The following is a 70,304-nucleotide window of genomic DNA, read 5'->3' on the forward strand; positions in this document are numbered from 1 at the left end:
AACTGCCTGCCAGGTATTCAGCAAATTGAGATACCTTTCATACAGGGTCTATGCCAAAGAGGCATTAAAGTGGGTATTAGTAACATATTGAAAATATTTTAGAAAGTACTTCCTCTTAATGACTTCCCTCCAAATAGAAGAAAGAAAATTGAACCCTGAGGCATTCCCAGTGGTGGAATGGAAGTTATTTACACACGGAACCTTGACTGACCACATTGCTGCTAAATCATTTATTTAATTTGGATATCCATGGGGGTTGAAAGTACCCAGAACTGAATTCTTGGACTTTCTTTCTTAGTGTCTCCTTCCATCTAACTCTGTAATATTCCCAACCCATGTAGACACACATCATCTAGTACTGGGTACATGACATAGGAGATTCCTAAATGCTGAAATGGCAGCATTTTGGGGGAGAATTCCCTGAAAACCAACTATTCCAATTCAACTCAGTTTAAAAAAAAATGTATCCAGCATCTGCTATATCCCAGATTTTTTTGGTCTAGTGGCACATTCCTTAAGAAGCTTTCAATTTAGGAGAGAATGGGCCCCATATTCAAATGACTATAATGCAAGACAGAGTGCTTTAAAGAAAGGTGAAAAAGTTCACTAAGAGTTTGAAAAGGGAGAAAACTCTCATCTGGAGGTGATCAGAGAAGGACTTCATTGATTTCCATGACACCTGAGCAAAGCTTTGAAGAGAAGAATTTCATGACTCAGTTGAGAACAAACTACATTTCAGGTATAAGGACACCCTTAGACAATTCTCAAAGGGCTCAGAGTGCAGGCGATGGGGAAAAGCTAGAGTTCCAGTATCACTGGAACATGGAAAACTATATTCTGAGAGAAGAGGGAGGGTAAACACCAGGCAACCTCCAGGTTGATCTAGAAAGCCATGCTCCAGAAAGATCTTTTATAAACCTCTTTTCCCATAGGAACAATGTTATATATCACAGAATTTATAGAGCTAAAATGGACTTTAGAATGCTAGTATCGTGATATCAAACACAAATAGAAATGGATTTCTGTGGGCTGTATAGTGACTTAGAAAACCTCAGATTAACATTATCTATGTTGTATTTTATTTATTTTGTTAAACATTTTCTTTTTTTGTTGTTGTTAAACATTTTCAAATTGCATTTTAATCTAGTTTGTGGGGTAAGGGGTGGAGTTTGTACAGGGTACTTTGACACCTTTGATCTAGTCCCTTCTCCCCATTTTACAGATGAGGAAGCCAAGGTTCATATTGGTTAAGTGACTTATCAAATGTTATTCAGCTAGTCATTTAATGCAGGCTTTTTGATGCTATATCCTAGTTGTTCTTTTAGTTTCCCAAACTAACCCCCCAAAAAACCCATTTAACTTTTATTGTATTGGACCTATTCTATCTTACCAATAGGATTATGACATCTGCATCCAGAGAAAGAATTGATAAATTGAAATATGTATAGAATGATTTTACATATATACATATGTGCATACACATATTTGTGTCTAAGAGGAGACATCTGGGGGGAGGGAAGAAAAAAAGGGAAAAAAATTTATGATAACTTTATTATATATTTAAAAGGAATAGGGGTGGCTAGGTGGCACAGGGAATAGGGCATCGGCCCTGGAGTCAGGAGGACCTGAGTTCAAATCCAGCCTCGGACACCTAATACTTACAAGCCATGTGACCTTGGGCAATTGCCCTGCTTTCCCCCCTCCAAAAAGCCAAAAAAAAAAAAAAGAATAGCAAGTTGTACATGATAGATTTGCAGTTTCATGTTCAACCATCTTTTTTTCAATAATACTATTCTATGGGAATGCTTGTTTTATTTCATAAATTAAAAATAAAATAAATAAAGTTGAAAAAAATAATGTTGGCATATCCTAGTAGAAAGACAACTAGAGACTTAGAATCCAAAGACCTGGGTTTAAATCCAGATTGATATTCTTTTCTCTCTTGTTTTTGTGACACTGTTCTCTCCTGGCTTTCCTACTGCCTCTCTGACTACTCCTTTTCAGTCCCCTTTGCTGGATGATTATCCACAATACTTCCCCTAATGGCAGGGGTAGCACACAGTTCTGTCTTAAGTCCTCCTCTCTTCTCCCTATGTTCTCTCTCTGTGACTTTATTAGCTCCCATGGGTTTAATTGCCATCCATATACTAATGACTCCCAGGTCTATTTATCTAGCCCCAATCTCTCTCCGAGCTACAGATGTTCATATCCAACTGTCTATTAGATATTTCAAACTCAACACGTTCAAAACTGAAATTCATAGTCTTCCCTTTCTTCACCAAACTCACTCCTCTTCTGAAGTTCTCTATTACTCTTAAGGTTCCACCATCTTTGTAGTCAACCACATTCTCAACCTCAGTAAAGCCCTCAACTCCTCATTCTCACCTCACATACTCATTCAGTTGTACCATCCTGTTATTCCTTCAACTCTCTTGCATTTGAGTCCCTTTCTCCACTCATGTAGCTACTACCCTAGTTAAGTCCCTTATCACCTCTTAACCCAACTATTACAGAAACATCTTGTTTGGACTCTACTACAAGTCCTTTCCCCTTTAATGCATTCTTCACACAGTTACCAAAATGATTTTCCTAAAGTACAAAGCTGATTATATCACTCCTCCAATCAGTAAATTCCAGTGGCTTCCTATGGATACCAAGATCAAACACAGCCTCTGTTCGGCATTGAAAACTCTTTGCAAGCTGAGCCTAGCCTACTTTTCCAAACTTATTTCACATTATTCCCTTCTGCTCATGCTCCATGCCAGTCAAATTGACTTTCTTGTTGCTCCTCATACATGGTACTCAATGTCTTTGCGCTGGCTGTCCCCCATGCCTGGAATACATTCTCTCCTCATTTATGTCTCTCAGAATTTCTAGTTCCTTTCAAGGCTCAGTTTAAACACTATCTTCTTCAATTGGGCCATCCCCCCATATCGATTTTTGTTTTTTTAAAAATATACTCATAATATGTACATCTTGTTTCTGCAGTCAAAACTATAAGCCACCCTGTTCACTTCTGTCTTGGATTGCTGAGTTGCAAAATTTACGTAATTCAATCTTCTCATTTAATAATAACAATAATGGCATTTATAGAGTGCTTTAAGGCTTACAAAGCAATTTGCCTGTTATCTTCTTTAATCCTCAACCCTTCAAGATAGAAGCTGTTATTATCCTCATTTTAGAGTTGAGGAAAAGGAAACTAATAGAGATCAAGAATTGCCCAGCATTGTATAGTAAGTGTCTGAGGTGGAATTTTAATGTACATCTTCCTGATTCCCAGTACAGCATTCTATCTACTGTGCCCCCTAGGTTAAATGACTTGTCCAATGTCACAAAGGTCAAAAGTTACAGGATCAGAATCTGAAGCCAGGGCTTCTGATTCCAAATTCAAGTTTATTTTCATTGTACCATGTTCATGAGCCCAATATCTGTATACAGAAGAAAAAAAAATCAAATACCTGAATGTTTGACCTATGTAGTTCTTTTTCTTCCTTCTTTTACTTCTAACCCCCTATATCCCCATTTTCAAATGGATGTTAGGCATCATATAGCCATAACATTAAATAGACTAGCAGGTGTCTGGGTGGTAAAATCTGAGAGAAAATTCCAAAAAATCTCCTGTAGCTTTAGGTGTATGGTTCATTTTTGCATCAGTGGAAACAGTACATATTTAAACCCAGGAATTAAAAAAACCCAACAACAACAAACAAAGCTTTCCTCACATTATCTATGTAATGGTCAGCATCTCAATAAATAGTGTTTACATTATGTGTTACTCATATTTCTTTTTCAGTGGGCCCCATTAGGCAAAAAGAGAGCCAATCAGAAGCAAGAAATTTGGGATTTGATTTTTTTTCATTTCTATTGATACACACTAATGGTATTCGGGGTAATTTTTTAATATCCTGATGGTCAGTTTAGTGAAGAACTCTTGTTCTTCACAGGGTTTTCCTCGGGCTTAAAGTTTAATTGCTGTCGATGAAAATTCTTTTGTGTCACGTGGGAAGTTTGCACCTGATTGTAATTACTGAGCGCAACTCCTCCTGGACGTTTCTTCACCAAACTCAAGATTCTTTTAACCTTAGTAATTGCTGACCTGTTTGTGTCTCTTCATTTTTAGGTCCTGTGAACATTCGGTGGTGGCCAGGCCTAAATTTTTCTTGAGTTACATGGTCATTTTACATGCTGAGATGCATTAAATATTGGAATCAGTTGCCAAGGAAGGCTATAATATTTCCTTCTCTGAAAACCAAACATTCTTACCTGTTTCAGATGCTCTTGGTGTGATCAATCATAGGACTAGTGTCCTTGTTTTGAAAAACAAAGCAAAACATTCATTGGTACCACTTGTTTTTTTTTCTCCTGTGATCCTGCCCTACCACAAATGTAGAACTAAGTCCTTCATGTAATTAAGAAAAAACACTTAGACAAAACCACTGATAAAGTGACAGTAAATGCTAACATATTCACCAAGACCTCACTTCTCTATCAATTATAAGAAATGGGTTTGATTTGCTGTCTTCCAAGATCAAGATTGATTCTCACAGTTAATCAATTTGGTTGCTTTTACTATTGTTTCCAATGATATAATTATAGTCATTGTCTATATTTTTCTCCTGATTTTCTTTATAACAGTTCACACAGATCTTCCTATGTTTCTCTGAATCCTTCAGCTTAATAATTTCTTGTGGTGTAATAATACATGTATAAATCACAATTTTCCAGCCACTACAATAATGAAAAACTCACATTATTTCCTATATTGCTCGTTTCTTTGCTTTTTGCTATAATAAAATGCACTGTAGAAATATTTTGATAAACAGGATGTCCCAAAAGTTTTAGTGCAGTTTAAAGCTATTTAAGTTTGACCTATATAAGCTTTTCAGTCTTAAAACTGCATGAAAACTGCTTTGAGATTTTTGGGACACCTTGTATCCAGACTTAAAAACAACACACAAAACCTTTTACCTCCTTAGACTATGACATAGTCCCAATTAGTGGGATCACTAGTTGATTTCATAAAAGTCCCATCTATCTTCAAGGTTCTCTGATTTTATCATTTTGTAAACCCTTTTCAATGACAAGAACTCACACTTGAACTGCTTTTTCCTCCTAACATCTCTAGCTCTTTGAGATAGATAGCACAAGTATTATTATCCCTAATTTGCAAATTGGAAATTGAGGTTCAGAGAGGCTGTGACTTTCCCAGCATCACACATTTGATCACTAGCAGAGCTAGGTCTGCATTTCAGTTTTGTAATTTCATGGCAAATACTCTGTGTAATCCTTTCTTTAGATTTGTAAACAGTTACCGTCCAACTCTGGTTAAGAATCTCACAATCTTTTGGTGGTAGAAATTAATTAAATGGTAGAGATTAGGAGGTTTCTTGACTCAACAGCTGCTTAAGATGTTAAATCATATTTTGGGTGCCAAATAACTGTTTTAGGCTCCACCTGAACAGCTGTGAGCTGTAGGGGTGTTTCCACATTCTCATCTTTTCTATGTTCTGCTTTTGTTACTAAAGGCATTTAACATAGAGCTATAAAGTTTTAAGGAATGGACCAGAGTCTCATATTCTGAATTATCTTTTCTTTCTTTCTTTTAAAAATTTAATTTATTTGTTTTCAAACATCCACTTGCATAAGATTTTGAGTTCTAAATCTGCCCCCCTTCCATGCTCCCCGACCTCCTCCCTGAGATTTCTAGCAAGAATATAAGTGAGGTCTTACAACTTTTACTTTTTCCATTTATATTCCTTTTATACCGAACTTAACAAATACAACATAAAATGATTATTTCTAGGTGAAACTCACACCTCTTCTTTTTGTTTCAACTATTTTATTTTTTCCAATTATATGTTTTTTAAACATTTTTTTAAATTTTGAGTTCCACATTCTCTCTTTCCCTCCCTCTGTCCCCTCCCCTGTCATTGCAAAGGCAAACAATTTAATATAAGCTATACATGTGTTCTTTATTTTTAAAAATTGTTTTAGGTTTTCATTTAAATTACAAATAAAAGACTGAGTCTCTCTTTCTTGCTAGGCTGGAAGGCTCAGGGGCTTGATTCTATGGCGAACAGTCATGGAAGTTGTGACCTGATCTGTTTCTGACCTGGTCCACTTTACCTCTTCTTAGGCTTTGTGGTGGGCCCCTCTCTTGGAAGCTTATCATATTGGTGCTAGACTTAGTGTGGACACCCATAGATAGACCACTTGATCTCAGAAAGACTGAGCTCAAGAGATCCATCAGCCTCAGACTCCCCAGAAGCAGGAATTGAGCCACTCCAACTCACAAAATCCTTAATTCAAGGCTCAGATTTAAAGATTACACCAGCTTGGTTGCAGAACCTTGTTGCATTGTGAAGTTTCATATCAGGATTTAAGATTGGCTTCTTTACTTATCTCCTTCCTTTCCTTTTTCCTTTTGGGACCCTAAGTTATAAACCGCTGGTATTCATATTTCTTTTTCTGGCTAGTCATTTTGGACGTTCTGTAGCAATAAAATTTTCTGGCTAGGGAGATCAAATTGGGAACCTGTATAACTACCAGATTACACAGAATTGTGTTTCACCTGGGAAGCTCAGTGAGGAATGAGGACTTCAATACTGAGAGTCACTGACCTGGCTTGCCTTCTTATCACAGTCCTGCCCTAATGGACTCAGTTACTTAGGTATGTGCAAAATGAGAAAGCCCTCCAGAATTCTAGGAGCCGAAACACTACCCTTCCTACCATTCAGAGTCTCCTTCATTGTTAATTCTGTAATTAACACCCAAGGATGATGTCAGTGTTACTAAACCCCATGCTTTTCTCATGACCAATACTTCAATTCCCAGTTATTCAAGGATTTTTTGGCAATAGTGGTGGCTTGAATATGCAGTGCCTTGTACTTTAATTATTTGATTTATTTATTTAAGCCTGGATATCTCCTATCTTACCTAGTTGGGAAGTGCAGGGGCTTTTCATATGGCATGGGAGATTTGACCTGCTTCATTTCCAACCTGGGCCCCTTTGTCTCTCCTTAGTTAACCTGGTGTGTCCCCCCCCCACTCCCATCTCTCCATTTGTGGGGGGGTCACCATAATGATGTAGAATCCAATGTAGATACCCAGTTTGCATAGCTTAATGCATCTCAGAACTCTAGAGCTCAAGAGATCCTTTGGCCTCAGCCTTCCTAACAGTTATGATTACAGACAAGCCTTGGGATTCCCTACCTTTAATGATTTTACTTAGAAATTGGAATGCTCTTTCAAATCATCTCTGCCTCCTGTCTTCCTTAAAATTTCAGCTAAAATCTCACCTTCTGAAAGAAAACTTTCCCCAGTCCTTTAATGCTTATGGCCTCCTTCTGAGATTGCTTCCCACTTACTCTGAATATATCTTGTTTGTACATAGCTGTTTTCATGTTGTCTCTCTCATTAGAAGGTGAGCTCTTTGAGGGCAGGAATTTATTCTTGCCTTTTTTTTAATCTCTAATGCTTAGCCTGGAACTGGACACTTAATAAAAGCTGGTTGACTTAATTTGACACAAAAGATGAGATGTAATTTTTTTTCTCATTAGGATCATACCATTCTATTTATTGAGAGAACTATAACATTACTTTCTTTAAAATTATTTTCTTTCATCATATTTTCTGGGTTTATTTGTGTTTCTAAAGGTCTCTTCCTTTTCTAAGAAATAGGACTGACAACCAAGACCTCCCATCTGCCAAAGATTCTTGAGGTTTCTTCTCTAGTAATTCATCCCAATAGATTCCTTCTTGATTTATTGAATGCTTCCACTGCATCAGGCTCCTGAGAGATATGTGGGCAACACCATAATAAATTCCATCATCTTTAATTGATTTAATATCTCTAAGGGAACAGGGCTGGAGATTTATTCACTTCCAAATGATTTCCTTTCATGTCAGTATTCAAGGTTCATATACTATTTCTGATCTTAGTTGATTACAAGGTCACTTGCTTCTGGACATATTGCTAAATCTTCAAGGAGCGAACTCTCAAAAGAAAAGAAGTTGTTGAGTGATAATGCAAGGACAGTGTCTGAAAGAAGTTGTGAGCAGCAAGGAGTACGCCATCCACCAGGACTAGTGTTTGAAGTTGGGTATAAGAGAAAGGATATTAAATACTGAAGTGTGTGGTTAGTGAAGTCATGTCTTCTGGATGGAGATGGGTTTCCCTAGTTGTAAGAGTCTCAGAAAGATTGGGAGGAAAAGAGCACATTTAAAGATAGCTATTTTTTTAAAAAACAATAGAAGGCAGTTCCAGACAGTACAATGGAAGGAGAAGGCAAATAGGGATAGGGACACAGCCTGGGTAGGACTGAGATGGAGGTAGAGGTGGAGGAGTGGAGGTGAGGGAGTAGGGAAAGGTATCAGGTAAATAGAGTTTTTGCTTTAGACATCCTTCGCCTCCATTGATGAGAACTAGGATGTTGATAAAACATTGGGAGGTGGAGTTTGGGGTGAAGCTCTGAATGGGGGCTAATCCAGGAAGACTGGTGATGAGAGTCCTGTCTGGATAGTGGGATGATGAGAGACCTGGTCTCCCTGGTTATAAGAAGGATGATTTATTCTCTTTCCCTAGTCTAGCAAGGACAGTTTGCCCATGAAATCAGCTCATACATTGACTTGTCATCTCTTCAGTAAGAGAGGGCAGGGAGGACTAGCCTTTGAATCTGTGGTCCTGAACCAGTCAAACTTCCACCTTTTCAATTTTTTTCTCATCTGTTCTTTCTTCTGACCTACTGACATCTACATAGTCAAGGTACAGGAGAAGGACCCTACTCTTATATGTGTTTATTCAGCCTGTGCTCTACTTCTCTTTCCTCGTTGAATTTCTACACAGCCTTGAAAGCCAAACTCAGATGTCACTTCTCTCCCTGAAGCATTTTGTGATTCTTCATCAGGAACAACTTTCTTCCTATAACCTCACATGATCCTTTGTTTTCCATCTGGGTTGCTGTCTTATCCTCCCCTAAGTTTCCTGAGGAAACACTGTCTTATCTAAATTTAGAGTCCTTGACTCCTTGCTTCAAATGCCTAGGTGTTTTTAAGGCTCTGTCACAGAGCCACAAACTACAAGAAGAAACTTTTCTTGATTCCCTTAATTTTTAATTCTCTTTTACTTTCTCACCCTCTCAAAATTATGTTGCATTTACTTTGCATCAATTTAATATTTACTTGTTTGTGAACATGTGGTTTCCCTCCCAGTAGAATGTAAGGTACTCGATGGCAGGGTTAGCTCCATTTTTGCCTTTCTTTCTCCATCACTTAGCACATAGTTGGTGTTTAATAAGTACTTGTTGAGATTAAATCGGATTATATAAATATATCAGAGCTTAATTGTAGCCTGTGTGGGGGGGGGGAAGGGAAGAACAAAGTAAAAAGTGCGTAGCAGAGAACAAAAGAAAACTTGCAAGGAAGCAAAGATGGACAGCTTTGAACACAATGTGTAGTATTTATTATACTGGCTTTCTTGAAATGAAAATACAGCTCTGCTGTGAACAAAGCAATGTTTTTTTCTTTTCTTGTTTTGTATTTACATTTTAGTATTTGTAGCTCCAATGCAATATTTACAGCACCCATGATCATGATAAAGACTATGATTATAAGTATCACATGATGTTTGATCACAAAATATGCCAAATTCTTCAGATAGAGGATAGAACTAAAGCATTTATTTAGATACCAGAAAACCAGATTCCAAAACCAGTAAGCCCATTCCATCATAGTACCAAAGATATTCAGAAGCCATAATAATGCTGACAGCCACAGCATCCTTTAGCCTTCCCACAAACACAAGATCAATATTTACTCACAAGACTCTCTATCTCTTTGCCTAAGCTCCTCTGTCCCCTACTGTCTCCAACTGTCTGGCTCACTCTCTACCAGCTTTTCTGAACTCTGCTTCTCCTCAGCAAACTCCTCCCACCACAGGCTCCATGTGACTATACTCAGCCTATCAGGGGTAGAAATTATCTTCACAGCAGGGAAGCTTCCTATGGACACTAGGGGGCAGAGTTTACTTTCACAGCAGGATAAGTCTTAAAACTCCCCCCTAGGTCTATTGAAGGGAAGATCTTCAAATTCCCATTCCCATTACATTTGGCCCCAAGAGCTTTCATGTCCCTTACATAGGAAAAATACTTTAATAATAAATGAGAGTTTAGGGATAACTGGTGAAAAAACTGGTGTCAATGGAACTTTGCAACAATATAACAGGGATAATAGAAAAACTGCACATAAAACAATGGCTTAGGGTGGGGCTTGGGCACAAGCACCCCATCCTTCCCCCCTCAAATGAATGGGGCTCAAAATCTTAGGGTAAGGAGTGACGGTCTCTTCTCCAAAGCTACTTCAAACTGAAATTGGATGTAGAGTTGTCCCTGCCCCGAGTGGTCCCATTTGAGAGTTCAGTTCTTTAGCTGTCATCCAGAGCTTGGTCAATGCCAGGTCTGGAAGGTCCTATTCAAAAAGTCAGCTCTTTAGCTGTCATCTGGAACTTGGTTGATGCCAGGTCTAGCAATGACACATCACAGTCATGGACAGGGGGTGACATCTGGCTTAAGCAATCAGGCATCTGCAGGTGGAGGGTACCAAACCTGGAGAAAACAAATCTCACAAACAAGTTTAACTGACAAAAAAGCAAAAGAGACAAATATAGGGTCATCCATGATTCTGGAGTCTGTGGACTCACTATCCTAACCTCATTCACAGGAGAATATATGACGCTGTCCTCTGCACTCTGTTCCAATGACTTGATACACTGCCACAAGTTCAGCCTATTGACCACTTCCACATATCCCAGCACTTTCTTTAATCTGAGTTCCCCCAAAAGTGTGACAAACTTGGATACAATGGTTCAGGAGCATCTGTAGGGACAGCCCTTACTTCTCTATTCCCTCTGACATTAAGCCCATTATCATGGTACATTTTATATAATTCATTAGTTGGAATACTATCAATTTTTCTAAAATCAACCCCTGCTCTCAACAGAGCAGTAAACAGTTCTTTTCTTGGCAGTCTATTCTTACTTTGCATCCACTGGCCATTTACTTTTCTCTCATGAGGAAATTTATCTTTTTCCCATTCTCTTAAGTTACTTAGCTGTGAAATCTTATCTAGCACCTCTGAAAGAGGGTTCCCTATTTCACCAATTAGTAGAGTCAGAAATAGGTGCTTATAAGCAGGAGGAGCTGTCTTCACCATAATATTTCTATGAGCAACTGCTGAGGGGATTTCTTGATAGATATCTGCATCTCCAACCATGATAGCAGTTTTCATTACTTCTTTCAACAGGGTCTGCTTCCACTAGGCCAAATAGAAGCAGTGGGATACATTCTATTGCATCCATCAGCCCCTAAAGTTAAGAGATTGGTTATATTGTTACCTCCTGCCAAATGAAATCTCTAAAAGCTTGCTAGACAAAAGGATTCTGGCAAATACTTAAATTTCAAGCAGTCCACTTTATCTAGCACTATCCTAGCAGCTCCTTCATCTGTGATTCTTACCATCCAAGACACTAAGCATTCTCTCATCCTTTGGATGAATCTGCTCAAAATATCAGTAATCTCCTGTTAAGTGAAATCTCCCAAGTATCTCCTTGAATACTGCTTGCCCTCCCTGACTCTCATGCCTCAGTATGGGGCGAGCTTCTGCCCCTGGAAAGGCTTCACCATGAAACAATGTAACATTCAGTAACATTATATCACCATTCTGTACAACACATAGACTTTCTGTCATGGCAATTACCGTGTTTCCCCGATAATAAGACCTATCCCAAAAATAAGCCCTCCCCTTACTGTGTAAGATTCCTCTAAAATAAGCCCTCCCCCCGAAAATAAGCCCTATTGAGATTGCTACTGTAGTGAAGGTGATCCCCTGCACTACACGCTACATTACGGTACCCTCTGTATGCACCGTCCCAGCCCCCCCGGGTGAAATGCACGCCGCACTCCAAGCTGCATCCAATCAGAGCTGCAGCAGTGAGTGCATCTTCCTGTTCTTCCCCAGTGATTTGCTTGCTGGCGCCATTGAGAGCAGTGCCACGGAGGAGAGCTGAGGCAGGACAACATAAGCCCTCCCCTGAAAATAAGCCCTCTGGTGTTTTTCTTTCCAAAAAAATTAATAAGACAGTGTCTTATTATCGGGGAAACACGGTAGGCTCAGACTCTTCCAAAGCTGTAAGAACTTTCCTCCTGTTACTTTTTTGCTTCTTTTTCTGAGCCAAATTTACAACAGCTCTCTTTTTCCAGAGACTCTCCAGTACTCTCTCCTTCTACCTGAGACTCTCCCAGTTGCTCTTCTAAAGGAGGGTGTGAATGCTGGGCCTTAGCCAACTCTTATAACAGCTTGTCTCTGCTTTTACACACAATATGGTAGACTGCTAGCAAAACCCAGCCTCTTCTACTCACTGCCTCCAGCTCTCTCCCAGGTTTTATTGGTATTCTTTGCAAACATGTTTCTAAATCTCTAGTCTCTGTTCCCAGTTTTCACAGAGCCCTGTAGCCCTGTACTTTTAGACCACTCCCTTGCTAGGGAAGCATAAGGCAAATCCTCCCATCCTGGGATAGCCATTTCTTTTTCTAAATCCCTTCTGCCTCCAACCAGAGGTCTGATATTTCACAATCCCATCCTCACTGCCAAATGTAGCACTAATGCAATATTTACAGTGCCCATGATCACAATAAAGACTGTGACTATAAGTATTGCATGCTGTTTGATCACAAAATATGCCAAACTCTCCAGAAAGAGGGTAGAACTAAAGCATTTATTTAGATACCAGAAAACCGAATTTCAAAACCAGTAAGCCCATTCCATCATAGTACCAAAGATACTCAGAAGCCATAATAATGCTGACAGCCACAGCATCCTTTAGCCTTCCCACAAACCAATATAAGACCAATATTTACTCACAAAAATCTCTATCTCCTTGCCTGAGCTTCTCTGTCCCCAACTGTCTTCAACTGTCTCCAACTGTTTGATTCACTCTCTACCAGCTTTTCCATGAGCTCTCATTCCCCTCAGCAAACTTCTCCCACCACAGGCTCCATGTGACTACACTCAGCCTATCAGGAGGCAGAGATTATCATCACAGCCCAGAAGCTTCCTTTGGGCTCTAAGGGGCAGAGTTTACTTTCACAGCAGGGGTGGTCTTCAAACTCTCCCCTAGGTCTACTAAGGGGCAGGGAAGATCTTCAAATTCCTATTCCCATTACAGTATTTGTTTTGTAAAATGTTTCCTTTTCTTTTCTTATTGCATATTTGCTTTAAGATTTAAGTTTAAAATAAATTAATTTAAAAAAAGAATGTAAGCTCCCTGAAAAAGAATTTGAATTGGATTGAATTGAAATTTAAACTTTGTGTTTGAGAAACTGAGCTCATAGAAGTAAACTGGCCCCCTACCACTTCCTAGCCTTCTCACATCACACTGCTAATATGCCCTGCCCTTCCCTACTTCCAGCTCATCTTTCTCTATTGTTTTTCTATATTAAAATATCAGTTTATTGAAAGTAGAGACTGCTTTGCTTGCTTGTATTTGTATCCCTAATCCTATTACAGTGTCTGGCACGTAGTAAGCATGTAATAAATGCCCTATTTGGAGAAGAGTTCATGACCAAAGAAGAAATATAGAGAGGATATTAGGACATAAAATGGACAATTTCTGTTACATAAAAAAAAGTTCTGCTTAAACAAAATCTATTGCAGCTAAAATTAGAAGGGAGACAGGGAACTTGAGGGAAAAAAATATCTTTGCAGCAAGTGCTGCTGATAAGGGTCTCACTTCCAAGGTATATAAGGAATCAATTCAAATCGATAAGAATAAAAATAATTTCCCAGCTGATAGTCAAGGGAGATGAATTGACAATTTTCTAAGGAAGTAATTCAAGTTATCAATAACCATATAAAAACACTCCCAATTCCCAATGATTAGAGAAATGCACATTTAAACAACTCTGAATGTCCATCTCACGTTCAACAGATTAGCAAAATTGACAATAATAGAAAATGACAAATGTGGGAAAACAGGCCCATTGATACACTCTTGGTGGAGCAGTGAATTGACCCCACCATTCTGGAAAGAAATTTGGATCTATGCCCTCAAAAGTTACTTAACTATCTATACCCTTTTGTTGCGGTTTAAACCCAGGGATGCCAAAAGCTGTTGGGGTGGGGTCTCTGCCCACCTCAAAACTATTGTGGTTTCATGATGTGTTGTGGTGGAACCTTCTCAAAGAATTCAGAGTCAGATCACCTCTAATCCAAGTACAAGCATTTATTGAGATTGATGCCTCTCATGAAGTGGACTAAGTTCCAAGAGGAAACAGCAACTTTAGAGATAGCAAGATGGATTTTTAAAGGGTAAAGATACAATTACATAACAGAATTTTACATAGAATATTAAAAAGGCAGGAGGAGTTTGTTGTTAAGGGATTAGGTAATGGAGGAGGAGTTTATCAAGGGAATAGGTAATGGAGGAGTCCCATCTATGGTTCCATGGTTAAACATTCTGGTCATTCTGCCCTCCAACTGGCTAGCTATTGTGGTCCTGTCTGGTTAAGACAGATAGGCACTATGGTCCTGTCTTGAGTTAGATGGATGACGTGATTGTGATGGAATACAAGAACACACCTGTTTCTGTGGGAATGGGTCTGGGGCAGTGACCAGGTAGAGGCAGTAGCTAGGTTCCCATCACATGGACACACCTACTGTTTCTGTGGGAACTAAGAGTTCAGGGACACATCCATTGTTCCAGTGAGCAGTGAAGCATATATGAAGAAGTTAGGATATTGGGGGGGTGGGGAGGGGAATTAGGTAGGTACAGTGGGCCTGCTGTGCAATGGGGCCAGGCCTATAATGAAGTTAGAATATTGGGACTGGGGGCAGCTTTATTAGGATTCCATCACTTTGACCCAGGTCAAATCTCTTCTGAGATTATTTCTCATCTACCCTGTATAAATTTTGTACAAAGATAGTCATTTGCAGGTTGACTCCCCATTAGAATGTGAGCTCCTTGCTTAGATCTTTAATGCTCATAATAAAGTATATCTAGGAATGGAAAAAAAAAAAAAAACATGAGCTCCTTGAGGGAAGGGATTGGGTTGGTTGTTTTGTTTTGTTTTGTTTGCCATTCTTTGTATGTCCAGTATTTAGGGAGATGCCTGGAAGGCTTGTCTACTGACTAAATAATTATTACTGCTAGGCCTATATCCCAAAGAGATCAAAGAAAGAGGAAAAGGCTTAATAAGCACAAAAAAATTGTATAATATCTCACATTGTAGTAGCAAAGAATTGTAAACTAAGGGGGGGCACTTTTCAATTGGGAAATAGTTGAACAAATTGTGGTATATGAATGTAATGGAATAATGATTTTCCATAAGAAATAGTGAATAGTTTCCCTGAAACCTTGGAAGACTTGTACAAACTGATGGCAAAGTGAAAAGAGCAGAACAAGGAGAAAAATGTATGCACTTAAAAATGAATTAAATTTTATTTAATGGTTTTAATAATAATAATAATAATAAATTTAATAAAAATTAATTAAATTAAAAAATTAAATATTTAATTTATTTTTTATGTATAGAATAAAACAAGCAATTGTATAGTATAATAAAGAAAGAAAAGCAGGGGAAGACTTTCATGAAATAATGAAGAGTGAAATGAACAGAACCAAGAAAACACTGTATACAGTAGCAGCAATATTGTTTTAAGAATGTGAGTGAATAAGCCATTTTGACTTATACATTTATGCATTTTTATAGTCTTATCATAACACTGTGAAAACAAGCAACTTAAGCTTTAAGAACTCTGATCAGTTCAATGACCAACCACCATTCCAGACTTCTCATAATGAAGCATGCTCCCAGCCTCTTGACACCGTGACAGAAGGTGCAGAATGAGGCACATATATTTTGGACATGGTCAAATTCAGGGATTTGTTTGATTGGTTATGTTTATTTGTTACAAGGTGGGACGTCCCCTTTATCCCCTATGTGAGGGAGATAAAATTGATTTTTGTCAACTGAAAAAAATTCAATTTTAAAATGTCTCTTTTCTTCTGTTCTCTTCTGTCTTTGTCTCTCTGTCTCCCTCCCTCCTTATTTCTGACTTTCTCCCTCCACCTCCACCCCGTTTATATTTCTTTCTGTGGTTATCTGTTTCTCTGTCTCTTGTCTGTTTGCCTCTGTCTCTCCTTCCCTCTTTGTGTTTCTGGTCTGTCTATTTCTCCCTTCCTCTCTCTCTTTCTGTCTCTGTCTCTCCCTCTTCCCTCTCTCTGTTTCTGTCTGTCCATATGTCTCTGTCTCTATTTTTTTGGTCTCTGTACGTTTTTCTGTCTCTGTCATCTCACTCAGCCCCTAACACAATGCCCTGAACACAGTAGGAGCTTATCCTGTATTCTAGCGGTGCGGGATACATTTGCGTGGGAGTACACAGTGTGGGAGGGAGTGGCCGAGCAGCAGCAGCAGCAGAGGAAGGAGCTACGGGACAAGAGCCCACAGCCAGGACCAAATTCATTCCAGGAGAGGAGGACGCGGAACCTTAATGCGCGCGGCTCTCGCTTCCCACCCGGAGAGCTGTCTGGAAGCACCAGTGGCGGAGCGAAGCTGCGGCGCACCGCGCGGTGGCCGGGCGCGCTGCAGGCATGGAGGAGAGCCGGGTCGTGAGCTCTTTGGACAGCGGCAGTGATGCCGGCGGCGTCCCCCCAGTCTTAGGGGCTCTCGATGGACAGAACAACTGGATGACCAGCCACCCGCAGGTCAGCCTTCCCTCGAGCCCCCAGGTTCCCGGGTGGAGGGGGAGACGGGGAGGGGGGCACGCTGGAGAAGGGCTCCGGGGCCTCCCGCTGCTTCACACACTCCTTCCCCCCAACGCTATGAGGTGCCAAGAACCCAGGACGCGAGTCCAAAGACTTGGGTTCGAATTCCGCCTCCTCCACTTCTTCCTCTGAGACTTTAGACACGTCACCAAACTTCTCCGGGCCTCAGTTTTCTCCTCGGTAAAATGGGAGAACTCCGAGCAGGAGCTTTTCCGGGCTCCTTCGGCTGTCCGGTCCGGCCCGTCCTCGGCTCCGTCTGGCCCGGGCCTCGCTGTGGCGTCTCGCCGGTCCCTTGGTTCTGCCTTTCTTTGTTTTAGCCTAGTCTTGTGCCTGGCATGTAGTAGGTGCTTAATGCCCGCTTGTGGGCCTAACCTTTGGAACCTCGAGATCCCTGATCCTTCGGCCCAGGAGGGTCTCCCAGAAAGCCTCCTCCGGCCCCAGCCCCTGCCTCAGTTTCTCCTTGCAAGCCTCAGCCTTGACCTGCTGCTGCTGGGCAGAAGGGGTCACCGCCAGGATGAAACGGGGAGACCAGCAGTGCCCAGAATGAATGACGCCTTTTAAACATTTTGGGGGTGATTGTGTGTATATTTTAATTAAGACAGACTGCTTTTAAGGTGACTCATTAAGGCAACTAGGTGGTTCGGGGTACTTGAAACCAGGAAGACCTGAGTTCAGATGTGACCTCAGATCCTTCCTAGGTGGGTGACCCTAAGCAAGTCACGGAGCCCCTGCCAGCCTCAGTTTCCTAAATTGTCAGGTGGGGATAATAGCACACTTGCCTTGAAGGGTTGGAGTGAGGGTCCCATGATGGATCTGGTTTTGCTTCACTTTTACTACCTTTGTGAACTTGAGCAACTTTACCTGTTTCATCTGTAACATTAGGAGATTAGACTAGAATCTGAAATCATGATTCTGAACTTGAATGGGGGAAAAATTACATCTTTATTTTCACTAACCTCCAACTAAAATGTATCACTTTTTAGTTATTCAGTATTTTATAACATAGAAGGGGGTCATCAGACTATAGAGGGATTCTTGACATCAACAAAGTTAAAAACCCCATGATATAAAAAAAAAGTTAAAAAGAGATGGTCATCGTGAGTTTAAATTTTATAAATATCTAAATATTTTTCAACCTTTAGTAGAACAGAGAAAAAAAAAAGCCCTCCATGCCACCACTTCTAGTCAATTATAAAATCAGTGCCAAACAGAATGTAATCAAATGCTAAGTCCTTCAATGCTGATAATAAGTGATCTTTAGAAGTAATACTAGTGTTGATACTTGGCCCTGGAGACTTGTTTTACAATAACAGACTGTACTTTTTAACTTCTTTTCATGTCATGGACCCCTTTGTAATCTGGTGAAGCATATGGACCCCCTTCTCAGAGTTATGTTTTTAAATAATTGAATAACTGAATAATTTCAGTAATTGAGTAAATACATTGGATAGCAAACCCCACATCCATTATGCTATGATTCTCAACAATTCTGGGAGATAGATAGGTTTGGCATTGTCTTTTCAGATAGGAATGATTTATATACTTAGTTTAACAAGTTTGAAAAGTTTCCTGAATTGGACTAATCAGAGGGTGCAAAAAACATTCTTTTAAAGTAGGCTTTGGGGTGGCTAGGTGGCACAGTGAGTAAGAGTGCCGGCCCCAGAGTCGAGAGACCCCGGATTGGTTCTGGCCTCAGATACTTAACACCCACACAAAAAAAACCTGGCAGTATAACATTGAGCAAGTTACTTAACCCCAATTGCTTAAAAATAAATAAATAAATGAAGGCTTTTCTGTAAAGTGTTAGGGAAAGAAAAAGCCCAGTTGCCTGATATTAACTTGTCAGCCATCTAAGGACAGGTATATGTTCCTTATTGATGAGCATCCTGTAATAGCTCCATAGCCCAGAACAGTACAGGTCTATAGTAAATGCACTATAAATAATCTTTGCATGATTGAATGGAGAATAGGGTGTTATTTCAATACAAACTGTCCCAGGGACTTTTGTGTTGTTTCAGAAAAGATCTAAACATCATTGAAAGTTCTTCAGGGTTATGATGTCCTATCTATGGGTATTTTATTAGGTAAGCAGTTTACTAGTTTCCCATTCCCTCACTTAAAAAAATAAGCTAGATTTGGTGGTGTTAAGACATATTTTCACACTTCTTGACACTTTCCCTTTGGTCTTTCAAGTGATTTCTGCTCTGTTTAAATAAGTTTTGTGTTTAATAGAGATCTTCTCTTACCTTAATTCTTTATATTCCAAAGATATAAAGCAGGAGTTAAAGAGATTTAGGAGTAAGCTGCCTCTCAACTGCTGGGAAATTGTAAGATGAGTAAGACAGGATTCTAATCCTGACGTTTTACCATCTAGTGGAGAACACTCACCAGAAATTCAGTTATTCGCTCCCTTGTATTGTCCTTTAAGGATCTGTATCTATGTTGTTGCATCAAGATCTTGGCATCATAGCTATAGAGCTGTTGGGGATCTTTGAGGTCATCAAATGAAGAAAATACTCAAGGTCGTGGGTTATTAAGTGGCAAAGACCATAAGTTCCTCAGGACATAATAGGCAGGCAATGAGTATTTGTTGAATGAATTTCAAAAAAGATTCTTTCTTAACTATTTTATATTTATTTGACTTTCAGTTTTTGGAGATGCTGGAGTTAGATGTGGCAGAGACTTCTCAAGTTTATACAGCATTCTTAGTTTACTTGGATCTTCTGGAAGGTAAGTTTTGGCTTTTTTTTTTTTTTTGGAGGTGATTGGGTGGGCAGGGAGATGCAATTTTGGAATTTTGACAAGGAATCAGTCAGTAATGTGGGTATTAATTTCTTCATTAATTTAGTGGGGATAGTTGATATTGATATTGAATCTTTCTTACTTAGTAAAGATTAGGGAGGTAGGAAGAAAGAAATAGCAAATAATGTCTGTAGCTTTTAGAACTTTTTAGTTCAGGGGCGGCCAGGTAGCACAGCGAGTAAGAGCACCGGCTCCAGTGTTGAGAAGACCTGGAGATCGAATCCCGGGCTCAGACACTTAGCACCCACCCAGAAACACCTGGCCGTGTAACCTTGAGCAAGTTACTTAACCCTGATTGCTTAAAAAAAAAAAAAGAACTTTTTAGTTCAGAGAAAGTTAGTAGTTTTGAGCTTTTATTTGGAGTAATAATTGTTTTTCAATGATATTCCCTCAGGTAGAAATTGGCATGAGGTAAAGAGTGTAGGACTACCGGAACTCCAGCTCATTTGCCTCCACGGTCACGAGAGGGAAGGAGAAAGATTACAAATTGTGGTGCCAACATCTGTTCACGCATCATTCAGTCATGAGAGGTGAGCAAGTGACATCAGTGTTGATTTACCAGTCTAGTCAGTCCCCCAAATAAAATACAGGAAAACTTTCAGTTAAAACTGAATCCTTTTTAATTTTAACAGATTTGAAATTCATATTGTGAATTTCATGCATAAAGAACTTAAGATGCATTCTATTATAACTTTATTTCTCTTATTTCTAACTATGGAATATAACAGTTGTTCAGATAATTATGTATTAACTAGCATAATAATTGAATATTACTTAAATATTTATTAATTGTCCATGTGTCTCACTTCATATGGGGAGGGGAATAAAGAAACATAAGACAAAAATGCCATCACGAATTATAATATGAACTTTCACTCTATTAAGGTGACATATATAGGCACAACCAATAATGTTGTGAGACCAGATAGTCTGAGTGAGTAATACAGGCAAGACATGTTTTAGGACTTCAGAAAATAGAGAGAATAATTCAAGATGGGCCAGAGAACCACCAAATTGGAAAAGAATTCAGAGCCTTTGAGACCAATTCATCCTGGAACAAGACTCTCCTTTACAGCATGTGTAGCTCGTGGCTGTTAGCATCTACTTGGAGACCACCAGTGACTGTTTACCTGCCACTTTCAGAGGGAACCTGTTTTACTTTTTTACAGACCTCTCAGGGTTTGAAATTTTTTCTTTGAGTTCAAATCTACCTCCATGCAACTTTCACTTACTGCCCATAGACTTGCTCTCTGGGACCAGAGCAGAACAAGACTGATCCCTGTTTTCCACATATTAGCCTTTAAATATCTGAAGACCATTGCCCTGTCCTTCCTAAGTCTTCTTTCCAGATTGCGGAGTAGAAACAGGGCTTCTGCTGGGCTCCGGCTCCCACCACTTCCAATTCATGTAAAATGTGACTGAACAAACTTTGGAGCTACAGAACCCACAAAATGATACAGAGAAACTAAGTTCCTGCTGAGGATAGCCTGGCTAAGGACAAAGTGAGAGGTCAGTACAGTGTGGACTTTGGGATCCAGTAGTTGGGAGTGCTGTCAGCCTTCATCCCCTAGAGGGAGAAGCTGCTGCCATATGGCAGCTTCAGCTCCTGGCCTGCAGACTGTAGGGGGACCAAGGGACCAGTCTGAGGTGTAATCGCTCTTGCTTTAACCTGCTTGGATCTGGATTGCGGTCCAGGATAGAGGTCCTGGGGTGTGTGACCAGCTTGCCAGAGCGTGTGGAGGCTTCAGAGAGGGCACCCAACTAACCTTCGGCAGCTGAGAAAACCCCAGCATTTGGTACGCAGCTCCCCTGTCTGGTAGCAGAGTCCTACTGTGGCAAAAAGCCCAAAAGTCAAGTAATTGAGTGGCAACAAGAGTAAACGAGGGAAACAAAGCAAACAGAGGAATCCAACATTAGATTCCTATTTTAGGGACAAAAAGGCTCAAAGCATGGAATAGGAGGAAGACAGTGAAGTCAGAACTTCTGCAGCAAAAGCTTCCAAGAAAAATACGAGCTTGGGGGTGGCTAGGTGGCGCAGTGAGTAGAGCGCTGGCCCTGGGTTCAAGAGGACCTGAGTTCGGATCTGGCCTCAGACACTTAACACGCAAAAAAACTAGTTGTGTGACCTTGGGCAAGTTACTTAACCCCAATTGCCCTCCAAAAGGAAAAAAAGAAAAAGAAAAAAGAAAAATACGAGCTGGTTACAGGCCATAGAGGAGCTTAAAAAGGATTTTGAAAATAAAATAAGAGAAGTGAAGGAAAAATTGGGAAGAGGAATGAGAACAATGCAAGAAAATTATGAAATGAGAGTCAACAACCTGACTGAAGAAAATATCTTAAAAAATAGACTAACTCAAAAGGCAAAAGAGGCTCAAAAAGGCAATGAGGAGAAGAATTCCTTAAAAAGGCGAATTTGCCAGATAGAAAAAGAATCTCAAAAGCTCACTGAAGAGAATCATTCCTTCAGAATTAGATTGGAGCAAATGGAAGCCAATGACTTCATGAGAAATCAAGATACTATTAAACATATCTAAACAAATGAAAAAATAGAAGGCAATGTGAAATATCTCATTGGGAAATCCACTGACCTGGAAAATAGATCCAGGTGAGATAATTTTAAAATTATTGGACTACCTGAAAGCCACGGTCAAAAAAAGAACCTAGAAATCATCCTTCAAGAAATTCTCAAGGAAAACTGCCCTGATGTTTTAGAACCAGAGGGCAAAATAGAGGTTGAAAGAATCCACCGATCACCTCCTGAAAAAGATCCCAAAAAGAAAACTCCTAGGAATATTATAGCCAGGTTCTGGAATTCCCAGATCAAGGAGAAAATATTACAAGCAGCCAGGAAGAAACAATTTGCATATTGTGGAAACACAATCAGGATAACTCAGGATCTGGCAGCTTCTACATTGATGGATTGAAGGGCTTTAAATATGATGTTCTGGAGGTCAAAGGAGCTGGGATTAAAACCAAGAATCACCTACCCAGCAAAACTGAGTATCATGGGGCAGCTAGGTGGCGCAATGAATAGAGCACTGGCCCTGGAGTCAGGAGGACCTGAGTTCAAATTCGGCCTCAGACACTTAACACAAAAACTAGCCATGTGACCTTGGGCAAGTCACTTAACCCCAAATTGCCCTCCAAAAAGCAAAATAAAGATAACTGAGTATTATGTTTCAGGGGAAAATGTGGTCATTCAGTGGAACAGAGGACTTTCAAGCATTCTTGATGGAAAACCAGAGTTGAATAGAAAATTTTTCATTCAGATACAAGAAGCAAGAGAAGCATGAGAAGGTAAACAGGGAAAAGAAATCATAAGAAAATTATTAGAGTTGAACGATTAACATTCCTACATGGAAAAACGATAATTGTAACTGATGAAACTTTTCTCAGTATGAGAATAATTGAAGGCAATAGAAATGTGTGTGTGTGTGTGTGTGTGTGTATACACACACACACATACATATATATCTATATAGGAGCATATATGGTCATGTGAATACATATGTGAATGTGTGTATATATGTGTACAGATATACATAGATAGAGGGCACAGGACAAGTTTAATGGGAAGGTATGATACTTAAAAGGTGAAATTAAGAGGTGAGAGAGGAATATAATGAGAAGAGATGGGGAGAGACAGAATGGGGTAAACTATCTCATATAGAAGAGTCAAGGGAAAATGGTTACAATGGAGGGGAAGAACATAAATTCAAAAGGGAATGAGTCAACCTTATTCTCATTGAATTTGGCTTAGGGAGGGAATGACATATACACTAAATACGGTATCTCATCCTACAGGAGAGTAGGGGGGAAGAGGATGAGAGGGGGAATGATGGAAGGGAGGGCAGGCTGGGGCAGAGAGAATTTCAAGCACCCACTTTTGAAAAGGGACAGGATCAAAGTAGAGAACAGAACAAGTGGGAAGTGGGATAGGAGGGAGGGAAATATAGTCAGTCTTTTATAACATATCTACTATAGAAATGTTTTGCATAGCTACACATGTACAACCTATATTGAATTGCTTATCTTCCCAGTAAGGGGGGTGACAAGGGAGGAAGGGAATGAATCTGGAATTCAAAGTTTTAAAATCAAATGTTTAAAAAAGATAATTATATACTATTATTAATATTATTTTCATGTAACTGGGAAATAAGATATACAGGCACTGGGTCATAGAGATCCACTGTGCCCTACTGGAAAGTTGGAGGGGGATAAAGAAGATATGGGAGCGATCAGATTGGAGGAGGGGATATCCAGTGGGATCTCTATTTTGGGGTGGTGGGTAGGGGAAAAACAGGGAGAAAATTTGTAACTCAAAATCTTGCAGAAATGAACGATGTAAACTAGAAGTTAAAGCTTTTGATAAAAAAAATAATAAAACAAGTCTTCTCTCCTCCGGGATCTCTGATCCTTCTATAAGGAAGAGTCTTAAGTCCTTGCACCACTTTGGTTTCCTTCCCTTCCCTGTACGTATCCAGTTTGTTAGTGTTTTTCCTGAAATTCAGTGCGCAGACCTTAGTGCAGGGCTCCAGACAATCTGACTAGGCAGAATACCTTGGCACTCTCCCCTCCCTTTCTCTGGTTACCAGGCTTCTTTAATGCAGCCTAAGATTGTAGCTGATCTTTTGGCTGTCATAGCACACGTTGGCTCACATTGAGTCTGTCTGTTGGAAAAGGTTTCAGGTTAGCTTGGACACCAAATCTCTTTTGTTCCCTAGTCTCATCAGCAGCAAATTGAACTCAGATTCCTTCTAGCTTTAAGATTGTATTTATTTCTTTTGTGCATAATGCACAGGTAGCCACGTGAAAGAATTTTTGTGTGAAATTACTGATTTCCTTGTTCTCCTGGTGAAAAGGACTCTAATCTCTTTGTTGCTCATGTCTTTTAAATTTCTTTGTGTGCTTGAGTACCATGAAATTTTGGACACGCATTATTTCATTTCTGTGGGGAATTCCTGGTGAGGAAACTTCCTCCACACCAATCCAGGTCAGCACCTGCTCTGCAGCTCAGTGGTAGAGTTGTCTAGGGCTCTGAGACATTGTTACAGTGACTCACAGCCTTAGTGTGGCGGTCAAGCATTAAGCTCAGGGCTTCCTGACCTCAGGTCCTTCATCCCCTGGGCTGCCCCTCGTCACAGAATGGGAGCCATCCTGCTACATTATGGACAATTGCCATTTAAGCTCTGCTCCCTGTTACTGTTATGTAAGCCATGTTCCAAAGCTTTTAGGCCATTGCTTTTCCAAAACCATCTCCTGCCTCCTGAGAGACTTCACATATTGTCACCTAAAATGCCTATTTCATAGCTCCTAGTCCCTGTTTCAGTGACAGTCCTGAGCTAGCTTTTCTTTTTTCTACAACAAACCCATGTTTTAGCATTATTAAACTTAAGTTTCATCCTATGGAATGAATAATTAATAATAATAATAATAGACACTTAGATTTCACCTTAAAGTTTTTGCAAAGTCATTTTCTATTTCAGTCTCAAAACAACCGAGTGAGATAGGTATAAGACAACAAGGTGATAACAGTGAGTTTAATTTCTGTTAATTTCCATCATTTCTTAAGGCAGATTTTGAGTCAGAATTTGTATCCGATAACTTCTTTCCTTCACTTTGGTCCTGTGTATTTGGAATTTTTCCTTCTTTAGCTTTTTTAGGCTGCCTTTTTATAGACTCTTAGAATGCTAACTTGGAAAGCAGTTCTTAGGCTGTTAGAATAAATAATTGTTCTGACCTCATTATAGTCTTCATATCTTATTTTCATATAATATTCTTAAAAATTTTATTAGAAGGCAGCACAATGTAAATGTAACTACAATTGCCTATCGTACCACTAGGATTTGAATTTTATATTCAGCTGAACCCGTACTTAAAAAAAAAAAAGCATTAGTCCGGGTTTAATTTCTTTTTAGCTTCAAAATGATTGTGTAGGTAAGATGACCTCTGTTGTCCTTTCCATCCTTAAAAGTCTGTGGTTCTATGATTTTCTTCAGAAAGATTCCTGTCCTGCCTAGATCTTTAATGGGAGTGATTTTTTTTTAAATGTGATTTTAAATGTGGAATATACTTCAGTACTTTTTTACCTTCATTAATATTTTCATTTGTACCAGGATGTGTCTCATATCAACACAGAGTTTGCATTTTAGCATTTTCTCAAAATAGATTTTATGAAGGACCTTGAATTTGGATGTGAGATTTCACATTACTATTAAGTATGTAGCAGGTGGTTCTGTGAGACCCATCTGTAAAGACGATCAGCACTGGCACATGTTACAAAAGTTTTTTTTTTTATGTAAACGTGACCATTTATGTCCATTTTGTTGGATTTTACATTTATTACAGTAAATTAAATGCAGAATAATATTACCTATAAAAAGACATTCTCATGGCAGTAATCTGATATTACTGTCATTATATTGAAAACAAGATGTACTTGTGCTACCACTCTCTTCTAAATCCTCTGCAATCTGGCTTTGCAGTCAACTGAAATTCCTCTCCAACAGTCCCAGTGATCTCTTAATTGACAAATCAAATGTTTTTTGCTCAGTCCTTATACTTCTTGATCTCTGTAGCATTTGACACTTGTTTACCTTCTCTTGGACACTCTTTCCTCTCTAGGTTTCTGTGACACTGTTAGCTCCTGCTTCTCCTTTCTGTGTGACTGTTCCTTCTCTTTCCTCTTTGCAGGTTTTTCTTTGTCACTCCCACAGACTGTGGGTGTACCCCTGGCTTGTCTTGGACCTTCTTTTCTTTTTGCTCTTTATAGTCTCCGTTGGTGATGCCATTGACTCTCTTGGGTTCACTTATCTAACATGAAAATCAGTGTCTTCTCTTCCTAGACCAGTACTCTTTCTGCTATAGTATACTTCACTGATGAGCTTCTTGAGTATAGAATGACAGTGTTTTATGTGTGTTTTTTTCCATTAATTAACTGTGTTTATCCTATGATTGTACATCCTGATGCATTGAAAATTAATGACTTTAGCCAGCTTTATAGTTTATATCTGTATATGCTACAACAACATCCAACCAGTCCCTATATTCATTCTCCCCCTATGTCTTAGGCATTGAATTTTTGTTAAAATCCACTGCATGGTGACTTTCTTTACACAGTTTCTGACAAGAGTTGGATAGATTCCGTTACAGAAGAATGTATGTTTAGATGATAGTAGACTGAATGAGTTACTTTGAGCAAGCATACACTTTGTAACTAGTGATTGCTATTTTTTTAAAAAAAGTATATATACTGTATTATCACTACTAAAATACTTTGGCTCGCGATTTCATGAGACTCAGAAGACCATGTCTATGCTTACTCCTTGTACAGTTGCTTATTTGATGCTGGTTGCTAATGTCCAGTGGGATAGTGGGATTGGCCCAATACCCATTTCTGATTATTTAATGGGAAAATCATACAGAAAGTGAATGAGGGGCAGCTAAGTGGTGCAGTGAATAGAATACCGGCCTTGGAGTTGGGAGGACCTGAGTTCAAATGTGGCCTCAGACACTTGACACACTTACTAGCTGTTTGACTTAACCCCAAGTGCCCTGCCTTCCTCCCTCCAAAAAAAAAAAAAAAGTTACAAGTAAATATCAATAGGAATTGATTTTCAGATTTCTCTGAAGAGATTTGTTTGTAAACATTCTCATTTACATTGATTATAAACATATAGTTTTAGCTTATGTTTTAAAAACATCATATAAAAATATAAACTGTAGAGTTAAATTTCTGCATTAAGTATTACTGATAATTTTTTGCTACAGTGGTTTTAGGGACTACATGTAATTGTAGTGAATGACTGGAGGTACACATACTACTTCTAACTCAGCAGAAATATAACACACATACACAACTCATGTATCATCACTCATATTGTGGATGTCATTGGTCTTTGAAAATGAAGGATGAACAATCATACACGTGTGTCCATACACACGTGCATGTGTGTGTTTAGAGAATCGTAGAACTGAAAAAGGTCTTAGAGATTATTTTAGGCCAAGCACCTCATTTCATTTTTAAGTGCTTTATTAAAAACTTAACATTGAACATAAATTCAACCAATTAAAGTTGCTTAGTAACTTTACATTTAAATTAATTTATTTCGGCATATAAGTCCTCATTAGAATTCTTTGGGTCCTTGTTTACTTTTCCAATGCAATAAAATTGTTTCCAATTTTTTTATAATTATGTATATTATGACTGTAAATATTTTTAGACAGGACTTTTTTGTGTGCTTTAGATCTTTCCTTTTTTATCTTAAAAGAAGAGACTTATCTTTGAGATTATTGGAACATTTCTCCTTTTTCCCTCCCCCCCCTTTTTTTTGCTGTTAAAGTGTATCATTGTTAATAACTTATTATTCAGTTAGTCTGGTCTTCTTTTTCTATATCTTCTTAGCATCTCTTTAAGGTGTAGATATTTGATGATAAATTATTTCAAGTCTTATTGGTCTTTGAAGTAAATCATTCTTTTGTAAAATAATATTGTCTTATTTACAAAATATGTAATTTTGGAACCCATTACTGTTTGTTCTAAGTTTTTTGATATATTTTCCCCACATTTGATCTATTTCCTTTTTTTTTTAAATTCTGAAGTTATTCTATTTGATATAGACTCTTCCCCTCCCTCTTGATTTTTGGTTGATTAATTTTATGGCTTTATGATTGTGTTGTTTGGAAAATTAGGACTTCTTGCTAGTGTTCTGCATGTTGTTTTTTTTTACTTATAGAATATAGCATGATCAAATTCACTATAAAAACCTTTTCTCTAGTTAGCTCCTCAGCTTTTCTTTTTCACCATATTTTGGATTCCACTTAATCTGATGTTTTAATCTTTGTTTTGTCTTTCAAATCTGTAATTTTGTCCTCTATCTCTTTTAAAAATTTATTTTATTTTTAATTTATGAAATAAAACAAAAATTTCCATAACATAGTAGTACCTCTTTTGGTTCCCTTTCTTTCTGGGTTGGTTTTCTAATTTTATTTTATCTCTTCCTCTTTGATTAAATATGTTCTGTTATTTGCTGCTTCTGTAGTTGCTTTTAGACTTTGTATATTGTTTTGCAGTTTCCCTTGTTGTTACTTCATTTCTTTTTGTGTTTTTTTAAATGGCTTTTGTAGAGTTCTACTTTAATTCCTTTTAATCTGTTTATTATTCAGTTTAATTTTTCCATTGGCATGTGTTTTATCCTGTCCATTGATGCTTCCAATTAGGTTTTTAGGAAAATTTTCTCCTTTAGGTTTTTGTGGGATTTTTTGGAGGGGGAAGGCAGGGCAGTTGGGGTTAAGTGACTTGCCAAGGTCACATGGCTAGTAAGTGTTAAGTGTCTGAGGCCAGATTTGAACTCAGGTCCTCATGACTCCTGGGCCAGTGCTTTATTTACTGTGCTACCTAGCTGCCCCTATCCTTTAGGTTTAAAAAAAAAGTATATATAGTATACATATATAGTAGTAATATATACCTACATATAGTAGAATGTGTATAGTTATATACACCTATCTACAGTAGATGGTTTATTAGGTATTCACACAAACATACATATCTGTGAAGTTCTTTATTGAGTTATAGGTTGTACTTGATTTATCATTCATATTTTGTCCTGGGATGACAGTAGTAAAATTACATTAATCTGAGAGTTGGGATTGGTGATTCTCGTTGGAGGTGTTAGTCCTGCTCAGGGTTGAGGTAAGGATTGCTGACTCCCTTAGGACTGGTTGGTAGACAGATGACAGGGGTGTCAAAGAGTCCACTTAACTTTTGTTGTGAACAGAGAAGGCTGAGAATTTTCTGGAGAGTGGGAGCCAGGCTGATAACCCCCATTTTTTACAGATAGGAAATTGAGGCAAAGAGAATTGAAAATCTTAGCAACAGAGCTATGTTAATAGCTAGGGCAGCTAATTTATGTTTTATCCATTGTACCTATAGGGTAATATTCTTTTCTGGCAACTAGGTGGTACAGTGGATAAAGTGCCAGACCTGGAGTCAGCAAGACTTCTCTTCCTGAGTTCAAATCTTGTCTCAAACACTTACTAGTTGTGTGACCCTGGACAAGTCACTTAACTCTCTTTGCCTCAGTTTCATCATCTGTGAAATGAACTGGAGAAAGAAATGGCAAACCACTCCCGTATCCTTGCCAAGAAAACCTCAAAAGGGTTTGTGAAGATTTAGACATGACTGAAAAATGACTAAATCACAACAACAAAAATTCTTTTCTGATTTGAAAAACTTTATTAATAAAAAGAGGGCAGAAACAAGGATAGTTGTGAGAGAGAAACTGAGAAAGCAGCCTGTAGAGAAAGACAGAGTAAAGATGGCTAAAGTGCTCTGTTTCCCATAATCTAATTTGTGTGTGATTTGATATGTGGACTTTGAAGTTGCTAGCTGGGAAATTCTGACACCTAAAACTGGTGACAGTTGGGACAAATGCATATTGCTTAGTTGGGACTTGACTGGCAGAAACATGGTTTTTTGTTTATCATGAGATAGAACTAAATTGTTTCACATAATAGATCCTGCTCTGTAGCACTAGAATTAAGCAAGACCAGACCTCTACATGGGTTAGGACAGGCCTCAGAGATTGTTCTGCCGCATTCTGGATACAAGAGCTGATTAGAGGAAGAAAAAGACATGGTACTTATTGCTGAGTGATAATTGAACTTATCGGCCAGGGAAGAACCATGCTTAGGGAAGTGTTGAACAGAGTTGAGCTTAGGGCCTGGAGAATAATAGAGCTCAAAGGAGAGAGAAATATAATTTTTAGTAAAATTATGTTTAAAGGAGTCTGTTTTTAAAGTTTGTAATTGACAAAATTTGTCATAAAGAAGACTTTTTTATTTCACATTTAGATGCCTTTGACACCTGTGTGTTCTGATGCTATAATTAGAGCACATTTTTACTGATGGAACTAAATCACAACCAAAATATTTTTGTAGACATGGTTCCCTTCTTCCTGGCTTTGACTTTTTTTGGTCCAGAATACCTTTAAAAAAAAAAAATTTTTTTAGGGGCGGCCAGGTGGCTCAGCGAGTAAGAGCACTGGCTCCAGTGTTGGAATGACCTGGAGATCGAATCCCAGGCTCAGACACTCAGCACCACACCCAGAAATAACTGGCTGTGTAACCTTGAGCAAGTTACTTAACCCCGATTGCTTAAAAAAATTTTTTTTTATCACTTACTAGCAGTCTACTTTATTCTAGTCAAGTAAGCCTTTGGAACTCCTTTGATTTCTTCTTGTATCTATGTTTCTATCAAAACTGTGCAGGGTTTTGGATAGGATATCCAAAAGGATATTCTTTAAGTTGGAGGAAAATTTGACAAATGGTGTTAATTTCCTGTTTGTCATTCAATATTGCTCTCAGGAACTCTCTGTGCAGGCTACTTATAGAATCACAGAATCTTAGAGTTTGAAGGAACCTCAGGGATCATCTAGTCCAATCCTTATATAAATTATTAATTCAGTTCTATCCCAAAACCTCCTTGCCAATGGTTACACAATTTCTACCCCCATCACTTGCATGAATGGGGTACTCACTATTTTGTAAGTAGTTCATTACATTTTTAGACAACTTGAAATGTCAGGAAATTTATTTCTTTACACTGAGTCAAAGATGTCTCCATGTAACTTCCTCCATTGGTCCTAGAGCTACCCTTCAAGACCAAATTAAAATTGATCATTCTTTCACATATATCTCTTTGGATACTTAAAAATCACTATCCTGTTTTCTCCTTTAAGTCTTTTACTCAGGTAAAATATCCTCTGCTTTTCCAACCAATCCTTTTGTGACAAGGTTTCTAGGGGCGCTGGGTGCATTGCCTATACTCGGCTCAGGATCACAGTCGCAGGGCAACATAGAAGAGCGCTAGCACACCAGAGCATGTCGTGGCAGGGGTACAGTGGCCCTGGTCACAGTCCCAGGGCAGAAAGGAGTGCTTGTGGTTGCTTATAGACCAGAGCACAGGCTAGGAGAGCAGCGATCACACCCCTCCTTAGATTATGCCACCTTGGAAGAACTGAAAACTTATAGACCCCCAGAACTAGCTCTGAAAAAAGCAGCATGAAAAAAACCCTGAAGTTTAGGATAGTGCTCCTTCCACCCCATGAGCAGTACCCCGCTTTAATATAAAGTTAAAATTAAAAAAAAAAAGGGCCGGAAAAATAAGCAAACAAATAAAAAGAACCTAACAATAGAAAGGTATTGTGGTGACAGGGAAGTTCAAAACATAAACTCAGAAGCAAACAACAAAGTCAAAACGATTATATCCAAAGCCTTGGGGGAAAAATGTGAATTGTCTCAGAACCAAAAAGAATTCCTGGGAGAGCTTGAAAAGGATTTTAGAAATCAAATAAGACAAGTAGAGAAAACATTGGGAAGAGAAATGAGAATGATGCAAGAAAATCATGGTAAAAAGTCAACAGCTTTATAAAGGAGGCACAAAAAATACAGAAGAAAGTAGCACCTTAAAAACCAGAATAGGCCAAATGGTAAAAGAGGAACAGAAATCCTTGGAAGAGAAGAATGCCTTAAAAAGCATGGAAAAGGAGACATAAAAGCTCACTGAAGAAAATAATTCTTAAAAATTAGAATTGCGCAAGTGCAAGCTCGTGACACCTTGAGACATCAAGAAGTAATAAAACAAAATTTAAAAAAGGAAAAATAGAAGAAAATGTGAAATATCTCATTGGAAAAACAACTGAGCTGGAAAATAGATCAAGGAGAGATATAATTTAAGAATTATTGGACTACATAAAAGTCAGGATTAGAAAAAGAGCCTAGACATTATCTTTCAAGAAATTTTCAAGGAAAACTGCCAAATTGAAAAAATCCATCAATCACCCCCTGAAAGAAGTCTCAAAATGAAAACTCCCAGGGATGTTATAGCCAAATTTCAGAACTCCCAGGGCAAGAAGAAAATATTGCAAGCAGCCAGAAAGAAACAGTTTGAATATTGTGGCTCTACAATCAGGATAACACAAGATTTAGTAGCTTCTACATTAAAGGATCTGAGGACTAGGAATATGATATTCCAGAGAGCAAAGGAACTAGGATTACAACCCAGAAGCATTTACCCCACAAAACTGAGGTTAGTGTATTAGGGGGAAAATGAATATTTAATGAAATAGAAGACTTTCAAGTATTCCTGATGAAAAGACCAGAGCCAAATAGAAAATTTGATTTTCAAATACAGGACTTAAAGGAAGCATGAAAAGGTAAACAGGAAAGAGAAATCATGAGGGATTCAGTAAGGTTAAACTGTTTACATTCCTACATGGGCAGATTATACTTGTAATTTTCTAACAACTTTATCATTATTAGGACAGTTAGAAGGTAATATATATAGACAGAGGGCCCAGGTATGTGAGTTGACTATGAAGGGATGATATCTAAAAAAATAAAATAACATTAAGGGGTGAGAAAGAGTGATGACTATGATGAGTGACATCTAAAAAAATAAAATTAAGGGGTAAGAAAGAGGAATCCACTGGGAGAAGGGAGAAGTTGTTGTGTTTGTCCTTTGTTTTCAAAGAGGACCATGATATCAAGGGAAATGATGACATGATTTGCAGTTGACTTTGATTTGAGTGAGGGAGGGCTGTGCAAGGTCACCAGCCTCACCAGGGAGAGATAGAATGGAGTAAATTATCTCACATGAAAAAGATGCAAAAGAGTTTTTACAGTGGAGGGGAAGATGGGGGCTGGGAGTAGCAAACAGTACTTGAACTTTATTCTCATTGTTATTGGCTGAAAGAGGGATATCACATACATACTCAGTTGAGTATAGAAATCTATCTTATCCTACAGGGAAGTGGGAGGGGAAGGGAACAAGAGAAGGGAGATAGGCTGATAGAATGGAAGATGGATTGGGGGGTCGGTGGTCAGAAACAAAACACTTTTGAGGAGGGTAAGGGTGAAAGAGAGGATAAATGGTAAAAATAGGATGTAGTGAAATACAGTTAGTAATTATAACTATGGCAACATTTTTACAGAACGTTTCTCTGATGCAGGCCTCATTTCTCAATTATATAGGGAACTGAGTCAAATTTATAAAGTCATTCACCAATAGATGTGGTTAAAGGATATGAATAGGTCATTTTCAGAGGTAGATATCAAAACTATCTGTAATCATATGAAATGCTTTAAATCACTGTTGATCAGAGAAATGAAGATTCAGACAACTTTGAGGTACCACTCCACACCTATCAGACTGGTTAATATGATAGAAAGGGAAAATAACAAATGTTGGAGGGGATGTTGGAAAACTGGGATATTAAAGTGCCATTGGTGGAGTTGTGAACTGATTCAACCATTCTGGAGAGCAGTTATACTCTATTCCCAAAGGGCCTTAAAACCATGCATACCCCTTGACACAGCAGTACCATGACTAGGTCTGTATCCCAAAGAGGGAAAAAAAAGAAAATGGAAAGGACTTCTATGTGCAAAAAATATTTCTAGCAGCTCTTTTTGTGATATCAAAGAATTAGAAGTTGAGGGGATGCTCATTAGTTGGCCAATGGCTGAACAAGTTGTGGTTTATACTTGTGATGGAATCATGTAAGAAATGATGAGTGGGATGCTTTTTATTTCCATTTTTCAAATGCTTTATTAACATCTGGTTAACATCATTAATTTCCACCAGATTTTGAGTTACAAATTTTCTCCCCATTTTTCCCCTACCCACCGCCCCAAAATAGTAATGTCACAGGATATCCCTTCCCCTAATCTGCTCTCTCCCATATTTTCTCCCATACTCCTTTTGACTTTTCCAGTAGGGCATGATGGATCTCTGTGCCCCAGTGCCTGTATATCTTATTTCCCAGTTACATGTAAAATAGTATTAATAATAGTGTGTGTGTATGTATATATATATATATATATATATATATATATATATATAATTTTAAACATTTGATTTTAAAACTTTGAATTCCAGATTCATTCCTTTCCTCCTTTGTCTCCCACCCTTACTGGGAAGATAAGCAGTTCAGTATAGGTTGTACATGTGTAGCTAATGCAGAACATTAATATAGTATATTGTAAAAGACTGACTATATTTCCCTCCCTCCTATCCCACTTCCCACTTGTTCTATTCCCTACTTTGATCCCGTCCCTTTTCAAAACTGAGTGCTTCCAACTTCCCTCCCCCCCAGCCTGCCCTCCCTTCTATCATCCTCTCTCTCATCCCCTTCCCCCCTACTCTCCTGTAGGGTGAGATATCCTATTTAGTGTGTATTTCATTCCCTCCCTAAGCCAAATTCAATGAGAATAAGGTTGACCCATTCCCTTTTGCCTTCCTGTTCTTCCCCTCCATTGGAACCATTTTCCCTTCTTTATGAGATAGTTTACCCCATTCTGTCTCTCTCCATCTCCTCTCATTATATTCCTCTCTCACCTCTTAATTTCACCTTTTAAGTATCATCCCTTCCTATTAAGTTGGTCCTGTGCCTCCATCTATGTATACCTGTAAACATATATACACACATTCACATATGTTTTCATATGCCCATATACCCTCCGATATAGACATATATATATATATGTATATATATATATTTTTTCTATTCCCTTCAACTATTTTCATACTGAGAAAAGTTTCATCAGTTTTATCATACAATTATTGTTTTTCCATGTAGGAATGTTAATAGTTCAACTTTGATAAGTTCCTTATGATTTCTTTTCCCTGTTTACCTTCTCAAGCTTCTGTTGCTTCTTGTGTCTGAATGTCAGATTTTCTATTCAACTCTGGTTTTTTCATCAAGAATGCTTGAAAGTCCTCTATTCCATTGAATGACCATATTTTCTCCTGAAACATGATAGTTTTTCTGGGTAGGTGATTCTTGGTTTTAATCCCAGCTCCTTTGCCCTCCGGAATATCATATTCCAGGTCCTTCAATCCCTCAGTGTAGAAGCTGGAGCCACTTGGAGGTCCTGTTTCTGAGTAGGATGCTTTAAGAAAAATCTGAAAAGACTTACATGAACTGATGCTAAATGAAGTGAGCAAAACCAGAAAAGTGTACATAGTAACAACATTATGTGATGATCTTCTGGGAATAACTTAGCTATTCTCAGTAATGGAATGATTCAGGAAAAGTCTGAGGGACTTATAATGAACAGTGCTATTTATCTCCAGAGAAAGAACTGATACAGTCTGAATAAAGTATTGAAGCAAACTATTTTTAAGCTATATTTTTCTTTCTTTTTAAAAAATTTATGTTTTCTTCTACAATGTGACTGATATGGAATTGCTTGCTTTTTCAAAGTTGAGGCAAGGGAGGAGGAGAGAATTTGGAACTTAGAGTTTGGAAAAATGAATGTTAAAAATTGTTTTTACATGTAATTTGTGAAAAAAACGGCTTCGTTTTTCAGACCATTTAAAAACAGAGTCTGCAGAGTACTGCAAAGTCAAGCCTTTTTCTAGGTTTAGAAAACATCTCACATTATGGTTTTTCACCTGTGCAACAACCACGGATTTATTGTGGTGTTCCTGAGAAGTTTTGCCAAACCTTTTTTTTTTTGCTTTTTGTTTTTGGATTTGTTTTTATAGATAAGGAAATTGAGGCTTTTAGAGTTGAAAACACCCACACTCCTTGGGTGTCAGAGGCAGAGCTGACATTCCAGAAGGATGTAAGCTTCTTGAGACCATAGAATCTTTTTCATCTTTGTTTTCCCAGGGCCTAGCATACTACCACGCACGAGTTAGGTATTTAAGAAACATTTGTTTAATTCAGTTAAGGATTAGAATTCCAGTCTTTGACTTCATGGTGTGGTTCCCTAATCCATATGACCATCTAGTTTCTCACTATTCCTATATTGTATAAAAATGTTTTATTTCTCTTTTTTTTGTCAGATGTAATTTTCCCTGATAAATAGCTTTCAGAGAACTCTATCATCACTCTTCCCTTCTTTTTAAGGTTGTGATTATTTTAAAAAGATTTGCTGTCCCTTCATGTTGCTATACACAGCATTAGCCTGAAGAAGAAAGACCAATTATCAACTTCATTTTCAAATGCAGGCGTGTCACTGCATTCATGATGAGAAGGAAAAAAGCCTGCATTTCTATACATTGAACTTGGCAAATTAAAGTTTTTGTCACTGCTTTTATTTTAAAAAAATCGCATATAATTTTCCCTTCAGTAAAAAGTTAGAAAATGCATATAATTATAAATTCTTTTCTTTTGAGCCTTTCTCTTTGTAAAAATCTCATGAATATAAATATATATTTATAAATGGGGAACGACAAATCTAGATATCAAAGATGATCTCCAAGAGGGTGCTAATAGAAATATCTCGGGATCTTGCAAAAGGGTAAGCTTTAGATTAATACAGTATTTTTCAATCATTTTGCGATACACTTTTTTCCTCCCAGTGGGTAGTTCTGGGAGGCTGGAGGAAGGTTAGGAATTGATTTTATTGATGAGATTTTAGTGTAATAAAGGCATTTTACTTGTGGAGAAGACAAATTAGTAGGCCTTTGAGAAAAATAAACAAGATCATCATAAAGAAGGCAGGAATGCACAGAAGGCCTCAATAGTGGAAGTTTTACTATGACATTTGGAGTCTGATTAAGAGCTAGAGAGTACCTATCCCTGAAGTGAATTGTTAAGTTGGGTCTAAGCACTGGAAGGGAGAGAGGAGGACTAGAATGGATAGATAATGTATATGTGGGTGGGTGGGGAGTGGGGAAGGAGAGGGAGAAGTCTATTCAGGATAAGAACTGGATCCATATGCTTGTCTTTATGAAAAGTGTATGTCTCAGAATACACTTGTGAGGAATTGCTGACAACCATTAAAATGGATGTATATGATTCACCATGCTTAGCTATGTCAGTGGGCTGAAATAAAAAATAAAACTGAGATAAATGAAATAACTAGCCATTAGGGCATGAGCTACTCTATGATAATAAATAGGGAATTTGGCAATTAGGCTCTTAGAGGCCACTAAATATCCTGGAAAAATGGTTCCCTATATCAGCACATCTGGAATATTAAGTTCTGATCTGAGTTACCATTGTTAGGCTCACCACTGATAAACTAGAGGATTCCAGAGAAGAACAGCCAGGAGGGTGAGGAGGGACTCAAAACTATGCCTTATAAAGATCAGTTGAAGAAACTGTACTGAAAATATTTAGTGCGAAGAAGAGAAGATATATGGCATAATGGTGGTCTTCAAGTATTTGAAAGGCTCTCTGTGTAGAAGAGAGAGTAGACTTAGTTACTTGCTCCCAGAGGATAGAAGAACAACAATGAGTAAAACTCTTCATATGAACAAAGATTTCTAAACAAGAGCTTTCTGGAAATAGAATAACAGCCTGTCAGTCTTTAAGTGGAAACAAGATGTGCACTGGTCATAAATGAAGAGGATTCCTGTTGAGGTGGGGGTTGGAGCAAGTGGCCCCTGAGGACCTTTCCAGCTCTGAGATTTGTTGAGCTTTAGAATGAGCTTCAAGCACCCTTGGAAGAGACATTCCCAAAACTTAAACTGTGTGCTTTTTTTTTTTTTGGTCAGTCTAAAGAATTTTTTATTATCCCTTCACATACATAGCAGAGGTATATAACTGAAGACAGTAAGCAGTCTGTGAAAAACACACTGCTTGTGCTGTGACTCGTATCCTTAATTTCCATTAAAATTCTTCCTTGCCCACATCCTCATTTTTTCCCAGACCCAGGACGTGTGGTCTCATGTTAACTTGCACGAACAGCCTAAAAGGGTTCTCCTATAGGTTATCTGAACCAGTTGAGTTCTCAGAGATTTTAAATAAAAGTAATTCTTAACTTGTGAGATTTAATCATGCAGTGCATTATCACATACAGTGCTTTCATTTTGCTGAAGAAGAAACTTAATATCCATTGTCTTGTTTTCCTGTCTAAGGCATTGTCTTTCAGAAAGACTGAGGAAGCAGGGTTACTTGATCCAGAGGCTTCTCCTTTGCTTGATTTCCCGTATATCTGGGTATTGTGTCCTCAGAATACCTCCATTAAAGACTGCTGTCAATTGCTAGTGAAACCCCAAACCTTTCGATGCTTCTGCTTGAGTCAGTGAAGTCTCAGACCTCCCTCCCCTTCCAAAAGGGGGGCAGGCTGTGGACTTCCCACCACGTATGCTCAACAGCAACACAAGCACTTGATTGTTTGGTGAGCTCCCTTGGGATTTTAGCTGCCTCTCTTTTTTAACTAGGCAGTTGTTGGCATCATTCCCAAAGAGGCGGCATGTGTAGGTTATCTGTGGTTTCTGTGACGTTCCTTCAGGGCTGAGCCTCTCGAGGAACAAGGCTGCTCTGGAGCCTCAGGCACTGAGTTTGTAAAGGATCAGGGCTGTGGTATCCAATTTAGTGTCCTGAGGCCAATCATGGTGATGCCATGCTTTAGTTACAAGACTACTTATAGGGGAGATCAGTTTGGTAACAACGCTCCATATTCTGATGTTCCAACAACATTTTGAAGTTATATCCTTTCCTGAATGTGAATTAAGATATTTATTATGCAGACATCCCAAAATTATAGTGATTCTGGTGTAGCATCTACAAAGTGATGAGAAGGGATTAGTTGACTGGAGCCTTCCTTCTAAGAGCATTCCATCCACAAACATTTGTTAAGTTGCTTCTATTTGTAGTAGGCAGTACTGGTCCCTTGCTTTTAAGAGTTTATGGTCTTGTAGGGGGTGATAAGATGGACTTCAGCAAATACAATACAAATTAGAATTCTCTAAGTGCATCTGAGGAGAGTTAGGGAAGGAAGAACCTCAAGTATGTATTTCATCTCTCAGTTTTTTAATTTTTTGTTTAAATTAATTATCTTAGTTTTATTTTATTATTGTTTAAATTATCTTAGGGATCATGGAGACCACCTGGTCTTACCCTTTATTTTACTGCTGAGGACCTAAGACCTGGGGAGTTGAAGTGACTTGTCCTTGTCTGTCTTTGGACAAATAGTAAGAAGCAGAACCAGGCTCTGAAGCCATGGCTATCTGAACTCTAGGTGGAGCATTTTTTATTCTGCACCACATTCTTTGTCCTTTTGCTTTGTGAAACATTTCCATAAACTTTTTTTTTTAGGAAATTGAGTTTTAAGCATATGCATGGGGGGGGAAATACTGTCTGGAGAAGAAACTTTGTTCTGTGATCCCTAAATTGGGATTTTCAAATCATAGAATCAAAAAATGTCAGAACTCTCAGAAACCTTAGATCAACCAGCTCTCTGACGCCTTCATTTTGTAGATGAGGAAACCGAGAGAAGTGATTCCCTCCAGGTCATAAAAGGCTTTTAGAAGTTAAGGAGGAATAGAGAAGGATATTAGGGCAGGAAGAGAATCATTCACCAGCTCATTAATGAGTTTTAAAAAAAAAGGAAAGTCAAACTACATTTTAAACAACATACAGAATATCATGTAACATGAAAAAAACTATAGGTTAAAGATGAGAATTTTTAAAAATTCAGATCCAGGACTTCATTGCTGGGGGGTGGGGAGGGGACTAATAAGGATAGCTACCATTTCAGTGTGCATTAGCAGCTGCTCAGCGATTTTTAGGTAGAGAGGTACTGGGGTACTGAGATTTTAAATGACTTGCCCAGGGTTTCCTAGCCAGTAGGTGTCAGAGCTGGGATTTGAACACAGGCCTAATTGACTCTGAGGCTGTCCCTCAGGCAGTACTCTATGCTACCTATTACTGTATTAAAGGTAACACACATGAGCTGCCCTTCCCCCCACCCTTCACCATCCAACAGTCCCCTCCTTGTTTCTAAGCCCAGCTTAGTGCCTGGCACAGAGTAGATACTTAAATGCTTGTTGATTCCCACCTTAGAGGAGAAAAGTACTAGTACTCATTTTCAAAGGTTGTGCTTTCAAAGAATGAATAACTTAAGAAAATTTGTTTTGTTCCATATATATCAATCAGAGTACAGCCCTGAAAAACAAGAAGAAACAAGAATGAAAAGTGCGATGATGTTTCTGTTTGAAATTGTAATATGCCGCGCTAGAAAGAGGAAGAAGTCCAGCTTTTAAAATCACACACAAATTCTATTTGACATAAGAAATAAAAAAAAGTAGAAATTAATTTTCTTCCCTAAGTAACAGCTCCAGAAAAGGCATGTGAGATGCTTGATTGGCTTCCCCCTTACCCTTACTCTATTTATAGACCATATTAATAGCTGGGAATAAGAATTTTTTTTTGCTGTAAGTTTCCAGAGGATTTTTTAAATTGTCCTTTGTGAGTGACATGGCACTTTGCATACATTAAATGTTTTGCTGAGGTTCGTTAATTAACTGAATAGAAATGAGTAATTACAAATAAATTGATTTGATACTTTACACAATTTAATTCATTCAAGTTCTCTGCTCCCTTAAAAATGTTTTTAGAAAGTTGAAGTTGAACCATCTGAAAGTGGTCTTTGCTTGATTGGGATTTCAGATTTTTGGGAGACTTTGTTTTTTTCTGAAGGGATATCTTAATTTATACCTAAAGATCTTTTTGTTTGGTTTCTAAGTAGCAAAGTGTGTTGAAGAGTCTGAGGGAAGAACTCTGGATGTTTCATTAGAAAGCCACTTAAAAAATTAAATCTGTTAAGACAAGCTACAGCTTAATGCTGATGGAGGATTCTCCTTCTAATGAGTAACTTTACGTCTTTACAATTCAGGGTAATTGTCTCAAAGAGACATGTATTTCCTGTATTTTTTCTTCAGGATTATGTTATGCCTCAACATATTTCTGCTAATTTTTTTTCCAAACAGTAATCAAGATGGGAAGACATTAGAAATTAAGAACTAAATATTCCCTTGCCTTCCAGTTTGTAAGTTATAAAGCTGATAAAATTCCAATGTGCCAAATTAAAATATTAACTTGTATTTGTGTAGTACTTTATAGTTTTCAGAGTGTTTTCATTTCTTTTATTTTCATTTCATTAGCTTCATGAAATAGGCATGGTTGATATTATCCCTAATTTCAAGAAAGGAAACTGAGGCTCATGTATCTTCTAAGGTTACACAGTGATTTAGTAGCAGACCTAGGCCCTTGAACTCAGGTCTTCTGGGTCTTGTGGACCAGTATTCTTTCCACTGTACCACATTGTTGGCTGCCCTTTCTATAAAAAGAAAGAATTCTGCTGTCTTGTCATAATTTTAGTAGTTATAGGATGAAGTTAATTTAGTAATTCACACCACTCATGGTCAAAGATTTTTAGCATTAAGATTGTAGCATTTTTAGCATTAGCATTTCTTTTGCATTTAAACAAAACATTTTTAGGGGGTTAGTATTTTAAAAACTCAGAAATCAGCTTTTTAGGAGATATGTTCTGCATTATCTTTTTTCTTATCACTCACTGTCAGAGTGATTCATTTTAACATAGTCTCAGTAGAGAAACAAGAATATTGTCAGGAAAACATTAAATTCAGGCAGAAGATTATGGGATAATGTCCTCTTGAAATGAGCAGTCCATAACAGTTGCAGGATTAAGTTAAAAGATGTCATCCTAATTGCACTATCTTCACTTGAAAGCAGTAAAGGAATAGAGGCAGAGAGATCGCTAAAGGTTCCTTCCAACAATAATATTCTGTAAATCTGAGGAGAGAAGGGTCAAAGTGATATTGAAATAGTTTACTAGAGATTTTCACTTGGCTATGATCGTCCTAATTCTAGAGGTGTTAAAGTGCCCCACTGACTTCTCCTTCCAGAAGTATTTAATTTGCCAGCTTGTTACTTTAGTTTTTTCAAATTGAAGAACTGACCGTGCATACATTGTCAGTATATGCTATGTGGATATGTCCTGGAAAAATACAAGGAGATGAAGTCAGCACCAAATGTCATTGAATGACTTGGAAATCTGTGGAAAGAAGTATGGAACAAAAAGCAGGGTACAGGAGTGAGTTAATATGAGTTGTCAAATAAAGAGTCCCTGTTAAGCTTTTGGTCTCCTTGAGGTAGCATAATTTAGATCAGCTGCTATGGTGTAAATGCCTCTTAAATACCTTTTTGTTGTTCATAGGCTTTAGCTCTTAAGTTCTTCTTAGAAGAGCCTTTTGGGCTTGACCAGCTAAGTGTGGTTTGAGAGATCTTTCTTTTTAGCTTAACTACTAGGATTTCAGTCTTCCCAAATCTAGAGTCTTGGAAAATAATAAAAAATATTTGCTCCTACAAATATTGTGCTTGAGTTTCTATTAAGGCACTTCAGGTACAAGGAAGCACTTCTAGCTAGCACAGGGGAACACACATGTTCTAATATCCTCCTCCCAGGGTAGGTGACTCTGTGTGTGTTCAACCAAGAACAGAATGAAGAGTGTGTTTTGTGTTTGGCAGCCTTGGCTTGCTTGACCTGAAGCACAGCATGCTATTCTCAGGAGAGTTAGGGTTTGGCTGAACACAGGCCTTTTTTTTAATAGTACTCATTGGGAAGCTCACTGCACAGCAGACATGGAGCTATTTGTTTGTTCCTTCATCCTGGGTTATTTGGGTAAAAGCAACTGTCTGAAGGAATGATACCATAATCTAATATAACTAGATAGGGCTTTGCATACTGGAGCTTAGCAAAATGTCGATGACGCTAAAAGACATGGCTCACAATTACTTCTAGGATTGAATGTACCCTGGTTTATTTGGCTTTTAGAGCTCTTTTCAAGATCCCTTTCTGTTCTTCTAGGGTGGTATAGGGTGTGCTCAGGATGATTTATGTATGTGTCTCAGCCATTAGAGTATAAACTCCTTCAGGGAAGGACTATTTTGGGGTCTTCCCTTCTCCCCCCTCCCCAGAATTTAGCACAATTCTTGGCATACAGTAATTGGTTAATAAATGTTTATGGATTGGTTGATCATAATAGAAAAGGAACTTTTGAATTGATTTCCACTCTAAGGATTACACTGGGGTCTTACTACCATCACTGGAAGGAACCATCTCCTTGACAATAGGATTTGTCTCTACCTAGATAGTTTACATGTCCCTCTGTCCAAAGGATTCACTTAGTTTATCACAGATTATTTGATTCTATATTCTTTTCTAGGTCTCTGGTTACCTTAAGTAGGAACAAATAACCTTTGGAATTCTGTGGGACAGGAATTTGTTCCTAAGACCAAAAGAGATGTATGTTGGCTAGATGTCTGTTGCGTTGATTAAGATGAGGCACCAAATTATTTTGTTGAATTTGTAGAATTTACTTTTTAGTGCAAAATTTCATGTTGATCGTCAGGAATCTCTGTGGAATCTCTCAGGGCCTACAGGATTGTTTCAGCATATGTTTGTGATGTGAAACATCTATCCAGATTATCAGGGGAAATGACCGGTGGGCAGAGGAAAGGAGATTGAAACCCAAGGGAGGGTTCTTAGCATCTTTTGTGTCATTTAATCCTTTAGTGATCTGGTAAAGCCTTTGGAGACCTTTTCAGAATACTATTTTTGAATGCATAAAATAAAATGCAAATCATACAAAGGAAATAAACTGTATTGTAATACAGTTATTAAAATGTTATTTTAAAAAGATGTGGACTCCAGGTTAAGAACCCCATTGCCTTAGGGCCTTACAGGTTGCTGAGCAAATATCCCAAATGTCTTATGCTGACAGGAATGACTTAGCTTTAAGGCAGTCACTAGCTTCCTCTCCACTAGGGAGTGACATCTGTTTCTGGGCTGTGTTAGCAGGATGATGTGCTTCAACTTCAGTATTCCAGCCAGGAGACTTGAGTTAGAGATGAAAGAAACTTGGCATGGAAAGCACCAGCAGATGTGGGGATGAAGTCTGCCCTTCCACGTTACCATGGGGCTCTAAAGGGAAAGAGAAGGCATGTATCAAGTGAGATGATGTAGGGAAAAGCACTCGGCATGTGTAATATTACGTGATGAGAGGAAGAATTCTTTCAGGGGGTTGTGCTGATACCAGTGGATCTTTCAGAATAGTAACCCCCCCTTCCCCCAGGTGAGAAAGGCACAGATGCGGATGTTCATTTTTAGAGCCATCTTTCCTCCTACCTAATTTAAGGAGAGGGGTATGACTACCCTCATCCTGGCAGCACAGATTAGGATTTAGGGGTTAAGGGGGAAGGAGATAGACCTGCTCCAAGGAAATATCTGTTTCTGAAATCAGAGAGAGAAACTATAAAATATAATAACAATTAATTTTCTAAGGTGTTTTCAAAAGAAAGTAAACCATTTCTTTTTAAGGTGAGGTGGTACTTGCTTCAGGGGAGGGAGAGTGCTACCAAAAGGCACCCCTGGGAGTGGTTAAGCTTGGGGCTAGAGTTGATGTGCAAAGACTAACACCTCCCCTACCCCCACCCCACAACTCCTTGACCTTAGTTTTCTCCACGGCAAAATGAATGAGCTCAGCTAGATGGCACCTGAAGTGTCTTCTAACTTTAATATAATACTTTTAAGTCTTTGGGGGGAAGGGAGTAGGGTTGGCTTCAAGCTCTCCTTCCCTAAAATCATCTGTCAGTTTGTTCTAAAGGTTACATATCTACCCCTAGATTACTATTCAGTAATCTAGTTTCTTGGACACTGTTGTGGGGCGGGATATTGGTGGAACATGGGAGGCTTGAGTTAGTCTCCATCCCCCAGTATTGGCCAAGAATGTTATGATTGGGGGAAGATGGATACAAACCTGTGACAGTTTGGGTTAATTTTGTCCCCAGGAGGATTGACCCAGGACTGAGCTGTGGCCCTTTGGCCAAGAAGAACATAAACATGTTTTTTATGAGTTTGCTTTCTAACCTCCTTTCCAGTGGCTTTTACTTGTTTTTATCATCATCCGGACAGCTTTTAAGTACCCCAGCAGCTGCTTTTTATGTGAGAGTGTAGGAATATATTTATTAACAGCATTGTTTATCTGAACCTCAGATTCTGAGTGATGCATTTCACCAGATTCATAACTCTGACCTGGGCAGTTGGCACTGCAGAGGGGATCTGGAGAATGGCTTTTCTTTGAAAAAAAAAAAAAGAAAAGCTGTGAAGATAGCAGTGGTCCCCTGGTCCTCAGACAGAGCCTAGGCAGTGCTGAGGGCAGTGACATTTGACCAGTAGGTAGCAGTTCAGACAGCACTGGCAGCAGGAAGATAATGGGGAAAGCAGGGGTGCCCTGGCCTTCTGGCTAAAAGCTCAAGGAACAGTGGTAGCACTTGGCAGCAGTGGAATAATAGGAAAACAGGTGTGCCCTGGCAATAGCTATTCCTGAATTCTGCAGGGATGCAGTGTGGCCTTGGCAATGATGCCTCACCTGCAGCTTCTGTAGCCTAGGGCCTGGCACCCTAGCTTGCAGATCTTAGCTACTCAGGAGGACTGCAATTGGAATCTCATGAAGAAGTTTCATTCGTGTGTGTGCTTATCCATATTACAGGCAACATAATACTAACCAAATGAAGGACTTCAACAAACATTTATTAAGTGCCTTCCAAATATTAGTTACGGTGATTTCTTGCTAGGTATCACAAAACTGACATCAACAAAATGGAATTATAATTGGGGACTTGAAATACACAGGTATCTGTTAATCTTAGGGCAGTTTTAAGTTTTAATAGCTTTAGAACTATCAATGCTACAATCTTACAAAAACATTTGAAAGCTTAATTCTGTAAAGTTTTAAGGTACTGATATGTTTCTTACTGACATTCAATATTACCAACATTTTGTTTTAGATGCCATTTGGATTGACTTTTGAGCTTTGTATAAAAACTTTCATCAGCTGCCGCTCATTGATTGAGAGGTTTGCAATTATAATCTTTGCCTTAGGCTCATCCAAAGAACAAGGTTTTGGTGCATCCGTGACAGTTTTGATGTGACCCCACAAGAAAAACGTCTCATGGAGATTGAGGTGGCTAGGTCTGAAGCTGCCTCCTCTTGACCCTCCAGTCACTGTAGAAAAGAGTCAGTCAGAAACTATTGCACAAGCCATGCAAAACGACTGGGTGCTCCATCTTGTTAAAACTAAAATTAATAGCTTATTATCCCAAATCCACAAAGCTGTATGGCTGCAAAAAATATTTAAATAATTAATTAAACTTTCAAATAATTTTTGTAAGTTTGTAGCAATTACACTTCTGAAACAAGTAAAACTTGAAATTGCATTAAGATACCTTATATATTGGAGTCATTTCCATTTATATCTTGGATATCAAACCTTTATCAGGTATTTTTCTCAGATAACTGTTTCCTTTCTGGTTTTAATTGTGCTGATCTTTTTTTTTTGGGGGGGGGAATACAAATCTTTTCATTTTTAAGTGATCAGAATTGTCTACTTTATTACCTGTGCACTGCTCTCTCTTGTTTTGTCTAGAATTCTCCCCCTTGCCATAGTTTGGAAAGGATATCACCTTCCCTGCTGCTCCATATTGTTTATGATTTGACTTTTAATATCTAGGTGCACTTAACCTTTCTGAGCCTCAGTCATAAGGTCTATAAATGGTCTGAAAAATGGAAATAATAATATGCTGCCTTCTTCATAGTATTGTTTTAAGGTGGTCCAGTAGAAATTGTGCCGGTTTTCTAGTCAGAAGACATGGGCTCAAACTCTAGCTAGCTCTGCCACTTACCTATCTCGGTAACCTTGGACAAGTTGCTTAAACTTTCTAGACCTTTTTTCCTCAACTATAAAATGAGGGTATTCTTTAGAGATGGCTCCTTTTTCTAAAGCTCTGAGATTTGAATGTGATAATGCTTGTGAAAGTCTTTTTTAAAATGCCACCCTACTTTTGAACATCAAGATTATTCCCTTGTTTAGCCATCAATAAGGCATGTGCATTAAATTGGTTTTCTAAGTAATGACGTATACTGAGTCATTCTTATATTCTTTTCATTTCCCATTGGGAACAGTGGCCCACATTTGCAAAACAAATGGCATAGGTAGGAACGCCAACTTTGGCAATGGAATAGAGCAAAGCTGAATGACCCATGTTGGGATCAGATGTGTGACAGTGCTTGAAACTGAGCTAAATAGTAAAACATCCTCCAGGGAGCATTACTTCAAGCTTACTGTGAAGTCCCTTGTCCAACTTGGATGTTTTGATCATCTTTAGTGCTCTACAAATGTCAAATATTTCCTTATATACTTTTGATACTTTGAAAAATGTTTGTGGGTATTTCTTTCTACCAAGGCAGAAATCAGCCTCTCAGTGTAGTGCCTATTTCACAAGTTGGTGTGGCCAACAGAAATTATCTGGTGATAGCTCTTCTAATTCCTATAAAATAGCTACAGAGTCTTCAGTTAGTCCCTTTGTGCATTCTCAGAATGTCCATGGAAGCCAATGTTAGCAGTACATATCAGGGAAAAAGTTACTAGATGAGCAGCTGTTGATTATTTATATGCATGCTGTTGGGGAGAAAATGGTATTTTCTTTAAGTATTACAGTATTACAGAAGTTGATTCAAAAACCAAGTGTCAGTTATTTCCCTTCCAGTTTACTTATTAACAGTTTGTTCTCCCCAGACTTTGCAGTATTAAATCTTAATGGTGTTTGAGTGACTTTGAACCAGACTTTTTAAATCTTAATGTTTTAAAATTTTTATCTTTTGGCAGAATAAGAGATGTCATGAAGCATGCTTGCAAATTGCAAGGTGAACCAGATTCCCCAATGTCAATCACCCTGGCCATAGTAGAGTCTGATTCCACAATCGTCTATTATAAACTGACTGATGGATTTGTAGTGCCAGATCCTCCTGAAGCAGTCGAGGAAACTGATGGTAAACAGTGGAGAAAGAAAAAGAAGCTGAAGAGATGACCTGAAGTGTGAATTGAAGAACTGAGCTGATGATAGTTCATGGGATCCTTGATGTCAGTCCAGTATGAGAATAATCAAGAACACAGTGGTTTAGTTTACATACTAAAGAAAACAAGGTTAACAAGCAACATAACAACTATACAAATATACCCTTTGATCCAGCTCTGCTCCTGCCAGGCCTTCACCACAAAGAGAGAGAACCAGGAGGAAAAGGGCTCGTATGTACAAAAGCATTTATGGCAGCTATTTTCTTAATAACCCCAAAGTGGAAATTAAGGGGGTAACCTCCTATTGGGATGGCTAAACAAATTGTGATATGTGAATCTAACAGAATATTATTGTGCCATAAGAAATGATGAAGTAGATAGTTTCCAAATACAGTGGGAAGATCTCTATGATCTAATTCAGAGTGAAGTGACCTGGAGGAGAAAGAATATATCACATGTAGCAGAGGTGGAAGAACAGGGCAGACTCAGTGATGTTCTATACTCCTGCAGTTTGGAACTCTGGCTTAGCTGGGCTTTTGCTCCAGGACTGTGTGTCAAGTCCTTGGAGAAGCTTTTGCTTCTCCTGGAGATGGTTCAGCATCTGTTTTGTGGCATGGGCACTTGGTAGGCCTGAGTTCAGCTAATTTCTTAGCCTCCCTGAGCAGCCAAGTTCTAGGTATCCTCTCCAGTACCTACATCTCCACAACAGTTGCTTCACCTCCACTTGCCTGGGAAATAGGGAACCTACCTAGCCTCCCTGAGCAGCCGTTCCATCACCTTCCAGGCACCCTCTGTGGCCACCTAAAGTGGTTGCCTTGACCCTTCTGTTTTCCCAACTACACACAGCTGTCTCATGCTCTGAGGTAACTCTGTACCAAGGCTGAACCCCTAAGGACAGTGATAACCTACCTGAACTCATTTCTCAATGATGAATATATTTTCACGCTGTCCCCATCCCAGTGATTCTGAATCCCTGGCTGCCATTGTTCAAACTCCCATTCTCTGTCCCTCACCAACACTTCCTTATTCCTATCCTCCTCAACCCAGCCGCCTCCCTCCCCCAGTGTCCCATTCTAAAGCCACCCACTTTTTCCACTGTGATCTCTGGACTTCCTGCTCCATGGGTAAAAAACCTAGCCTTCCTCTTAAACTTTTTTATTTCCCACTCCTCTGCATCTTGCACTTATTGAGATCTGACTCTGATAACACCACATCCAAGGCCACTCTTTTGACCTCTGCCTCCCTCAATCTGCCCTCCCTTCTAACAGCCTCCCTCCCTTTCCTTTCTTTTCCCTTTCCCCTCCAACTACCTATAGGGCAAGTTAGATTTCTATCCCTAACTGAGTATGTTATTGCCTCCTTGAGCCAAATCTGATGAGAGTAAAGTTCAAACAATGCTCATCGCCCTGCCTTCTTTCCTTCTACTGTAATGTCTTTGTTCCACTTCACGTGATAGAATTTATCCTTTTCTACCTTCTTTTCTCTTCTCCCATTAGTCTTTTTTCAGCACTTAATTAGGGTTTTTATCATCACGTCAAAATCAACTTAAACCCATCCCCTCTTTCTAGGTATTTCCCTTCTACATGATGTACTAAAAGATACAGTTCTCAAGAGTTGAAAGTGTCATTTTCTCATGTAGGGATGTTAACAGTTTGTAAGCTTTACTGAATAACGTGTGTTTGCACCCACCCCCTACCCCCGACCCTTTACTGTTTACCTTTTTATGCCTCTCTTGAGTCTTGTATTTGAAGATCAAATTTAACATTGAGCTCTGGTGTTTCCATCAGGAAAGTCTGGAAGTTCCCTGTTTAATTGAATGTCCATCTCCTCCCCTGAAAGATTATGCTTAATTTCTCTGGGTAGTTGATCCTTGGTTGTAATCCAAGCTCCTTTGCCTTATGGAATATCATATTCCAAGCCCTCCAATCTTTTTAATGTAGAAGCTGCAAGGTCCTGAGTAATCCTGACTGTGGTTCCACAATATTTGAATTTTTTCTTTCTGGTTGCTTGCAGTATTTTCTCCTTGATCTGATAATTCTGGAATTTTAGTTACAATGTTTCTTGGTATTTTCAATTTGGGATCTCTTTCAAGAGGTGATCTATGGATTTTTTCCATGACTATTTTACCCCCTGGTTCTAGGACCTCAGGGCAGTTTTCCTTGATGATTTCTTAAAAGATGCTGTCCAAGCTCTTTTTTTTTCATTGTGGTTCTCAATAATTCTTAAATTCTCTCCCCTGGATCTATTTTCCAGGTCAGTTGTTTTTCCAATGAGGTATTTTACATTTTCTTCTATTTTTTTTCATCCTTTTGATTTTGTTTGACTGATTCTTGATGTCTCATAAAGTCATTAGCTTCCACCTTGCCCCAATTCAAAATTTTTAATGAATTGTTTTTTTAGTTAGCTTTTGTACTTCCTTTTCCATTTGGCCAATTTTGCTTTTTAGGAGTTATTTTCTTCAGTGTACTTTTTTCCATTTTGTCAATTGTATTATTAAGTTTTCTTCTACCTCTCTTATTTGACTTTTAAAATCCTTCTTGAACTCTTCTAAGAAGACTTTTTGGGCTTGAGACTAGTTCATATTCCCCTTTGAGGTTTTGGATGTGGGTATATTGACTGTGTTGTCCTCTCTTGAATTTATGTTTTGATCTTCCCTGTCACCAAGATATTTCTCTGTGGTCATTGATTTCTTTTTATTCTCATTGCTCATGTCGTTTGCCTCTTTTTCTGGCTTTTAAATTTGATCTCTCCTTCTGGGGTCTAGGGGGCACTGTCCCAGACTTTTTGTATGGGGGCTAGGGGCCTGGTTACAGGTTTTCTGTTTCTGTGCCTCTGTACTGGCAGTTGGATGTTGTAGTGGTCTGGTAATTTACACTGGTGCAGGTGGTGTATGCCTGGTGTTGGCGCTTGCTTGCTCCTCTACACTTGGGCTGAAGATCTCCCACTGGTTTGCTGAAGTGGGGCTTGCTTCTGGCTCCCTGGGATGCCTCCTGTCCTGTACTGGTACCCTTCAGTCACAGCAGGCGGGATCTTTCCTGTTAAATCCCCCTAACCTCCTGAGCTAAAAGACTGTCATACCCCGTTTTTCTGCTGGCTTCACTCTTCCAGGATGTTTCTTGAGGCAGTATTCTCTGGGTTTTTCAAGGTCAACAAGGGAGGATGAGAGCAATTTGCTGCTTACTCTGCCACCTTGGCTCCCGGTGACTTTCCAACATTAAGTCTGTTGGCTGATAGCCCCAGGAGTAGTTGTTGCTGCTGCCGCAGGCCTTGCCTAAGACTCTGCTTCTCTCTCACCCAGTTCTGACAGACCCCTCTCCTGTGCTGAGAGGTCTGGGAATCACCATCACTGCCAGTGATTCAGTCCACTGGGGTCTGCTCCGGCTTTGCTATGATCGAGTCTATGCTGGTGCAGCCTGTGCACTAGACTGTGCTTCTCTCATGGCCCAGTGCAACAGATCCTTCCTGTTGCCCTTCCAGATTGTCTTGGGCTGGAAATCTGCCACACTCTGTTTCTTTGTGGATTCTGTCACCCTAGAATTTGTTCATATTCACTTTTTAGAAGTATTTGAAGGAGTTTGTGGGAGAGCTCAGGTGAATTCCTCTTTTTACTCTTCCATCTTGGCTCTGCCCATGGCCACTCTTTTCAGCACTGGTGACATTTTCATTCATTCCCACCCAGCCTCTTCATCCTCAACTCACTGGTCTTAGTCGGGGAGTCCGAGTACTCCTTGCTTTCCGTTACCACTTCCTGGCTCCTGTTCTACCATCATCACCCCCCTCTTTTGAGGTTCTTTCAATCCATATTCATCATTCAGTCAAAATTCTGGTGGCTCTTGTCTACCTACCTCTAGGATGCTCTCTTTCTTTCTCAAAGGGTTTAGATGCTGACTCACAGTCTTTCTCTTCTCTCCAGGTCCTGCTGTCATACTAAGGGGCTTCATCATACATATTCATACTTCTCCAAACACCTTAACCTCAATTTACCCATTTCCCACGACCTCCTCTTCCATTCTGCCTTAGGCACAACCAGAGATGGTCTTGATCTTCCCATCACCTTTAAGTATTACACTTCCATGTTCATGAACTCTGAAACTTCTTTATTTGGTCATAATCTGTTGTCCTTCCTTCTGCTTTGCAACCCCTATTCCTGTTCTTCATCCTCACTAGCTGAATCCTCTTCCTTCTCATTTCTACTCCTTGGCTTTCCTGACTTCCTTCAAGTTCCAACTAGAATCCTGCCTTGTATAAGAAGCCTTTCCCAGGCCTTCTTAATCTTAGTGCCTTTCCTTAGAGAGTAATTCTAATTTGCCCTGCATATATCTTGTTTGTACAAAATTGTTTCAACATTATCTCCTTGCAGGGGCATCTGTCTTTTGTCTTTCCTTGTATCCCTAGCACTTGGAAGAGTGCCTGGCTCAGAATAGACACTGAATAATAAAATGCTTGTTGACTTGGAGTGAGCAAAACTAAGAGAACAATTTATTCAATGACAACGACATAATAGAGAAAAACAATGGAAAGACTTCACATCTCTGATCAATACAGTGATAAACTATGAGTCTGGAAGGCTGAAGATGAATCAAACACCCACCTTTTGGACGTGGCCAGTGTAGGATTGTGTGTGTGTGTGCATGTGTGTGTGTGTGTGTGTAGCTGGTCTTTTTAGGTGTTTATTTTGTAAAAGTTTTAAAAAATATATATTAATTGTCCAATGGAGAGGGTATGTGATATGAGGGAGAGGTAATAAATATATGTAAACATATATGTGTGTGTTTTATTTATTTTTAAACTGAATTCCATCACCCTCCAGGAAAGTCTAGTATTCTGACTTACCTCATTAAATGAATCTGCATTTAGTTATTTAAAGACTATATTAGTGATTAAATACTAGATTTAGTTTCAGTCTTAGAGAAGGAACTCTTTGGGAAGTATCAAATCATCTTAAGACTGTGATCGAGAGATGCTAATTAATACATTTTTATCAATTTTTTTTTCAACTTGTTGAGATTAGTCATTAAAATACTTTCAACAAATAATATAACTTACAAGCAGTATGGGAAATCACCTCTACATTTTGCTTATTAAAAAAAAAAGATAGAACTTTCACTTAACTGATGTTTCCTTGCTTCATGTAAGGAGATTGTCACAAGTCTTCATATTTTACCACCATCAACTGACTGATTTGTTACTGTAAAAATGTTTACATTTGAATACCTTTAAATGTATATGCCTGTCATTAGGGCTTGGGTGTGATTTACCTCTCAGGAGACCTAGATTGTCCAAAGTAATGACTTGGACTCTTGCCCCTCTGATCTCTCCTTTTTTTCAAGTTAGTGTTTAACTACAGGATATAACATGCATATTGAAATTTTTGTTAACTTTATACAGTTATTGTTTGGTAAAATGGCAAAACCATGCACTGCTTTTGGACTGTTGGGGATTCTAATCTAAGGGGAATTGCATAGTGTCTTGTGAGTGCAGTTAGAGACCTTGGTCCTAAGCACATGAGATTGTATTTTATTTAACACTGACCTGTTGTGTATTCAGAATCCACATATTTTCACTCTGGGTATAATCATAACAACATTTTAAAATTTATCTTATCAGGAAAAAAATGGCAGTCCTATTGTAGATGATTCTGTGTCTGAGTTTCTGTACTGTATGAGGGTAGGAATAATGAGTCATGCTGTGTGTGAATAGTCTCATTTGCTTCTGAATGTTCAATTTGAAGCATGCAAATTTGCACTGACACATTGAGCTCTTTAAGTATTTTACAGCTGATCGAATTACTATAAAAGTTTAGTGGGTGTACGGTTTAAGTATTTGACCTTGTACATTATTTCCTGACATCTATGTAATTGATAAAAAAAAAAAGGCAAGCAATGTGAAATAATGAGTCATTCATTCAGTTGATTTGTTTCAATTGATCCAACAGTTATATGACTATATTTATTCTTCCCTATCCCCTTGCCTCAACACCCCTTTTTGTTACTTTCCTATATGATAAAATCCATAACATGGATTTTTACAATGAAATTCATGACTTATTAATGCTTCTGGATCTATCTGCAAAGTGCTACCCAGAGTCAACTGATGTTTAGCACTGAGATGGGGTTTTGGAGCTGCTGCTTGGAAGGTAGCAGGTTTGTTCTTCTATCTAAGTACCAGAAACCATAACCCAATCCTCTGTCTTTAATCTCCAACATTTACAAGGAATCGGGAACAAGAACTTTATGTGCCTCCTCAGTATCCTGATTCATTTCTTCTACTTCTCTCTTGTAGGGCTCAGACTTACCTTCAAGATACATCTTTCTTTCTCTGGGTTTCTTTTTTCTCTTCTAAGCAAGTATTGTTCCTTCTGTTAGTGGGAAGGCTCCTTTCCTCTCTCCCCTGCTCAGGTATTCGGTTTAGACCTATTCACAATTAATCAGGTTATAAAATCTGTATCCACACCAAGATCTTAGCAGTCGTCATGAAAATTCTTTTAAATGAAAATGCAGGAAACGGAATACTCTGACTCAATACTAGAGGAAGTCTTGGATAAATTTGTTGATGAATTCTGAGGGTGTTCTTTCAGTGTATTTTGCGAACCTCAGGTCTATTGATTTTTCTCACATTAATGCATATAAAATATCCTCTACCCATGGTGCAGACTTTTACTATTAAATCTCTAGCTCATTACTATTTTTAAGCTATTCCTTCTCTCCCTTCTGTTAGATAATGGTACTAAAGTCTAAAACAGAAATACACCAGAAGTTTTCCTGAGATAATGAAAAAGTAATGCATTCTTTTCCCTGCTTTGAAAGTCAAGGTCTTATTTCCCAGTTCTTTCTTCTAGAAACTGCTTTTTAAGAATACCATGTCTCAGACCACATCCACTTGTTTAAATACTTTCTTTAAGTGAATACTTTATATAAGAAGAAGTGAATACTTAATATAAGAGAATATCCATATTGATGAGGCCAAAGGTCAATGAATATATATTGGATATAATATATTAGTTCACCAGGAGAAAGCAGAAGGGCATTTTTTTTCTTTCATACCTATAGTAGCCATTATTCCCAAGCTTTTCCTGCTAAGAGAATACAGTTGTGTATCTAAGCATCAAATATGAAATCCTCTGGCTTTTAAAGCTATTTATAACCTTGCCCCTTCCTACCTTTCCATATCTGGAACTCTCCCTCAATTCCACCTCTTGATGTCCCTGCTTTCCTTCCAGTCTCAGCTACAGTCCCACCTTTAGCAAGAATCATTTCCAGGTCTTCTTAACCTTAATGCTTTCCCTCTGTGATTATCTCCCTTGTTTGTACATGCTGTGTCCCCTATTTCACTGCGAACTTCTCCAGAGCAGGCTCTGTTCTTTGCTTTCATTGTATCTCAGTGCTTGGGGCAGTAGCTGGCACATAGTAGGCAGTTAGTAAATGCTTGTTTTGCATTCTGGGGCCAAACAATACATCCAACCTTCTTTCCATGTCATTGTCCTTAAAATACTTAGACACGGTGATCATTAATTACCTTGAATTTTATCTTTTGGCTAAGCATTCCTGGTTCCTTCAATTGATTCTCTGATGGTAGGACCTTGAGGCTCTTCTCCATCCTGGTCATCTTTCCTCCTTTGGCTCTTCAACCTTATCAATATCCTTTCTAAAATGTGATGGCAAATGAAACTTAAAACTCTGGATTACTTTTTAAGTGGGGGGTCAATGTCCTTTAAAAGAGACCTGTCAGAAAGCCTTTGAACCTTCTTTGCAAAGAGATTTTTAAAAATACAACAAAACCAATTCTCTGATTTTTCCATTTCTTTGTAAGTACTCCATGCTATGACCCTTTTCTAGAATGGTTTTCTAATTTATAGCTTTCAAATCAAATTGTGCAACTCCTCCAATCAACCATGCAAGGAATTTTTATTTAAAGTACAGCATGTGAATTGCCATTTCTATGAAACCTTTCCAAACTAACCCTACTTGGCACTGCCATTCAGCCTTCCATTAATTTTCTCATTTCTCTAAATAGTTACACCTGTGTAGTGCCTGCTCTTTATGCATGAGGTTGTTTTTGTTAGTAATATCTTTACATGATAGGATTTGTCCTGTTGTCTTCAAGTGCATTATAAGGGTAAGGGCTTCACTTGTATTTTAGACTCCTGGGATGCCCCAGAGGAAGTGTAGTGTGATGGATAGAGAACTGACCCCAAAGCCAAGACCTGTCCTGTATATAACTATCTGTAGGACCCTGGACAAGTCACTTAAATTCTTAGTGCTCTAGGCAACTCACAAGACTATAAATTGCCTACAAGTCGTTCTGCTTTGGTAGAACTGGGGGTTCTCCACCCATGAAATGACAGATCTAGACCCTATTCCTATCCCCCTCTCTGCACCCACACAGCACCTAGTTCTCTGTATATAGCAGCCCCAGCTGCTTCATCCCTACATAGTTGGATTGAGTATCTACACAGTGCGTCAGGTTACTCCATACTGTGACCATTTCTTAAGCATCTTTTGTGCAAACCACCTGTATGAGGCCTTGGCAATATAAACATGAAGGATGGCATAGCCCCTATACTCAGGGACAGGTTACTACCGTAGGAGTTTATCATCTAGGTGAGATAAATGGCATATACACAGATAAGTATGATGTAGGGTGGGTTACAGACAAAGGGGAGACATCCAGATAAAGTGCTCTAGGAAGACCTGCCTATCAACTGGGGAATGACTGGACATACTGTGGTATGGCATGCCACAATGGGCTGGCATAGTATTATTGTTCTATAAGAAATGAGGAAATAGATGATTTCAAAGAGATATGGCAAGACTTGTAGGAAGTGATGCAGAATACAGTAAGCAGAACCAGGATAATTTGTACTATAACCTCTTATAAAAATGAACAGTTTTGAGGTTTTTTATTAACCAAGGAATGAAATGACCAGAACCAAAAGAACAATTCATACAGTAATCACAGCACTATGTAAGACAAGCAGCTTTGAAAGCTCTAAGAGCTAAGATCAACACAATGACAACCAGAGCACCAATGATTGCAGAGCACCGATGATGAAGCCTGTTATCTACCTCCTGACAGAGAGGTGATAGATTCAGGGTGTAGAATGAGGAATGCCTTAACACAGCCAATGAGGAAATCTGTTTTGTACAAGTATGCATAGTTTTCTTTTAAACGGAGTAAGGGGGTAGGAGGGAGAGAAAATATATTTCTACTAAAATAAAATTGTAAAAAGAAAGCTTGAGGTGAGTAATTTGAGCTTTGAGGAAGGTGGGGAACAGAGAACTTCCATTAAGCACCTAAGCTGAGCCTTGAAGGAAGACAAGTTTAACAGGCAGACGTGATGAGGGAGTACAGTCCAGATATAGACAGACAACCTAAATGGGTGCATTCTCAGATGAAGAGGTGGTCCTTCTCACCTTTGATCCCATCATTTCCTATTTCCCCTATGATGTTATCCCTCCAATCATCCCCTCTCTCTGTAATCTTCAGTTCCTCCCTTCTACTCGCTTGTTTCCTACTATTTTCTCATATAATTATATAATTCTAGTCCCATTCCTATATATTAATATGTTATACATAATATGATATATAATATTCTGTATCTCTCTTCCTCTTCATAACCAGAATAACAGGGAAAAAAAAAACCTTTCTATACTCACTGATTTGTTTTACTCACCTGTCACTCAACAGGCGAGTAAATACTTAAAGTCACTCAACCTGTCTTTTGCCCTCAACTCATTTGAAATGGCTCTCTCCAAAGTTATCTCAATTGCCAAATCCAGTGGCCTTTTCTGAATTTTCATCCTTCTTAACTTCTCTGTAGCATTTGAAACTGTTGGTCACCTCCTATTCCTGGATATTCTCCCCTTTCTAGTGGGTTGTTGAGGGTTTTTTTTTGACACTAGTTCCCATTTTTTTCTATCTATGTTACTATTCTTTCTCAATCTCCTTTGCTGGATCATCTGGCACCCTGCGTCTGCACATGACCCAGGAGTTTGTCTTGAGCATTGCTTTCTCTACAGTCTCACGTGGTGAGCTCATTGGCTCCCCTGGATTCAATTATCTTTATACAGGTAATTCTCAGATTTATGCAGCCCTATCAGTTGAAGGACAAATTCTATAATATATGTAAAGTGCATTGCAAACTTTAAATCACTATCTGTTTGCTGTTGTTGTCATGATTATCTTTGGAGCATCTTTCCTACCCATCCCCTTCTCTTTAAAAATCCACCATTCTAATTGAGACCCTCATTACATTTTCTCTGGACTTTTACAGTGATCTCTCAATTGGTCTTCTTACCCTAAGTTTCTCCCCTATCCAAAATGTCCTTTTTTAACCTACATGGCACAATGGGTAGAACTCTGGACTCAGAGTCAGGAAAACCTGAGTTTAAATCCAGCCTCAGACACTTACTAGCTGTGTGACCCTGGGTAAGTTACAGGACATCTCTATCTTAGTTCCTCATTTTAAAAAGGGGGACAAGAATAGCACTTCCCTCACAGGATTATGGTGAAGATTAAATGAGACAATATATGCAAAGCATTTGGCAAACCTTAAAGCACTGTGTAAATGGTAGCTATTATTATTATTTTTTAAATCAGCATGGTGTAGTGGAATGGCCTGGGCTTAGGTCCTGTCTCTCCCACACATTGGCTTTGTGACTACAAACTCTATAAGATTGTAAATTGCCAAGAAGATGCCAGCCCGAATTGGTAGAGAAACTTCATCGTGGAGTTCCCTGTATCATTGAAATCATTGACCCAGTCCCTAATGTTATAATCTATGTAAAGCACTTTGCAAACCTTAAGCTATATAAATGCTGTTGTTGAAACATGATCATTTCCATATAAAACGTGGAAAAGATGATCATATATGAAACACCAGTCTCTTTTACATACAGCTTGGCTTTTAAGTTTGTAATAAATTCAACACATTAGTTTCAAAATTGACTTGCTGGTGTGTCTTTCTGTAATTTTCATTTTAAAATGTTTCAGTTGAATAATTAAAACATGTTTCAGTGACCCTCTTTTCCTTTTTTTCTTTTGGCATCACTATCACAACCCTCCCATTTCTTTTCTTATCCTGTCCTCTAAATTAAAAACAAAAAAACAAAAAACTTCTCTTGTAACAAATTTGCATATTCAAGCAAAAAGGTTTAAAGAGGGGCTGAGTTTGGGAGTCATCTGCATAGAAGTGATCATTGGAACCCATGGGAGCAGATGAGATCCCCAAGGGACAAAGCATAGATCATATTTTCCAGGCTTGTTAAAATTCTTCACTTGTCCTTAGTTTCCCTTAATCTGTCCATCTTGGCCTGACTGATTTTGAAGAGCTAATGAGTCCGTCTGTGATCTTTCTTTCTGAGTAATATGGCCACAGGAGTTAACACCTATGAATAATAAATAGAGGAGAGCCTCAAGCTGTGTTCACACCCTGAAAGAGCTTAGTGTTGGGTAGGAATGGCTAGGAAGGGGCCTTTCCAAAGAGAGCTTTAAAACGGGTTTCTATCTCTCCATTTTGTCTATTAAAAATGCCGAGAGCTGCTTACTCCAGGTCAGGACGGTCCCTTCCATACGTGGACTATTAGCCTGCCATGGATCAGAAGCTACACTTTATGTGGGGAGATACTCAAGGAATGAGACAAAGCAGCCCCTGCACGCTTGGTTCTGGGGAAAGACTGCAATTATGGATTTGCTGTCTACAGGCTTGTCTCTGACCAGTGATAGTGATCACTATGGGCACCAGAGGGAGCTAGCAGCTAACAACAAACATCTCCAATTCTATTTTGCAGAGAATTCTAATGGGGATCTGAGGCACTTGGAAATTTATTTTCCATCTGTAGGAAATAGAATAAATAAAAATATAAATAATGGTTTATGTTCTAAGCCTCCCCCTTCCCCTCATGTTGGCATGCTTCTAAAATTACTCTCCCTGCTGACATTAAGTATGAGGCTGGATTCATAGCGTTGTTTAAAATATGGGTCTATATTTGAAAGTGAGAGCTGGGGCTGTTTTTAAATTTTTCTTTTTTACAGAGTAATGATTTTGTTCATTTCCATATGAAACCATGCATTTTGATTTCTTTCTTGCCAATGCCTCAGTTATTTAGGGACCAGAAAGGCACAGCAGGGGACCCCTAGCACTTGTTTCATCTTCGCCACTGGTTGAACTGCTGGTAGTGGTGATTAAGCTACTGCCATACTGGGTCTAAATGTTTCCATGAAGAGGACTCCATTTTAAGTGGTGGAGAATGAATGAAAGTCATTTCTCTCTTACCTGTGTCTTCTTTTGTGCCCTGAGCTCTCCACTCAGCAGGCCCTGCTCTTGGAGATGGGTTTCATCCAACCAGATTCTGACAGTCTCGTGTTCTATAGCCTCCTCTTTAAAACTTTCTTTCCTTATACATCTAGTGAGCTGTTTCCCCACCCCCCAATATCTTTTATTTCTTATAAAGAACCCTGAAGGGAAGTTACCTTGAAACACATGGAAGAAAAGGACGATTAGAATTAGAATCTGATTCTTAATCTTGACAAATGAAGATAGTCTGTTTACAACCCATGGCATTTTATTTAATGAATGTGTTATGGACTAGAGCAGTCTAATCAATTTCCAGGCCTTACTCAGAACATTCTAACCAAATCTGAATAAAAAACGTTTCATCTTCTGTCTACATTTATTTCGGTGCTGGATTCCTCACTGAGGTTGATTTTTCCACAGCAACTCCACCTCTCCATCCACTCCTCCCCCTTGCCCCTCACCAGGGGCTTTTTACACGGCCACATGGTGGCTTTTGCCAAAGTTTACAACTTTCCAGTACAGTAGGTCATTTTATTCTTCAGCCATATTTCACCTGGGTTGTTTACATTGGGTGGATAGTGCCCTGTCCTTAGAACAAATAGCAGTAACATTCCATCTTCCCTCCAATAGTTACCCTGTTCTCATTTTTTTTTCCTCCAAATTCTCTTAAAGGAGTTTGAACAAGCACAGTCTGTATCCTTTAAGGAAAGAGGATGGAAAAATTGGATGGCTGTTGTATGGGTGGGCTTCTTTATTATTATAAAATAACTTACTTTCTCCAAATTAGTTTGACCACCATCAAATATTGGTTAAGTTTTTAGGTTTTAGGGTATGCTAGCTGGGGATTAAGTATAGGATGTCTTTAATTAGAATTTCTCTTTATGGGTTCAGGGCCCAACCAGAGATCTTTAAAAATGTATCACCAACACAAATACATGAATGCCCTTTATATAGGAGTATTTCTTGCTGTTAAGTAAGATCACTCAAGAACCCCCTGGAAAACACAAGAAAAATAAGACAAACTCTTGTCCTCGGGAAACTTACAGTCTTGTTAGGAAAACCATGAGAGCGCAATGAAAATTAACTCCTAATGCTAGAAGAATTCAGAAAAGGTGGAGACGGTTTGTCAGATTGGGCTAGAGAACTCATAGGTTGCATTTTGTCCCACAAAGAGTTTAGGGATCAACTTTATCATCTTAACTTAAATTGCAATTCCTGGCTTCAGATTCCATCTCTTACAGCTGGGTGACCCCAGGCAATTCACTTAATGTCTCTGAAACTCTTGTTTCCTATCTATTAAATGGAAAATTCCTGTAGAACCCTATCTCCCATGATTGTTGTGAAGCTTAAAGGAGATCAGATACACAAAGCACCCAGTAAACATTGAGGTACTATATAAATGTAAGTTAATGTAATTATTGTCAAGACACAGGGTGGTATACTCCATGCCAGCTGTGTGACCCTGGGAAAATCACTAAACCTCTAATTGCTCTAGAGTCTAGGCAATACTTAAGGATTATACATTGAAGAAAAGGCCGTAATCTACATTGGTAGGAGTTTCCTCACCAGGGAGAGACTTAAACCAATGTGACCAAAGAAGCTGTAGCGTACATGGCAGCCACACCCTGCTAAAAGTGTCTCACCAGATGGAGGGTAATGGACAGGCCTTCACCCCATTGGTAAGTCAGGGGGACTTCCCGGTGGATGAGAGTAATTTGTTCCAACAGCTCTGAAGATGGCTGAAGCAGGCATGGTGGACTGCTTAGAGGTTGGTCAGATATCAGAGATGCCAAGGTCATTCACTGCATCCCAGGTCATGCATAGACATCCTGACTTTTATCTTGCCACTGGACTTTGATGACTCTGGAAGACAAAATGAGGCTGACAACTTTGTGCAACTCTGCCTCATTTAAACCCAATTCATCCAGGAGCCAAGACGTCACCCATGATGTCATTGGTCCTCTTCAAAAATGCAGGATGAACACAACAGCTACAACCAATGAAATCACAGGTTCTTTCCCTATCCTACTGTCATTATTAACACATATACCACTCTTCCTCCCAGTATCCCTCTCTCTGCTTATTATTGCTTTGGATTCCATTGTGGTTGCTTTGTTAAATTTAAGACAAAAGGGGATTTTACTTTTTTTCTTTGTATTTCTAGGGCCTAGCACATACCTTGGATATAGTGGGCACTTAATAAATATTTGTTAAATTGAATGATAAATATTACTTAGAATCAACCATACCAAAGACCAAGTCTTGTTTTCAAAAACATAGTAACTAACTAAAGCAAAACAGACCAAACATTCAAGCCTTTCCCAGTATTATCAATGCTCCAGTATGTTTTCACCTTCCTTTGAACTGGCATCACACTTGCCCGTTCCACAATGAATTTGTCAAAATCAGGAGCATCACATGCTGCCTTATTGCATTACTTAATGTTTTCTATGTGTAAGCCTTCTCTCTCTGATTAGATTCTCTCTCCTAGCCCAGGACTGTGCTTTGCACCTGAGGCACTAGCAAGAAGTGTACCAGTCTTGGAGGTAGAAGGCCTGGACTGAAGTCCCAGCTCTGCAATTTATCAGTTCTGGCATCCTAGGCAAGTGCAACCTGTTTGACCCACAGTTAGCTCACCAGTAAAACTGAAATGATGATGACCACGATAATGGTCATTCAGAGGATCAAATATGTCGATGTATGGTACATACTGCAACCTTCTAATTCATTGATGTCATGAATTACTATGGATAGTCACCACCACCACCAAAAAAAAAATTTACTTGGTGACCAAACCTTTTAGTGAGGATGCTATCAAAACTTAGCTAGGTTGATCTTCAGACCAGGCACACACAGACCACTTTGAGCTCATAATCAAAGCCTGGCAGGAGATTCTCCTCTGCTGGTTAGCCTTTGAGAACCAAGGGTTGCCTTCATCCACGATGAGACTTTGCAGAAGGATTTAGTGGAGGCATATGGAAGCAAGCTATTACTATTATCTTAACTAGTTCTCCTGCCTTTAATCTCTCTGCTCTCCAATCTGCCCTTCACACTAAGTAATCTTCTTAATGCACTGTTTTGATCACATCACTCAGAACTCTACAGTAGCTCCCCCATAGACTCCTTATTCTCCTAAAGCCTTCCACAGATTGCCTGCTACTGAATTATATTGCACTCGTCCATCCAGAGTACTCTTTGGCTCCCCACCCACCCCCATTCTTGTCTTGGCTTTTAATGTCTGGAGGCCTTTGCTTATCCCTTCTTCCTGCCCCTGCTGAAATTACTCCTTTCCTCCAAGGACTGATACAGATTCCATCTTCTCAAATTTCTGAACTAAAAACCATCTCTCCTCAGCATTCTATCTGTACTTCTCTCTTACAAACATAGTACTTGCCATATATCTTAGATTAAAAAAAATAAGCTTTATCCCATCTATTAGATTTGAACCTCCTTGAAGGGAGAAGTTGTTGTAGTTCATCTTTGTTTTATTCCTAGTACCTCACACTGGTCCCTTGTAAATATTAGTGATAACAATAATGATGATGATAGCATTTCCATAGCACTTTAAGGTATGAAAAGTGCTTTACCAAATTATTTTATCTTCACAACAACCCTGGGAAGTAGATGCTGTAATTATGCTTATTTTACAGGAGAAGAAACTGAGGCAGAAAGAGATTAAGTGACTTTCTCAAGATCATACAACTAGTAAATGTCAGAGGCTGGATTTGAATTCAGGTCTTCTTGACTCTAGGTCTAGTGCTCTATCCACTGTGCCTCCTAGCTCCTTCTAAAAGTCACATAGTAAATGTTTATTGAAACTTCCATTACATCTTAATCTTCTGCTGTAGTGATGAGAATTCAAAACAATGGACTGAAAGCAGATGTCTTTATTCCATGAGATTAATGTTTGTCGGTGAATTTTTCCTGAACTAATTTATGTGTTGGTTTACCCAAATTGGGGAGATTGGGACAAGTGGTCACTATTGACCTATTGGGAGTAGAGTTTCATAATTGTGTCTCATTAAAAAAAAAAAGAGTGCCAGAACCAGCAGAAAATTTGGAGATCCTCTAATTCAGCTCCCTCATTTTTCAGATCAAGATACTAATGCTATTTAAGCTTAAGCAGCAAATTGGTGCTTAGACTGGAAACCAGATTAGTGGTTTATCAACTCTACTGGGAAAGGGGGGGCATGGCTCTCTATGCAGCCACAGGGATGGCCCTTAGTAGTCTGTTATTGGAGACAGCTGGATGAATAGAGTGGTGAACTTGGCAATCAGGAAGACCTGAATTCAGATCCCATGAAGTGACTTAACTTTTCTCTGCCTCGGTTTCCTCAAATGTCAAATGTGGATAATAGCACCTACCTAACAGAGTTTTTGTAAGGATGAGATAATATATGGAATATGCTCACATGAAATAATGTAAGGAAAATACTATGTAAACCTTATTTCTTGAAATAGCTCACTGCAATATTTGTTTCCTGATAGTACCTGACTGTTAAAAATGAGCCACCATGTTGTTGATCATTTCTAGAAGCTGACTCCACTGTCCAACATTCCATGCTCCTTAAAATAGAGGCTCCAGGCGAAGGTAACATGAGACACCAAGTCATTTGTGACGGTGGACAGAGGAAGAATAAGACCTCAGGGTAGGAAGATAATTACTCTCCACCAGGGTGTGTTGGAGCCAGCTAGAACTGGCTGGAGAGAAAGAGCCAATGTGAGAATTTACGCTTCAGGAAATGTCAATCTCTACAAATCAGGGTTTGCTGTTTTCTTTTCTTGATTGTTAAAACATAAAAAAAAAAGTAATGGAGAAAATGTTAATAATGCAAATTAAACTTGAAAGTGCCTTGATGTACATTTCCCCCTCAACCAGAGCTGGTTGTCAAATATTCATGAGGACATGCTGCTCCTTTTCTTACTCAGATCTACAAGTGCTGTAGTTTGCTTTACCAGAAAGAAAGGGGAATAAGGGAGATAGAAAATAGAAGAGTAAGGGAAAAGAGGAGCAAAAGAGGAAGGAGAAAGAGTGGTTGGCCTCTTATTAAATTTTCTTCTCCAGCAACTTAGTCCATACTTCTAATGTTATATAATCAGGTTAGAAAAAAGCCATGAAGTGAGAAATTCACAGAGGTTAAGCTGGGCTCAACTTTGTGATTATTTAACTGAGCAGCTGTGGAGTCTCGCCTGCTAAAAACAGGATGGCAGTGTGCCAAGTCTAGGAGAGGAGGAAGAAGGCACCATCCATAAGGTTTACATAGTAGGTTATAGTTCTAGATAAACATGGTCTTCTTTGGCTCCAGGAACACCTTTCCTGGCTGTGTTGCAGACTCCAGAACTTTCTTTTCAATGCCCCAGAAACCTTGTCACCCTGAAAGTTCACTCCACCTCTAGACTGCTTCTCACAATGGAAGTACCTTCTGCATCCCCATCCTCTGATTGACCGGCTCTTCCGAGAATCTCTATTATAAGGAGGAAGCCCAGGCCAACCATCTTCATTCCTTTCCAGACTGGACTCCTGATTCTCTAGGACTTATCCCTCCTTCCCACAATATGCAAGTTGCTTTTCTGTCTTTTCTCCTCTCTGTTCCCCCTTTCAACTTCCTTTTACATGTTGTAAGCTCCTGGAGGGCAGGGGCTATCCTTCTTTCCAGTTGTATTTGTATTCCCAGCATTTATTCCTGTCACATAGTAGGTGGTTAACAAATGTTTGTTAACTTCCCAGATTATCAGGGAAATGAAGTGTTTCTCTCTTTAAAATAGGAGAAGGGATTGAAAATAAAAAGAAGAAAAAGCCTTTGAAGCACAAGTAAAAGTCTGGCTTAGGTCAAGAGGTTGGAAGATAGAAGGAGGAGGAAGGGAAGGAGGACCACTGAACACATGGAGTTAAATTAGAGGCATGAGGCTCTTCCCATAGAGGGGGACCTAGACCCTTTGAAGTGGAGGTGGCTATTTGTGTCCTAAGGAGTGATGGAGTAGATCCAAAGGTGTTGTCAGAGGAGATAATATCCAGGAAGGAGCAGAAGAGGAAAGAGACAAGTAGTGGTTGTGAGTGACCCCTTCCTAAAGGATGCTGAGACAGCTATTTATTGGCATGATGTTAACCATAAGAAGTCTTCAGTCTTTCTTGGGTATATGTCCTGGATGTAGCAGAGAACCTCCTAAGATTTATCAGCTCTGAAGATTATTGCGCATTTCTAATGCAAGGTACTCAATTGTGAATCATTCTGGCAGAAGGACTATAGAAAGTGCTATAAAGTCCTGGGAAAGAAAATGAAGACTGTAAGGGCACAGGTGGTACTCATTGCTGCTGCTCATCGAAGGCAGGGCTAGAGCTTTGGATAAAGCTAAATTTCAGGAGAAAAGAGCTGATTAAGAAGATGGTGCCTGAGAACAAGGTTTTGATTTGTGGACTATAAGCTTAAATTTTAATGGATACTTGGCTAGGTACGGAGTGCACCTAATGAGGGCTGATAGAAGCATATTTATCTGTAGCCTTGCAAATCTAAATTGAAGAGGAAAGGGGAAGGAGAAAACTGTCTATATTTGCCAAGCCAGATACATCAAAAATAGCGATTATATTTTGTAATCTCACTCCTGGTCAAGCTGGAGAGGAGAGAACAGTTGGAATGCAGAATATAGGGAGGAGGAAGATGGAGAGGGAAGGGAGGAGGGAGAGGGAGAGCCATAGGTGAGAAGGAGGGAGAGAAGGAGAGATAGAGATAGAGATAGGCAGAAAGAGAGATAGAGAGACACACAGAGCAGAGAGACAGATGAGAGGGAGAGATGAGAGAGAGAGGAGAGGAAGTGGAGGTGTCTATGGCAGATGACCTTCTAAGGGAGTTTAGTCACAAGAGGGGGGAGAGAGATGGGATGATAATTAGTGGGGATGGATGGATCAAGTGATTTTTTTTTGAGGACTGGAGAAGATGTGGGCATATCTATAGACAGTAGAGAAACAACTACCGTGTTTCCCCGATAATAAGACCTATCCCAAAAATAAGCCCTCCCCTTACTGTGTAAGATTCCTCTAAAATAAGCCCTCCCCCGAAAATAAGCCCTATTGAGATTGCTACTGTAGTGAAGGTGATCCCCTGCGCTACACGCTACATTACGGTACCCTCTATATGCACCGTCCCCCCCCCACCGAAATGCACGCCACGCTCCGAGCTGCATCCAATCAGAGCTGCAGCAGTGAGCGCGTCATCCTGTTCTTCCCCAGTGATTTGCTTGCTGGCACCATTGAGAGCAGTGCTGCGGAGGAGAGCTGAGGCAGGACAACATAAGCCCTCCCTTGAAAATAAGCCCTCTGGTGTTTTTCTTTCCAAAAAAAATAAACACGGTAGTAGACAGAGAGCTATTGAATGCAGATTGGTAACTTGTAATTTGTAATCTTAAAGAGTTGCGTAAGGGGGCAGAGCCAAGATGGCGGAGTAGAAGCAAGACCCTCCCGAGGCTCCGGCTTCCACCCTCCCCAATCCATGTAAAAAGGGGACTCTAAACAAACTTTGGAGCTGCAGAACCCACATAATGACACAGAGAAGCTAACCTCCCGCTGAGAACAGTCCGGAAGGAATCGGCCAGCGCAACGCTCTGGGAGCCGAGCCCAGCACCGAGCCGAGGCTTTAGCCCCAGGGTGGGCCTGACCAGCTGCCAGCCAGAGGGACTCCAGATCAGCAGCAGCTGTGGCCATTTCCAGATTTATCAATACATAGATGCGAAGGACATGGCGGCTTCAGCTCCTGGCCTGCAGAGTGTAGGGGTCCAAGCACCAGTCTGAGGGGTCATTGCTCTTGCTTTAACCTGCTTGGATCTGGATTGCAGTCTAGGGTGGAGGTCCTGGGGTGTGTGTCCAGCTTGCCAGAGCGTGTGGAGACCTCAGAGAGGGCACCCATCTAATACCTCCGGCAGCTGAGAAAACCCCAGCAGTTGGGACGAAAACTCCCCTGTCTGGTGGCAGAGTCCTACTGTGGCAAAAAGCCCAAAAGTCAAATCATTGAGTGGCAAAATGAGCAGGCAAAGGAAACAAAGCAGACAGAAGATTCCAACATTACATTCCTATTTTGGGGATAAGAAGGAGCAAGGCATGGAACAGGAGGAAATCAGTGAAGTCAGAACTCCTACACCAAAAGCTTCAAAGGAAAATACAAGCTGGTTACAGGCCATAGAGGACCTTAAGAAGCAGATAAGAGAAGTGGAGGAAAAATTGGGAAGAGAAATGAGAACAATGCAAGAAAATTATGAAATGAGAGTCAACAGCCTGACTGAAGAAAATAATACCTTAAAAAACAGACTGACTCAAATGGCAAAGGAGGCTCAAAAAGGCAATGAGGAGAAGAATGCCTTAAAAAGTCGAATTTTCCAGATGGAAAAAGAATCTCAAAAGCTCACTGAGGAGAATCATTGCTTCAGAATTAGATTGGAGCAAATGGAAGCTAATGACTTTATGAAAAATCAAGATGTTGTTAAACAGATCCAAACAAATGAAAGAATAGAAGGCAATGTGAAATATCTCATGGGAAAAACCACTGACCTGGAAAATAGATCCAGGAGAGATAATTTAAAAATTATTGAACTTCCTGAGAGCCATGACCAAAGTAAAAGCCTGGAAAGCATCCTCCAGGAAGTTCTCAAAGAAAACTGCCCTGATGTTTTAGAATGAGAGGGCAAAATAGAGGTTGAAAGAATCCACCGATCACCTCCTGAAAAAGATCCCAAAAAGAAAACTCCTAGGAATATTATAGCCAGGTTCCAGAATTTCCAGATTAAGGAGAGAATATTACAAGCAGCCAGGAAGAAACAATTTGAATATTGTGGAAACACAATCAGGATAACCCAGGATCTGGCAGCTTCTACACTGAGGGATCGAAGGGCCTGGAATGTGATATTCCAGAGGTCAAAGGAGCTGGGATTAAAACCAAGAGTCACCTACCCAGCAAAACTGAGTATCCTGTTTCAGGGGAAAATATGGTCATTCAGTGGAATACAGGACTTTCAAGCATTCTTGCTGAAAAAACCAGAGTTGAATAGAAAATTTGACATTCAGATACAAGAAGCAAGAGAAGCATGAGAAGGTAAACAGGGAAAAGAAATCATAAGGAACTTATCAAAGTTGAACTATTTTTTTTTTTTTTTGGAGCAATCGGGGTTGAGTGGCTTGCTCGGGGTTGCACGGCTGGTTGTTGTTTCTGGGTGTGGTGCTGGGTGTCTGGGCCCGGATTTGATCCGGGTCGTCCCGGCACTGGAGCCGGTGCTCTTGCTTGCTGAGCCACCTGGCCAAAGTTGAACTATTAACATTCCTACATGGTAAAACAATAATTGTAACTTATGAAACTTTTCTCAGTAGTTGAAGGGTTTAGAAATATATATATATATATATATATATATATATATATATATATATATATATATATATATGAGGGTATGCGGGCATATGAATACATATATGAATGTATGTATATATGTTTACAGGTATACATAGATAGAGGGCACGGGACCAATTTAACAGGAAGGGATGATACTTAAAAGGTGAAATTAAGAGGTGAGACGAATATAATGAGAGGAGATGGGGAGAGACAGAGTGGGGCAACTATCTCATACAGAAGAGGCAAGGGAAAATGGTTACAATGGAGGGGAAGAATAGGAAGGCAAAAGGGAATGGGTCAGCCTTATTCCTATTGAATCTGGCTTGAGGAGGGAGGGAAATACACACT

General features: G+C 39.1%; 1 protein-coding gene across 1 annotated transcript; it reads left to right on the top strand.

Annotated features, from left to right (window-relative positions):
* The first annotated feature begins 16,563 nt into the window (after nucleotides 1–16,563).
* TSEN15 (tRNA splicing endonuclease subunit 15) lies at nucleotides 16,564–59,240 on the top strand. The gene is made up of 4 exons (XM_069074413.1): nucleotides 16,564–16,756; nucleotides 19,465–19,546; nucleotides 20,013–20,148; nucleotides 48,105–59,240. The coding sequence occupies exons 1-4, from the start codon at nucleotides 16,643–16,645 to the stop codon at nucleotides 48,304–48,306; spliced, it is 534 nt and encodes a 177-aa protein (XP_068930514.1). The 5' UTR covers nucleotides 16,564–16,642; the 3' UTR covers nucleotides 48,307–59,240.
* The last annotated feature ends 11,064 nt before the right edge of the window (nucleotides 59,241–70,304 follow it).

This window comes from Petaurus breviceps, unplaced genomic scaffold (genome assembly GCF_028583685.1).
Source record: "Petaurus breviceps papuanus isolate PSGF00001 unplaced genomic scaffold, PetGlider_PUasm1.0 90895, whole genome shotgun sequence".
Lineage (NCBI taxonomy): Eukaryota > Metazoa > Chordata > Mammalia > Diprotodontia > Petauridae > Petaurus > Petaurus breviceps.

Coding starts and splice junctions, on each gene's coding strand:
- TSEN15 (XM_069074413.1), top strand. CDS start 16,643: ATGGAGGAGAGCCGGGTCGTGAGCTCTTTGGACAGCGGCAGTGATGCC. Junction 16,757..19,464: donor GGATGACCAGCCACCCGCAG/GTCAGCCTTCCC, acceptor TTTGACTTTCAG/TTTTTGGAGATGCTGGAGTT. Junction 19,547..20,012: donor TTACTTGGATCTTCTGGAAG/GTAAGTTTTGGC, acceptor ATATTCCCTCAG/GTAGAAATTGGCATGAGGTA.